We start from the raw sequence: 72089 nt of genomic DNA, 5'->3' as shown, positions 1-72089 counted from the left end.
ACTACATAATTAACAGATGACCACATGATCAGTGGCAGTGACCAATCATGGCACTTTTTTCAAAAATCTGTCAGTGATTAGTTGTTGCCTATCTGTTGTTCAGTTCATACATAGACAGCAAATCATGCAATTGCGTTGACTTCTTATCTCCCAGTAATAAACTCATCTGACATATTATAAAAATGGATTTTCCAAAGAGGAATTGGCCAACAAACATGAGAATACAGGAAAGAAATAAAAAATGATAACACCAGAAGTGAAACCCAAATCAAACATTAACGGATCCGTAGAAGAAATAGATAATCATGGAAATTTTGACACTGTCACCATTAGAAAAATTCTAGATATACAACCAGGACCACTTATTGAAAGTAAATTTAACAACATTGTGAAAAATTAGGATGAAGATGTCCTACAGGAAGCAACATTGATATTTTTTAAAGAGTTCTGCAGAATATCCTATCATTTGCCAGATTATTGCCTCATGATTAACTTCAGATTAATATTTTTGGCAACAAAACTACATAGAGGATGATCTGTTCTCTGTTCATCAATATTAGAAGGTGCATAATGTCCACTTGTCCTATTGTAGTCATTTTAAGTTGGATCATTTTGCTTTGATGTAGTTATGTGTCAGTTTCCTCTATTATTGGATTATCTCTTTATTTTTGTTATATTGAATAATATATAAGGGATACCTTCTAGACTACATGAATATTTTCCAACTTTCACTTATGGGTGTTAGCATCCATTGATGATCCTTTCCTTAACAATTATTTTTAGTATTTTTTATTTATTGGTAAGGCATAGAGACAGAAACAGTGAGAATTTCTATCCACTGTTTCATTCCCCAAATGGTCATAACAAGGGGTTGAGCCAGGCCTAGAACTCAAACTGGGTCTCCCATGTGGGTGATGGTGGCTCAAGTACTTGAGCCATAACCTACTGCCTCTCAAGGTGTACATCAACAGGAAGCTAGATCGGAACCACAGCCAGGATTCAAACTCAGGCATTCTGATATGGAATGCAGGCATCTTAACTGTGGCATCAAATACCTACCTTTTTTTGTTTGTTTGTTTGTTTGTTTGTATGTTTTAAGATTTATTTATTTATTTGAAAAGGAGAGTTACAGAGAGGCAGAGGCAGAGAGAGAGAGAGAGGTCTTCCATCCGCTGGTTCAGCCCCCAAATGGCCACAACAGCTGGAACTGCTCTGATCCAAAGCCAGGAGCCAGGAGCTTCTTCCAAATCTCCCATGCAGTTGCAGGGGTCCAAGCACCCAGGCCATCTTCTACTGCTTTCCCAGGCCATAGCAGAAAGTTGGGTTGGAAGTGGAGCAGCCGGGACTCAAATTGGTGCCCATATGGATCTGGAAACTGCAGGTGGCAGCTTTACCAGCTATGCCACAGCACAGGTTTCTACGTACCCTTCAGTTATTATTAGGATGGTTACCAAATGGTGGTTTTCTAATTCCATCAATGTGTCTACACTTACTAGTTGACATTCTTTTGGAAAAAAGAGCTTTGCCTTCTCTTTTACCAGATATTTTTATAGTATCATGATTTCCCTTTTTATTCGATATTTTATGAATGTAATGACTTATCCTCATTACTTTTTATTATTCAAATATTCAAATAGAGAGATCTTCAATTTGGCTTTGATGTCATTGATCTGTGCCATTGGTTTGTGAACTTTTACCTGTTTATTTTCATTGAGTGCCAGATACTATATTTGGATAATTATAAAAATAATTCGAGGCCTAGAAGAGTGTTATATTGCAAAGAGTATTTACAATCACTCTGGCACAAGGTTAAAGCCAATAGCAATTCTGGATCACTTTAATCCAATCTAATTGGAAGACCTGAGAGGATCTGAAGGGGGACGGCTCAGCCTTCTGAGTGGATTAGTTAATCTGGTGTTTACCTAGGTCCTCTGGGTCCCAACCTAAACCCTGCTGTCACTTCTCTTGGCCTTCCTTGCACTTCAGTTTTATACCCTTATTTCTATTAGTCTGTCAAAAATTGTGTTCAGCTTCATAGCCATCTCTTGGGGGAAGAATGACTCTAAATTCTCTCCTAATCTCTCTGAGTTTCCTTCTCTCACACCTTATTCACTGACTTCTTCATTGTCATGTTAGCTCTGAGTGATATTAAAACTATTTGGTCCAAGTTTTGTGGGTTTTCCTGGTAAGAGTGTTAGCCTGAATTACCTAATCCCTTATCAGAAGTGAAAGATCTCTTTACTATAGATCAACTTTAAAAAATAAATACATAAGATAGGATCATGTCACTTTCCTAATTGAAACATTCCAATGACTTCCGTTTTTCTTTAGTATCTTTCATTAGGCATGAAGATCTACATTCCCAAATCATCCCCAGCTACTCCTTTCTCACTTTCTCTTTCCCAGACACATTAGCTCTCTTTTGCACACTACACCTTCACAATTCTTTACACTTGCCATCTCTTGACCACTGTTTACTGCTCCCACCCATCTCCTTTCAGTTTAGTTGCTGTTTACCTAATCACCAGAGCTCAGCTAAAGATTTCTTCCCCAAGAAAGCATTTCCTGGCTTCCCTACTCTAGGTCAGATCTCAGTCATGGCACCTTGCTCTTCTTCACAGCAATCTATGTTGATTTGCGTGCTATCTGAGTAATAAGTCTTTTCCCATATGCTACACGAAGGTGTAGATGTTCTTTTTTGCTCAGACTTTGCATGCCCAACCACTACCTGCAGCAGGCACCCAATAAAATCAGGCACTCAACAAAATTGAGGAATGAATAAAAATTATGTCAATCCACAAGATTTTTTTCTGGGTCACTTACCTATGCAACTAGTACATTTATTTCCACCAGAAAGTCTGTACCAAGGTGTGGTTGATGCCACTAAATTTTATGGCTTTTAACTTTGAGGAATAATAAAAAACAGTTTCAGCTTCCATTTCTGTTATGATAACATTGATTTCATTTCAGTAGTCATTTTTAACCAAAGAAATATTGTTTTTGGTGGCTTTGCAAAACATTCAAACCAAGAGATTACCTTAATTTCAACATAAACACACTGTTGATGGAGAAAAAGCCATTTAGGGCCTGGATTTCTAATTCAGCTAACTCTTCAGAAAGTGAAAATGTACAAACCAACACATCTCAGGTAGGTGATGAAGTCAAAATAATATGCACAGTAAACAGTGTTGCAGATTTTATGTGTGTGTGTATGTGTATTATAGATTTTTCTGGTATGGTACATTTTCATCTATTTTGCATTTGAAAATAAGACAGTTGCTTCTTTAAAGTCCACAGGCAAGAAGCCAATAAAGGATGGGAACGCTAATTGATGCTCTAAGTTTTTGTTTTAAAGCCAGATTTAGCTTACATTACTAAAAACTTGCACAAGGCTGTATCAATTTTTTATGTTCATTTTTTAATATGCTTGACCTGGCTATTTTTCTTTTTTTAGACCTACAGGACATATAAATGTCAACTGTTTCACTTCTTTAGCCTCAAAGTCATTTCTTATTCAGTCAGCTTCCCTGAATGGGGTAGTCAGGTCACAGTTGGGTAATGGGGACTTTAAATTAGCTCATGTTTTTAGGGATTACAATTTGGCTCTGTTGGCAATATGAAAATATGAACTGAGTGGACTCACTACTGGGCAATTCCTCACTTCTGAGCTTTGGGAAAGTAAATCTTCCCCCTCTACAAGCACAGAATGCTGACCATTATTCTTCTTTTAAAATATACACATTGAAGCCTTGTTAATTAACTTATATGTCACATGGAGGAGCCAGTGTAGATTTAGAAATGGGAACATTCGTAGATAACAGTAGCCGCTTTTTTTTTTTTAAACATTTATTTTACTTACTTGAAAGGCAAAGTTACATGAGGTAGAGAGAGAGAAAAAAGAAGTCTTCCATCTGCTGATTCACTCTCCAAACAGCCAGAGCTGTGCTGATCCAAAGCCAGAAGCCAGGAGCGTCTTCCAGGTCTCCCACATCGGTGCAGGGGCCCAAACACTTGGGCTATTTTCCACTGCTTTCCCAGGCCATATAGAGAGCTGGATTGGAAGTTGAGCAGCTGGGACTCGAACTGGTGCCCATATGGGATGCCAGCACTGCAGGAGGAGGCTTAGTCCACCATGCCACAGTGGCAGCCCCAGTAGCAGTAGCTATAACATCTCTCCTAAACCCTAGAGCTCATCATCCAATTGCCTATTGACTTCTCCAGTTGGATATCTAATGTTACAATTCTAACATACTCAAAACTACACTTTTGTTTCTCCTTGCTCCTGAAAGCTCATCCCTCCCACAGTCTTCACTATCCCAAAACAATCTCTCCCCCCCCCCTTTTTTTTTTTAAGATTTATTTATCTGAAAGTTACACAGAGAGAGCAGAGGCAGAGAGAAAGAGGTCTTCCATCTGCCGCTCCACTCCCCAATTGGCTGCAACAGCCGGAGCTGCGCCAATTAGAAGCCAGGAGCCAGGAGCTTCCTCTGGGTCTCCCACATGGGTGCAGGGGCCCAAGGACCTGGGCCATCTTCTAACTGCTTTCCCAGGCCACATCAGAGAGCTGGATTGGAAGTGGAGCAGCCGGGACTCGAACTGGTGCCCAAATGGATGCCGGCACTGCAGGCAGCAACCTAACTCACTACGCACAGCACCAGCCCCCCAAAACAATCTCACAACCCCATTCTTCTAGTTCCTCAAACTAAAAGCTGAGTCATCATCCCCAGCTCTTCAGTTTAACCTCATACTATTCTATTTAACAACAAATCCTCCCAGCTCTAACTGAGCTGGTGTCCAGAATCTAACCGTTACTTCCCCGTTGCCCCTGCCTGGACTGTTAACTCACCTTTCCGTTTTTCACCCTTTCTAACCTACAAGGCCCCTGCCATATAGCCGCCAGAGGGATCCTTTTCCAATGTAAATTATATGGATTTCTGTCTGAAGTAAAATCCAAAGTCCTAATTGTAAGACTAGAAGACCTCCTGAGGGGCCGGCACTGTGGCCTGGGAGGTTAAGCCGCTGCCTGCAGGGGAAGGCATCCCAAGTAGGCACTGGTTTGAGTCCCAGCTGCTCCACTTCTGATCCAGCTAATCCCTCTGGGCAAGCAGTGGAAGATGGCTAAAGCACCCTGTACCCAAATGCCCAATTGTTGCCATATGTTGAATGAACCAGCAGATAGAAGATTCCCTCTCTCCCTCTCTCTCTAGCTCTCGCTTTCGTTCTCCCTTATCTCTTTCTCCCTCTGTATCTCTGCCTTTCAAATAAATAAATACATAAATCTTAAAAAAAAAAAAAAAACCTTACAAGATCTGGTCTCTAACCACCCCATTGACTTCATCAACAGCACTTATTTGTTCAGTTCCACTCCAATCAAATCGACTTCCGTGATTTCCCTCTAAGCAAGCTGGTCCCTACCTCGGAGCCTTTACACATGCTATCCTGGAATGCTCTTCCTTTAATATCTCTGTGACTTTCTCTTTCATTTTCTGCAAGCTTCTGCATAAATATTTCCTTTTTAAGGAGGTCTTCCCTGAATAGCACATTTCTTTTTGTTTTTAAAAAATTTAAAAACACCCCATTCTCTTTCCCACAGTACTCCCTAACAGATCATATAAAATGACCATATGTATCAGTTTATCCAAGACGGCTCTGGTTTTTATCTGTATTGTACTGACATAGTTGTGATTATTATTCACAAAATGATCTTGTTTGATAAAGCATGTGGTTATCCTACCCTTACCATGTTTTATTTTATTTTTATAGCTTTCATTGCCATCTGATCTGATACCTCCAGTCTCTTTCCATTAGAATGTTGATAAGAATTGGCCATTTATTTTATTCTCTATTGTGTTCCTAGTACTTAGAAACTCCCAGAACATAAATGCACAATAAATATGTAGTGAATGAATGAATGGAGTCATTGACTATGTGACATATGTCAAATGCTATACTAAGTGCAAAGGAAAAAGGTAAGACATAATTTGTGTCCAACGTACAGGCTAGACCTGAGAAATTCTGATTAGATTGACCTTCTGTATAGATTGGAAACAGACATATATTTAAAGTGGCTCAAGTAATTCTTGGGGCTGACACTATGGCATAGAGGGTAAAGCTATCTCCTACAGTGCCAGCATCCCCTATGGGTGCCAGTTCAAGTCCCAGCTGCTCCACTTCTACTCCAGCTCTCTGCTGTGGCCTGAGAAAGCAGTGGAAGATGGTCAAAGTCTTTGGGCCCTTGCACTCGAATGGGAGACCTGGAGGAAGCTCCTGACTCCTGGCTTTGGATCAGCTTAGCTTGGGGATTGAATCAGCAGATGGAAGACTTTCTCTCTCTCTGCCTCTGCCTCTCTGTAACTCTGACATTCAAGTAAATAAATAAAATCTTTAAACAAACAAAAAAGTGGCTCAAGTGATTTTCATGTAGAGGCCAGGTTGAAAACCCCTGGTTTAGGAGCTATTTGCCTGGTGGGTGAGTTAGAGATGAAAGGCAGGTTGACTTCAGAACAATCTCTTCACTATACTGAGGTTGGATATTAACATGAAAATTTATGCTATGTGTATGAGTCCATGCAGTGCAACTGACCAAGGCTACCAAGGAATTCAATTCCTGCATTCTGTCAAGTATTGGAAAAAGTCTTTACCACGGAGGTAGGTTGTTGGCTTTGCAAAGCCAATAGCAAAATAATAGCAAAAATCGGAACTATTTATGGCCCAGAATGTCTCATGATAATATAAAATTTGAGAAAAAGGAAGGGCATTTATCCTAGCAATTGAGCTGCTGGTTGCGACACCTGCATCTCATATCTGAGTGCTTGGAGTTGAGTCCTGACTCAGTTCCCAATTCCGGCTTCCTGAAATGCACCCTGGGAGGCAGAAAGTGCTGGCTCAAATAGTTTGGTCCCTACCCATATGGGAGACTTAGATTGTGTTTCTGCCTTCATCAGTCCAGTCAAGCTCTACCTTGTGGGAGTTTAGGGAATGAACCAGAGAATGGTTTAGGGAGTGAACCAGAGGATGGGAGTTCTCTGTCTCACTCTTCTGTATCTCAAAACAAAACACAATCTTTTTTTTTTTTTTTTTTTTTTAAGGGGCAGGGAAAAGATGAAGAATAAATGGAAGAACAGAAGTTTGTGCCTCAGTGAACTGGGTCTGAGCCTGGATGAAAATGAGTACTCATGGGGCCAGTGCTGTGGCGTAGCAGGTTAAGCCACCTCCTGCAGTGCTGGCATCCCATATGGGCACCGGTTCAAGTCCCGGCTGCTCCACTTCCCATCCAGCTCTCTGCTATGGTCTGGGAAAGCAGTAGAAGATGGCCCAACTCCTTGGGCCCCTGTACCCACGTGGGAGACCCAGAAGAAGCTCCTGTCTCCTGGCTTCTGATCAGTGCCAACTCCGGCCGTTGTGGCTAATAGGGGAGTGAACCAGCGGACGGAAGACCTCTCTCTCTCTCTCTTTCTGTCTCTCCTTCTCTCTGGGTAACTCTTTCAAATAAATAAATAAATCTTTTTTTTTAAAAAATAATAAGATGGTGAAAATTTAATCCAATTATGAGTTTTGGAGATGGCCTTTGGAAAATGATTAGATTGGAATGGGTTGGTAATGTGGAGCTCATCATTGAATCCTGACGGGTTTATTTGGAGAGAGATAGACATATACAGAAATACAGTTGCTCCCTGTCTCCTGCCTTGTGATGATCTGTGCTTCCTAGAAATACCATCACCAGGGGCAGAACCAGTGAGGCTGATCCCATCTTGGCCTTGAACACCCAAAACTGTGAGTTAAATTACAGCTTTACTCTTTATAAATTTGTCACAAATAAACCAAAAGCTGACTAATACATGTTAATCTTCCACTGCCTTTGTAGGCACATCAGCAGGGAGCTGGATTAGAAGTGGAGCAGCCAGGACTCAAACCGGCATCCTTGGGATGCCGGCATTGAAGGCAGAGGTTTTACCCACTAAGCCACAGTGCAGCCCCAGACTGTAAGTTCTTAAAGCAGCAGGAAGCTGGGGAACTTCTTCAAAGGGCAGAATCTGCCTGCTTGTTCTTTGGGATTCTGACTCAAGAGGTCTAGGGTGGGGCTGGGGAATTTGCAATAAGCTTCCAACAGTGACTCTGGATGATCAGTTCATGGAGTTCACTGTAAGAAACAGAAAGTGGAGACTGTCTCAGTCACCAATGCACACCCAATAAATGTGTGTTGAATCAACTGAATAAACTGTCAGGAAAACATTTGGGGACTTCTCTGAGGGCATAATCTCATAATGACCCCAAACTATTAGATCAGACAGCTCTTTCAGCTTGTGCTGTGAGAGTTATTCAACAGGTTCAAAACTGGAAGGAATTAAAAGAGTACACTTGACTGTCATGGATACTGAGTAAATAATAGTACAGAACCTATTTAGGCAATTTATAATGCAAATCTCAGTTTGTGAGCTTGCTTAAGCATTTTAGAGTCCATTCTAGTCATATTTTATCTGTTTCACTTTCCTTTTTTAATTTTTTAAAACAATATACATTATTTGATTGATTTGTCCTGGGGTGTTTCCCTCTTTTTAAAACTGTTTATGTAAACTTTTTAATTTTCTTTTTTTTTTTTCTTGAAGATTTATTTATTTATTTGAGAGGCAGAGTTACAGAGAGGCAGAGGCAGAGAGAGAGAGAGAGAGAGAGAGAGAGAGAGAGAGAGAGAGGTCTTCCATCTGCTGGTTCACTCCCCAAATGGCCACAACAACTGGAGCTAGGCTGATCCGAAGCCAGGAGCCACGAACTTTCGGGTCTCCTATGTGGATGCAGGGGCCCAAGACTTGGGCCATCTTCTACTTCTGCTGCTTTCCCAGGCCATAGCAAAGAGCTAGATCAGAAGTGGAGCAGCCAGGACTTGAACCGGCATCCATATGGGATGCCAGCACTGCAGGTGGCGGCTTTACCCGCCATGCCACAGCTCCGGCCCCTGCTCTGCTTTCAATTCCCCTTCCTGCAGGCAGTGGAAGATGGCCCAAACTCTTGGGAAGGAGACCAGGATGGAGTTTCTGGATCCTGGCTTCAGCCCCGCCCAGACCAGCTGTTACTGTCACTTGAGGAGTGAATCAGGAGATGTGTGATCTCTCCCTCTGCCTTTCAGATAGATAGATAGATAGATAAATAAATCTTTAAAAAATGGAAGTCAGTTGCCTAGATAATAACAGTTTGAATTTCCTTTTACTTTGGATCTATTGGATACATGCAAATAGGAAATTCTTTTTAGTTGAAAACAGATTGCCTTTATACACACAGTTATATTACACATTATAGCTTGGACTGAGCACTCATAGATAAGGAGTTGTCAGTCCACCATTTATGCAAATTGGCTGTACTCTCCACTTGATCTCCGTACAGCATTGCTAAAAGACAAAGACTATTTTCAAATCTCAGGTCCTTCATTGAGCTGAGTCATGCCATGTTAGTCAGTTTCCTTCTTGAGGTGGTAACCAGAAATGGTTGAATCTCTACCAGAAGATGTTGGGGAATTAACTATAACTAATAATTGCAAAAAGCTGAAAGCAACACAATGTTGATATTTACATAAGCATTTACTGTTGATGAAAGTGAAAACTGGAGGCTTTGCATCTCTTGAAATTTAAAGTAAGAAGTCTTAACTTTTATATTAATAAATTGTTCAGGGGAAGTACTCTACTGAACTGAATTGTTATATTAAGGCACATCAGCAGACAAGAATAACAGAAATGAGCAATAAAAGGAAAATTTGGAAATTAAAATATTTCCATCCTATAAACATATTTAAAAATAATTAAATGGGCTGGCGCCGCAGCTCAATAGGCTAATCCTCTGCCTCCTGCACCGGCACACCAGATTCTAGTCCCGGTAGGGTGCCGGATTCTGTCCCGATTGCCCCTCTTCCAGGCCAGCTCTCTGCTGTGGCCAGGGAGTGCAGTGGAGGATGGCCCAAGTCCTTGGGCCCTGCACCCCATGGGAGACCAGGAGAAGCACCTGGCTCCTGCCTTCGGATCAACGCGGTGCGCCGGCCGCAGTACGCCTACCGCAGCGGCCATTGGAGGGTGAACCAACAGCAAAAGGAAGACCTTTCTCTGTCTCTCTCTCTCACTGTCCACTCTGCATGTCAAAAAAAAAAAAAATAATAATAACAATTAAATGGCTTAGGACCTCATATAAAAAGTATACAAATGCATAAGTCATATAGTTGCATGTGTAGGTTTCTTTAAAAAATGATTTATTTATTTATTTGAAAGGCAGGATTACAGAGAGGCAGAGGCAGAGTGTGAGAGCAAGAGAGGGAGAGGTCTTTCATCCTCTGGTTCACTCTCCAAATGGCCACAATGGCCAGAGCTGGACCCATCCAAAGCAGGAGCCTGGAGCTTCCTCCAGGTCTCCCATGTGGGTGCAGGGCCCAAGGGCTTGGGCCATCTTCTACTGCCTTCCCAGATCATGGCAGAGAGCTGGATCAGAAGTGGAGCAGCCAGGACTCAAACCAGCATCCATTTGAGATGCTGGCATGGCGGGCAGGGGCTTTACCTGCTATGCCACAGCACCGGCCCCAATCCAAGAGTATTGGGTGCAGAATTTGGTGCCATTTTCCCCTTTGAGGAAACTGACATTTCAAAAGCAATAGTAGAGAGATTAAGAAATTAGCTACAATGCAGGCCTTGTCATGCAATTGGTTAAGCCACCACTTGAATCTGCTGCATCCAATATTTCGAGTGGCTGGGATTGAGTCCTGCTTTGGCCTCCTATCCAATTTAGTTAATGCATATTCCCTGGACAGATAGCAGATGATGGCTGAAGTACTTAACTGGGCCCCTGCCACCCATATGGGAGACCAGGATGGAGTTCTGGCTGCGGGCTTCAGCTTGATCCAGACCTGTCTATTAGGAGCATTCAGGGGAGTGAAGCAGCAGATGGAAAGGGTCTCTTTCTCTGTTATCTCTGTTTTTTTTTTTTTTTTTTTTAAAGTTATCAAAACAAGATAGAGGGGCCAAGGCTATGGCACAGTGGGTTAACGCCCTGGCTTGAAGCGCCAGCATCCCGTATGGGCGCCAGTTTGAGATCCAGCTGTTCCACTTCCAATCCAGCTCTCTGCTATTGCATGGGAAAGCAGTGGAAGATGGCCCAAGTCCTTGGACCCTTGCACCCATGTGGGAGACCTGGAAGAAGCTCCTGGCTCTTGGCTTCAGATCCACGCAGCTCCAGCCATTGCGGCCTTCTGGGGAGTGAACCAGTGGATGGAAGACCTCTCTCTTTCTCTCTCTGCCTCTCCTCTGTCTGTGTAACTCTGACTTTCAAATAAAAAAAAAAAATCTTAAAAAAAAACACCAAGATAGAAAGAAGCCAGCTAAAGTTTTCAACTGCCTCAAGTAATATTTGAGTTCAGGACCTGAGGAGCAAAGATTTTAAGATGAAACCCTAAAAGGCTACATCTGGAAGTAACTTTTTTTTTTTTTTTTTTTAATTTTTGACAGGCAGAGTGGACAGTGAGAGAGAGACAGAGAGAAAGGTCTTCCTTTTGCCGTTGGTTCACCCTCCAATGGCCGCCGCGGCTGGCGCGCTGCGGCCGGCGCACCGCGCTGATCCGATGGCAGGAGCCAGGTGCCCCTCCTGGTCTCCCATGGGGTGCAGGGCCCAAGGACTTGGGCCATCCTCCACTGCACTCCCTGGCCACAGCAGAGAGCTGGCCTGGAAGAGGGGCAACCGGGACAGGATCGGTGCCCCGACCGGGACTAGAACCCGGTGTGCTGGCGCCGCAAGGCGGAGGATTAGCCTATTGAGCCGCGGCGCCGGCCATAACTTTTAATTATTAATCCCTGATTGGAGTTCTGGTGATCTGCCTTGAATCTCAGTGGTCCTCAATGAGCCATTTTCCCCCAATGTCTACAGTCTTGTGTAAGTTATGTAGAGAAAACCAAGGAATGAACCCAACAACCTTCCATCTTTGTGCTCCAACATCCTTAGCTTCTATCTTCATATTTTCCACACCACGCTCATCTTCTTCTCTGTTATGAGACTCCATCTCTATCCATATGTCCCAAGACATATGGCCTTGTTGAGCCATCCTAGCCTGGCCATCTGAGACACCCTAATCTGGCCGGCGCCGTGGCTTAACAGGCTAATCCTCCGCCTTGCGGCGCCGGCACACCGGGGTCTAGTCCCGGTTGGGGCGCTCTGCTATGGCCTGGGAGTGCAGTGGAGAATGGCCCAAGTGCTTGGGCCCTGCACCCGCATGGGAGACCAGGAGAAGCACCTGGCTTCAGATCAGCGAGATGCGCCGGCTGCAGCAGCCATTGGAGGGTGAACCAAGGGCAAAAAGGAAGACCTTTCTCTCTGTCTCTCTCTCTCACTATGCACTCTGCCTGTCAAAAAAAAAAAAAAAAAAAAAAAAAAAAAAGCATCTGAGACACCCTAATCAACACCCTAGACATGGTGGAGCAGGGATCAACCACTTGTAGTATGCCCTGACTGAATTCCTGAGCCAGACAATTCAGAATCATGAGCAAATATAAGGGTTATTGGTTTAAGTTGTTCCATTTTTGGTTTGGACACAGCAACAAATAACTGAACCACTACCAAAACAATAAAGAACATGCAACAACCTATTTGTTAGAAGAGAATGGAATTAAAAATTCCAAAGGAAGGCAGGAAAGAAAAGTAAAGGAACAAAACAGCCGAGACAAATTGAAAGCAAACAGTAAGATGGTAAACTTAAATATTTGCTTCTAGGGAATTCTATGTATGAGTAGTCACAGATCAAGATCTCTTCTCGATACAGTTTTGAAATCTAAGGATGCTTGTTTTTTACCAATCGACCTCTGAATTCTACCCCATCAACTCCACCTTAGTTTTATCTTGATGGATTTGAAATAAACCTGCTGGGAGGTACTACCCTTTATTCCTCGCTGGTGTTCCTACCTAGGCTGATTTAAAACAGTGTAATAAAGGCTTGGAGCCGTGTTCCTATCACCATCCCCTCTAAGGTCCTATTTTTCCTATTAATATATATTTATATATAGGAATTATATAAACTTAATGTAGTGTTTCTTTCCTCAGCACTGAAAATGTATACAATACGCGGAGTTACACTTCAAATAATCTTACAATCCAGAAAAAATGGCTGTTTCACACTCGGTGTACAGCTCGGTGACCCCAGGGTGCTCCGCAAGCGCCCTGAGGCCAGGCACGGGGCCCGGGCCTTCGGGGCCTTAGCCCTAAGCACCGCCGGCGCGTAACTGGCGCTCTGACAGAACATGTTCCTTAAATGAATACAGAAGTCCGTATGGTGTGTGTGCGCTTGAAAACACACGTAAACGGGCGTCCACGGTCAAACGCCCTGAGCTCTCCGGCGCAGCCCGTCCCGCCCGACCGGCGCGGGGCAGGCGACCCCGTCTGGCGGCAGCCGCGGTGCAGCCGGTTGCCTCCTCTCTGGGCCGGGCGGCGTCAGGGGCTGGGAGCGTCTCGTGTGGAGCCAAACAAACAAAGCCAACCGCACCGAAACGGGTCGTTCCGTTTCACATCCTCCCTCACATCGGGTGCCCAGGTCGCCTCGGAACAAAGTGACCCTCCATCTGTCGGCAGGCAGGTGGAGCCCGCCCCACGTAGCGCGCGCCGCCTGCCCTCCCAGCCCGCGCTCCTCGGCGCGCGTAGACACGGACCCTCCAGGACCCCGCCGGCCCGCGAAGGGACACGCCCCCTCGCGGGAGCACAGGGCCGCAGCACGCACACCCCCGCGCCACCCCGCGAGCGAGCGAGCAAGCGCGCACGCGCGCGCGGGGGGCGGGCCTCCTCTTCCTGGCACCCACTGAGCGCCCGGCCCCCTCACCCCACCCCACCCCCCGCCGCCCAGGCTCCGCCTCCGCGACGGGGCCGCCGGGAGGAGGCGACCGGAAGCCACTTAAAGCAGAGCTCGAGGTGACAGGCGAGCGATCTGGAACCGGAGCGCGGTCGAGCCTTTCTGCGCTCGCGGCGGCGGAATGGCCCGTGCGCGGCTGGCCGCGTCGCCAGCCTGCGACCCCTAGACGCCGGCATCCGTCTCCGTGCCGACCCCTGGCGCGGACGCTGCTCTGGACGTCCGTTTTCTCAGCCTGCCCGTTCAGGTAAAGGACGCCGGGTGGGCTCTGAGGGGGACGAGGGACCCTAGTGGGGATGGCGGGCGCCGGCCTCGCGGCCCCGGCCCCCCGCCGGGAGAGCGCCGGGCTCTGGCAGATCGGGCTAATTGGTTTTTACACTGTCTTTGTATCGAATTCCCTCGGATCCGATCCCGTCAGTATCAGGGTGGGATTCGTGTACACTTCTAAGTCGTCTTACTCACCCAGAGCCTCTGGCAGGTGTATACATGGGACACTGGAGACTGTAGACACTGAAGGTTTAGTCGGGGTCGCCAGAGTCTGCCCCTGCCCGTCAGGGCGGGCGGGCGGGGGCGCGTCTATGCGGGCAGACCCTGGCACTGTGAGGCGCGGAGGAGCCCTTCTCAGCCCCGGGGGAGGGCGCGGCGGCTGCGGGAGCCTTCCGGGCACCCCGCGCTCCGGGCTGCAGCCCAGAAGTTTGCAGGCGGCTTTCGCGTGAACTTTTTCGGCTTCGCCGCCGCCGCGCTCGCTTGGCCGCTTGGCGGCTGAGTTGGGCGAGCCCCCGGGAGTCGCAGGGCGCCCCTCGGGAGGTGCAGCCGGCATTCAGTGTGGAAGGCGCCGGGGTGGCGGGGTGCGGGGACGCCGGGGCTCAAAGTTGGTTGAGGGGTGGGGGGCGCCCGGGCGTCTGTCCGGGCGGGAACGCTCCGCGGGACCCCAGGGAGTGCGGGACCCGGCGGCGCCTCCGCACCAGGGCGCGGAGCGGCGGCGCCTCGGGGCCCCGAGCTGCGCAAACCGCCGCGGCCGGCAGGAGGCGTCGCTCGGACCCGAGCTCGGCGCCCGGGAGTCGCGCGGCGGCGGGCGGTTTCCATGGAAGGTGTGATGGGCGTCACGAGGTGAGAGGTGGCGCGGTGTGTCGCCTGCAGCGGGGCCCTGGAGGAAGTGCCCTTCCAATCTTTATTTTTCTGTTATGCAAACTAATTGAGGAACTACTCGAGTTCTCTCTTCTTCCTCCCCAGTTTTGTTTCCGAGTTTGACAAGAGGCAAGAACAGGAAAAGTTGTGTGTGTGTGTGTGTGTGTGCGCGTGCGTGCGCGCGCGTGCACGTCTAAGTAAAATTGCTTTAGTGTCTGCTCTGCCTTGATTGGGTGTGATAGGAGTGGTTTAGTTTGTGTGCGTGGGGGAAGGCACAGGCCGGTTTGGTGTGGTGGAGAGGGAATACCACAATCTGTGCCAATTGTGCCTTGAGGCAAGAGCACCGAATGATGAATAATAACGCCTGGCTTGGCTGCTTTCCAGTTGATTTATGTCTCATGTCAGATCCCTCCTTCGTGAAGCTTTCCCTAATAATGCCAGCTCACACCGCTCTCTCCTGTTCTGCCTTTGCCTTTTGTGCTTACCGTGTGTACTGATAGTTTGTTATATACTCTGTTTTATTTTTCTGAATATGATTATTATGCTCTTTTTACACATAGCTTTATGAACGTCTCCAGTTAGATCTTTAATGCTTGTTTTCCTGGGGATTTGATTTTACTTTTTGTTAACCCATAAACAGCAAAGAACTAAGCATTTAATGCCTTTTCTTCAGTAAGCCAACAAATTATGGATATTATGGAATACGCAATGTCTGCATTGTGCTGAGCACTGTATCAGGCACCTGGGGTGAATGCTTGATTAAATCATGGGTTCTTGCATCAAATAACTCTTTCACTCTGTTGGACAAAAGAGGATTAATTGCCAGTCACCATCCTTTGTGACTTGGTACAATCTCAGTAAATATTTTCTAATTTTAGGGTTTTTTTTCAAGGTTTTTTGATTCTTGAAAGAACTTTTTTAGTATTTGTGTATATGAGTATTGTATACTTTTGTTTCATTTTTCTAGAATCTACTTTCATGTGCTTTCTTTAAAGCATGCACCTGCATAACTTTTATGAAGACGGAGACTAGGAGGGCCCTTTATTTGGTTGTGTTTGCCTTTTGGCAGTGTTCAGTGGTTGTTGCTGAGGATAAGAATGATAGTCCTTCAGTAGTGATAATGTTTTTTGGGGATTGCAGATGTAGCCCATAACATTGTTGGAATATACTGGAACTTTTTCAATATAGAAATAATTAACAGACTCCTGGCTTTCTCTCATAACATTTCAGTTGAGAGCCCCTGTTTCCTATGTATAGCCTCACATCTCAGGTTCACTAACTAATTAACTCTGAAGTTTATCTTTCATTTGGTGGTGAACTTTTTTTCCCCCCCACAAAAACTAAGTTTTTGTCAACTCACGAGACAGGTGATAACATAAACAACTGTGCAGAAAACCACAAAGCTGAGTGGAGATGTGGTTTCCCTTCTGTCATCATTTAACAGTTACTTCTACCTCAACATTTCTCACCCCTACTTCTTTCTAGCCTTATGGTAAAAATCCATACACCAGAGGAATTATAAACTGTTGTATATTAAGTCCATAGTAAATGCCAAAGACTTATTGAAACATACTCCTGTACCTTTACCTGTTGTAGGTTTTTGAATAGTCATGGCTGCTTTGGAGCCTTGCTTTCTCAAATGGAAATTAAAGCTGACCTGTAAAGACTAAATAGAGTGCAGCAGGAGTGATTTCAAGTACTTAGTCACGGACCAAAACAAAACATTCTAATGAATGAATGGGATTCAGTTGTCAGCTTGTAAATGATCATCTTCCTTCCTTTCCTGGTAGGGTTTTAGACTCTGAGGAGCAGTTGGAGCTAATCCACACCATGGAAGTGGAAACCACCGAACCTGAGCCAGACTGTGTAGTGCAGCCTCCTTCTCCTGATGACTTTTCATGCCAGATGAGACTCTCTGAGAAGATCACTCCATTGAAGACTTGTTTTAAGAAAAAGCAGGATCCGAAGAGGCTGGGAACTGGAACCCTGAGGTCTTTGAGGCCAATATTAAACACTTTGCTAGAGTCTGGCTCACTTGATGGAGTTTTTAGGTCTAGAGACCAGAATGCAGATGAGAGCAGCTTACATGAACCTATGGTGAAAAAACCACTGGAAATCAATCCATCATGCCCACCAACAGAAAACAGTATGTCCGTCCTGCTTCCTGATGGGACAAATGTCCGGGGCCAAATACCAGATGCCCATCCTTCTGGTCATGCTCCAGAACAAGTGGTTCCAATTCAGCATCACAGCTTTCCCCCAGAAACCATCAGTGGGACAGTGGCAGATGCTACAACAGGGCATTTCCAAACTGACCTTTTGCATTCGGTTTCAAGTGATGTTCCTACTAGTCCTGACTGCATTGACAAAGTCATGGATTATGTTCCAGGGGTTTTCCAAGACAACAGTTTTACAATCCAGTACATATTGGACACCAGTGATAAACTGAGTACTGAGCTCTTCCAAGACAAAAGTGAGGAAGCTTCCCTTGACCTTGTGTTTGAGCTGGTGAACCAGTTACAGTACCATACTCATCAGGAGAGTGGAATTGAAATTTGCATGGACTTTCTGCAAGGCACTTGTATTTATGGCAGGGATTGCTTGAAGCATCACACTGTCTTGCCATATCATTGGCAGATCAAGAGGACAACAACTCAAAAGTGGCAGAGTGTATCCAATGATTCTCAGGAGCAGTTGGAAAGATTTTACTGTAACCCAGAAAATGACAGAATGAGGATGAAATATGGGTATGTATTTATAACAACTTAGAAAAATGGTGTTAAATGCTGTAGAGAAGGTAGAGACTAAAAGCCTGCTAGGATGGTTTCTTTCAGTAATAACTGTTTTTTCCCTCTTTTCCACTATTATCTTTTGGCTTTATGCTGCCCTAATTTTTCATGGTAGTTGAATGCAGGGTATTTACCTAACTAAACAATTCAAATGTCAGTCTGTTGCATATGCATGTGAGTGAGAAGTTGTACTTTGTTGTGAGTCCAGTACTGTTTTAATCACTTTTGAAAGTAAGTCCATGGTGAATCTTACAACTTAAATAATAAATACTAATTTATCTAATTTTAAAGTTCTTAATGTTGAGTAGTTTGGAGTTGTGGTTTTTTTTTTTTTTTTTTTAAGATTTTATTTATCTATTTGAATGTCAGAGTCAGGGAGATAGAGGGAGAGAGAGAGATCTTCCAGCTGCTGGGTCACTGCCCAGATGGCCACAATGGCAAGGGCCAGACCACAGCTGAACCAGCCTGATGCCAGGCCAGAGCCAGGAGCTTCATCAGGTTCTTTTCCCAGGCTGTTTGCTGCTTTTCCCATGCCATTGGCAGGAAGCTGTCTCAGAAGTGGAGCAGATGGAACATGAACTGGCACTCCTGGGATGCCGTTGTTACAAGATGGCAACTTAACCACTGTGCCACAACTTTGGCCCCAATTTGGAGATTTTTGTGGCTTTCATTTTAAAAGATGTAAACACTTTCTGTGAACGATTCAGAAGTTTCTCCCATACTTTTTTTTTTTTTTTTTTTTAACAGGCAGAGTAGACAGTGAGAGAGAGAGACAGAGAGAAAGGTCTTCCTTTTGCCACTGGTTCACCCTCCAATGGCTGCCGCGGCCAGTGCGCTGCAACCGGCGCACCACACTGATCCAAAAGCAGGAGCCAGGCGCTTCTCCTGGTCTCCCATGGGGTGCAGGGCCCAAGCACTTGGGCCATCCTCCACTGCACTCCTGGGCCACAGCAGAGAGCTGGCCTAGAAGAGGGGCAACCAGGGCAGAATCCGGTGCCCCAACCGGGACTAGAACCCGGTGTGCCGGCGCCACAGGCGGAGGATTTGCCTATTGAGCCGCGGTGCCAGCCTCTCCCATACTTTTTTTTTCAACGATTTATTTATTTATTTGAGAGGTAGAGTTATAGATGGAGAGAGAGAGAGAGAGAAAGACAGGTCTTCCATCTGCTGGTGTACTCCCCAAATGTCTGCAACAGCCAGAGCTGAGCTGATCCAGGAGATTCTTCCAGGTCTCCCACGCGGGTGCATGGGCCCAAACACTTGGACCATCTTCCACTGCTTTCCCAGGCCATCAGCAGGGAGTCGGATTGGAAGTGGAGCAGCTGTGACTCAAAGTGGCGCCACAGGCAGAGGCTTAGCCTATTACACCACAGCGCCAGCCCCTCTCCCATACTTCTTAATAATGCCAAAACACCATTACGTCTATTTTATTAGTTCTTTTTAAACCTTTTTACCATTAAATTTTTTTTTTTTTTTTTTTGGACAGGCAGACTTAGAGAGAGAGACACAGAGAGAAAGGTCTTCCTTTTCTGTTGGTTCACCCCCCAAATGGCCTCTACGGTCGGTGTGCTGCACCGATCTGAAGCCAGGAGCCAGGTGCTTTCTCCTGGTCTCCCATGCGGGTGTAGGGCCCAAGCACTTGGGCCATCCTCCACTGCCTTCCCAGGCCAGAGCAGAGAGCTGGACTGGAGGAGGAGCAACTGGGGCAGAATCTGGTGCCCCAACCGGGACTAGAACCCAGGGTACTGGTGCCACAGGCGGAGGATTAGCCAAGTGAGCCACGGTGCCGGCCTTTACCATTAAATTTATCTTACACATAAGTTATCCCATAATTCAGGGGTTATTTTAAACCTGAAAGAGTCTTAGTGAAAGGAGAATGTTGTTGGATAGGTTTATCACCTATACAAAAAAACTAGAGTTTTTGCATACAAAATATGTGCATTCATTTAATGTGAATGCCTGAACAGTATTCACTAGGGAACTGGCATTTCCATATCCAAATTCTTCATTAATTGAACTTTAAAATGAAGAAAATGTGGTTGTAACATAAAGTTGTTGGTGCAAAAATGAATGTATAGTAAATATTAATCTTTGTATTTCTAAATTTCTCATGTCATGTAAGAATTAAAATGTGTAGTGTGTAGCTGTTTGTGTATGACAGGCTAAGGATTAAAGTTAAATGGGGGAAGAGAGTACTACTGTTCATGCCACCTGAATTTGGATGCTGTGAAGGCAACTCAGAAGTTGAGAAAAATTCCTTGAGAGTCTCTTTGTTCACAGATTTGTTGGTTTGTACCACTCAGAAGTCTGGAGAGTCAGCAAATAGTGGCAGTAAGGTATTTCCAAGTTGTCTAATTCTGTTAGTTCTAATGCCACCCTTGTGTATTCTGACATGCTGTTGGATTACAGAAATATGGCCTTTTTTTTCTATTTTTTTTTTTCCTAATGCTTCCATTTAGTATTGGTTAAATTTTTTTTTTTGAGTGTTTCAGTATTTCATTTACATAGTAAACAGGTCAGTGTGTTTTTAGCATCTTTAATCTCATGAAGCTAGAACTTTACATCTTGTGTTTCAAGAGAGAAGTGTGGAATAAGATGATGAGCAGTATAAAATCCAAGATCAAAGTTGTTACACAGAAGACCCCTTGATAAAAGTCAGGTCATATCTAGAAAGCTGTTTGCCTGACTAAATGTATTATTATCTTGGTAATATGTGTTCAAGATTACCCCTTGTTTAGGCAGCAAAAATCCAAAAGCCAAATACTTTCAGCTTTTTTTTTTTTAAGCCAGCATTGGATAAGAGAAAAATATTTCCCTTTTTATCTAAAAAAAATCTTTCCATGTTGTCCAAAATCTCTGTTGCCCATGAGCTAGCAATTCTAATTGCTATGTCAAGGATAATTAATTTTATATAATTTCAAAGCCACCCTAATCCTTCCATCTCCAGATTGCAAAACTCTGCAGAACAGTGGCCTCCCACTTCACTCTTATGAAGTGAATTTCCAGTCTGCTGAGTACTTGAGCACCTTGGTACATTAAGTTTTTATCCATTTGCTTTGGTCAGGAAGAAACTAGCAGGATTATTGTTGAACACATTACATTCTGTTACTATGAGGAGGCAAGGTAGTCATTTTGATCACAGAAAATCCAGGTACTCTTAGATCAGCAGCATATTGAGTACTTTATTTGGTAAGATTATTTTGGTGAAGAGTAGACATAGATACAGACCCATGAGCATGCATTGTTGAATTAGTTACAAAGCAGTTGCAGTGGGTGCTTGATTTCCAAATCAGTTTTAATGAAGTCAACTGATGTTTATCTGACACTTGGGAGAGGAAGAGCATAAATGAATTATTATTACAACTATTGCTGCTGCTTCATTGTTAGTGATAATCAGTTGTCCTGCTCTAACAAAATAGCAAAAAGCATTAACTGTCAATTACTAGTAAAGTTCTGAGTGGACTACAAGAAGAAATGTAAGATTGTAGATAACTAAGTGTCAAAAATTAGGCTTTTTGATAAGTTGACCTGTGGTCATTGCAACCTGATTTTCCTTGTATTCCAAAGCGATGTTGTGTTTCCTGGCAACAAGATGCAGATAACGGCATGTTGAGCCTTGCTGAGAGATTCACAAACAAGCTGGAGCAGCCCAGGTTCACATGGTTACCACATTATTTGGCTAAAGCTATTAATCTCTGTGGTCAGGCCTGTAAAGCTGGTCTATCTGTGCAGATTGCACACAACCAGGAAGTGTGTGTTCAGCTGTGTATGCATCCAATTTGGACCCAACAGTCTGGATTCAGGAATAATGAATGACAGTTGTGTATCCCACTTGTTTTTAATCGTTTGTATGATCGTTTCTTGGCCTTTTGGCTAAGATTAAGTGTAATCGTTTATATAGCTTGGTAAATCATTATTATATACTGTGTCCATAATAACTTCATTGTGTGGAACTGGGGAAAGTTCATAGTTCTTGGACTCTAGCAGACACAAAAGTTCATCGCTTCAAACAATAGATGAGGTTCTTTATCTTGATCTGCAAAGTTACAGATTTAATATTTAAATTAGATGTATAATGTTCATTTTGTTCTTAGAAATGAAATTGGAAAGGAAGGTGAGCTGGGTGTTTGCACATCCCTTCCAGCTTTTTAGATAGTCTAATCACTTGTAAAACAGAGGATTTCTATAATGAATACTTATTTGGTTCATTGTAATGGAATTATGATATAGTCCCACTTTATTTTCTCACTCTGCTTTATACAACTAGAGATACTGATGACCAGTGTCAACTGGAAACTAGCTGTGTGTATGTACTTCGCAAATTTGATGCTGAAGCTTCTTTTGCACATGGGATGAGCCTTGAAGAATTTCCAAATTCCAAATATGCACTTGAGAAAACAATATTAAATGTTGTGTTTTCGATTAAGAAAACACAGTGTCTAACAGTTTAGGCACTCATCTTTAGTAGAAGATGATATTGGATGGCAGAACTAAGCAGTTTTGAAAGAACCTCCCCAACTGTTTGTAATTGATCATTGAAATGATGGAGGTTCTGCAAAAATATGGCTTGCAGCAATCAAGATCAGTTTCACGTTACATTCATTTTTATGTGTGCCAGACTAATCTAATTTGACACCCACCAACAAGGAAGGAATATACTTACTTTTTATTTTGGAGGCTGCTTGTGGTGAAAATGACTTATTATTTATAATTCTGAATTTATAGAAAGAGGGTAGGGAGGAAGAAAAAGGCTGCAAACTCTGAATCCATGGTTAATTTTTCTCAGATGACAGTATTTTTCTCCTCTTTTGGAATTAATGCTTATTGATAAAGTAGAGTTTTACTTAATGGTATAGAGTGTTGTCATAGTCTTAGTTGCAGAGTGGTTTTGGTAGCTAATTGCTGGTATGAATTTTTTTTTTTAATCTGCTCAAGAAACAGTACCATTAGATAGCTTCAGCTCAAAGGGACAAATACCATATGTTCTCCCTGACCTGTGATAACTAATAGAGCACCTAAAAGATAAGCTTATAGAAATGAAATTGACACTTTGAGAAGCAATGACTTTGAACAGCCCTTGTCTCCACTGTTGAGGAACAATTTTTTTTTTCATACTATTTGTTGAACTCTTTACTTAACAGAGTTAATCATATGTATAAAGTAAATTGAAAATAGATCTAAGTAAAAAATAAGAATGGGTATAGAAGAAGAGGAAGAGGAAGAGGGCGGGTATGGTGGGAAAAATCACCATGTTCCTAAAGTTGTAATTATGAAATGTATGAAGTTTGTATTCCTTAAATAAAAGGTTTCTAGGGGGGGAAAGATGGCTTCAGAGAAACTCTGTAAGAAGACAAAGAGAAATGCATATTCATGGTAGTAGAAAGCGTGTATTGTAGCCTGTATGAGTTGCAGAGTGAATTATTTAAACTAGAGCAAGTTACTAACAACTCAACTAGAATAAAATTAGCCAAGTTAGCTCTGGCCTGCACAGCTGTGATGATGCATGAACTAATTCATTATGTGTTATTGATAACATGGGAGAGAGGAGAACAGCTGAAACTTACTAAGCCTTGTGACTTTTGGTATTTCTTGAATATACACAGCTGTATGAGTATGAATTTATTTAAAAAATTCCTGCAAAGAGAGAGCTCCATAAGCAAGTACTGTTTGAAGTGACTTTGAAAATGTGTGCCTGTACTTTTTGATAAAGCAATCCAGTGAATTTTTTTGTATCTCTTTGTGCTACTATTTACATATGAAATAAAACTAATTGGCTTCTATCTATACTAATCCAGAGAAGTTACTGGGTATGTGTAGAGCTATCGTGGGAATCAATAGCAGTCATTCATTCTTTCCATTTTGGTTTTTCTTCAATAAGCAGATTAGATTTTTTATGGCAGCTGTCACCTGGCATTAGGTTAGGGTCAATTTTTTCTTGATGTATTTATGGTAATGAAAATGAACCTTGCAAAAAGCGAAGATTTATAGCTTTCAAGTCAGATATTTGGAAGAAATAACTTATCTGACAATCCCTAAAAGCAGTTTCATGATACATTATCTGATTTATTGTTGAGTTGAATCCAAACCCTTTATTATAAATAAGCAAAGGAAGAGTAGTAACTCCATTCAGTATTCAATACTTCATTCTGCATATAGTGGACATGCCAAAAATGCGACTTTTTGGCTGATTACTTTTGCTATGTCCTTGTTAATAAACATTTCTTGTTACACTAGTTTCCAGATTGTAGATTTATATTCTACCATAAATTATAGGTAAATTGATAAATTCTTCAGTGTGTTTCTGAAGATGGCTGTTGATCCTCAATTTTATTCTGGGTTTAGGGCCTATTTCTAAAAGACGAAGCAGTATGTAGCCTATGTAAACCTTGACTACTCAAGGATTGCTGCTAAAATCCAGCCATTTGAGATTGTGACCATTTTGCCATGGCCTCTTTTATTCCCTGATTTGAGACTTACAGATTCTTCATCCTTTGTGGTAGTAATGGTTCTGGATTGGGTTTAAATTAGAACTGCAGGTCTTCTTAACCTAAGTCAACAACCTATAATAATTACCAGTCTTCTATTTGTGAGTCACAGTTGCCTTTTTGTGGAAGGAAAACTAAGTACATGTGTACATCAGTTCTACAGAGGAAAAAATGTATTTTGACTTAAAAATTATTCTGACAGAACTTTCTGTAAATCTGGTTCATATTGGACACCGGTAGGTTTTGAAAGAAACCCACTTTGTGTTTTTTTTTTTTTTTGACAGGCAGAGTGGACAGTGAGAGAGAGAGAGAGAGAGAGACAGAGAGAAAGGTCTTCCTTTGCCGTTGGTTCACCCTCTAATGGCCGCTGCGGTAGCGCGCTGCGGCCAGCGCACCGCGCTGTTCCGATGGCAGGAGCCAGGTGCTTCTCCTGGTCTCCCATGGGGTGCAGAGCCCAAGAACTTGGGCCATCCTCCACTGCACTCCCTGGCCACAGCAGAGAGCTGGCCTGGAAGAGGGGCAACCGGGACAGAATCGGTGCCCCGACCGGGACTAGAACCCGGTGTGCCAGCGCCGCAAGACGGAGGATTAGCCTGTTGAGCCACAGCGCCGGCCTAAAGAAACCCACTTTGTAAAACTAGTAGAGTTTCTCTTTTTTATTAAGCCTTGGGAGTCTTAAGGTACAGTGAGTATGAGTGATTTCATGTCTTTGAAAGACATCAGAATGCTGAAGATTGAGCCATTTTCGGTTTCGTTCTAGGTTTGAAATTGTTAGGTAATAGCCTAAGATCTTAGGTTGATCTGTTCTTTGCAACATCATAAACACAGAGTGCACAAAGGAATAAAATAAAATCTAAAGTTCAGAATTTCTAGGTGCAAACAAGGCACATTTTAGACATGAAGAAATTTCTTGAACAAAGCTAAATACTTATTTTTATATTATTGTTAGAGGTTCACTTTTTATTTAGGTTTATAGCATTGCTTTGTAGGGATCAGGAATTACACTGCAGATAGATACACCACTATTTAAAATTTCTTCTTGTAAATGTTAATCCTAATCCAGCTCGATCCCAGGCACATTAACGGAAAGCCTATAGTTTTTAATATAGATGATTCCTTGTTAATGGAGGAATTTGAAATTACAAGTGTTAGTTCTGAAATACATTTGAAATTTTGTAAATTCCACTCATGCATCATGATATTTTGTAATGATTTATGGTTGATCTGTACAAAAGGTAATATTGCAGATTTGAGCTAAATATAACCAATTCTATGATCAGGAACTCATTTTAGAACTTGATTATATGATTAAACTTCTAATTTTTTTGAAGGTAAATCTTCCGGTTTTCCTTGCTGCCCTTGCCATTTATTTTTGCTAAGACAAGCAAAGAGTTAACAAGCATTCCTGTTTGCCATTTCCACAAAACAAAATGTGTCTTCAATATTTCTCTGTTCTGTGCTGTTTACTTACTTGTAACACCCACTTGACCAATAAACAACCTTTGCATGGTCATCACAATGAAAGGATAAGGAAATACCACAAAAAGTTGTGTAGGGTGTGTATTAGAATCTCCCATGACTAAGTTGTCTGAGAAGAGTTAATTTGTATTCTTTATGCAAATAGAGGTGCTGTTGCTTCTGAGCATTAAGGAAAGATTTGTGAATAGTCTTATGTTAACAGCACTTTTTACTGATTGGAACAATGTTTAGATTACAGTTAAAGAAATTTCTCTTTATTACATTAGCTTCTCCCCCCGCCCCCCACTTTGAATGAAAGGATTCTTAAACTCCCTTCTCAGCTGTCACATCCCTATACAGTTCTTTGCTCCAGATTTTTACCAGCATTTAATGGTCAGTGAAGAATGGCAGGGATGGGGCCTTACCGGTGAACTTGGTTTGCAGTAGTGTGTGCTTTCAGAATCATACCTGAACCCTGTGATCCTCACAGCTCTCACAGCTGATCAGGGCAAAGGAAGGGCAAACAGCGCAAAATACTCTAAATAATTTCCTGCTGCGGTTGTTCTTTGGTTTCTGTCACCTGGCTCAGCTCTTTCATTTCCAGGCATCGAGAGAATAAAAATAAGTACAAGAGAAATACTGGGTTTTCCATCCAGGGTTTAGTCACTCATCCTAATAAAAGAAAGACATCCTTGAATCTAGGTAGTACATAAGAAACAGCAAGAAATTTGCTTGCTTGCTCTCTGAGGTTTGGGTTATCTAAATGGTGCCTGACGTCAGAAACATTGTGCAAAGTGTTCTGCAATTAATTTGTTACTAAAAAATAATTTAGACTATCTTAACTAATTGATAAAATTGAATTTGTCAGAGAAACTTGGCTTTGTACACTTCCTCTCTTTGAGAAAAAGTAACCTAGTTAACGCTGTGTTGTAAGCTTTTGTGATCATAATTTGCAAAACCTAGCCAGTAGAACAATCATCTCTCGATCACTGTAGATTTTTGCCCAGAAATTTGCTTAAGGAACTATCAACTGATCTAATCTGCTTAAGCTGCATACTGTGGGTTCTCAGCACCAAATACATAAGAAGCCACCAGTAACTGTATTTCTCTTTCATTCATCAGTTAATTTATCCGTACTAATTGGAGAAAACACCAAGGCTAAATAAGAGAGAATTGTGGGGGCCGGTGCCATGGCACACTAGGTTAATCCTCCGCCTGCGGCACCGGCATCCCATGTGGGCATCAGTTCAGGTCCCGGTTGCTCCTCTTCCATTCCGGCTCTCTGCTGTGGCCTGGGAAAGCGGTGGAGGATGGCCCAGGTGCTTGGGCCCCTGCACCCTCATGGGAGACCAGGAAGAGGCACCTGGCTCCTGGCTTCAGATCAGCGCAGCACCGGCCATTTGGGGAGTGAACCAGCAGAGAGAGGACCTTTCTCTCTCTCTCTCACTGTGGCTCTACCTGTCAAATAAATAAATAAAATATTAAAAAAAGAGAGAATTGTGAATGAAAATGTTTTTAAAGAGTCATTTGTGATTCAAATATCTAGTTTCATATCTTACTAGAGATTATTTTAGGATATATTTTATGATAACTTACTAGTATTTCATTTATGTATTAGAGTTCTGAATTGTTTGAAGCTATTTGAAAACTTTTAAAGCATTTTAAATATAAAGCATTTTAAAATATATAGTATTTTATATTTATGCAGAAAATTTTTGTAAACATTTATTTCAGCAGTGCTATCAAATTCTATATCCAAACAGTGAATTAATCAATATTTATGTCTTTAATATATGGTAGATATTTTTTGTTGTCTACTTTGAAAGAATATAGAAACTTTAATTTTTAAAAGTATTTCACTAATGGCATATTTACTCATCTTCATCAAAGTCAGTAACTGTAATAATTTAAAGTAGTATAAGTCAAGACATATAATTTTTAAAAACTAATCTATGCTTTCTGTCAGCAGTTCCCGTAGAAATTAATGTTTCACTTTCTCATCAGGTTGTGGTTGAGAACTATGTCTCACTTATAGTTACTATTCTCAGGACATGTGACTAAACTTGGATCAAAGTTAAGGCTGTATGACATTTCTGGTATCTTCAGGGTGCAAAATTTAATCCCATGCCTCCGTAAATAGATAGCAGTGAGATCTTCTGCTCTCAAGTATAATTTTTATTTATGCAAGATTTTAGGCTTATCCACATCTTAGTAGAAAATTTTTTGGTATTCTTTACTTGATCTGTAGTTTTGTAATAAAAAAAACCAAAAAAACAAAAAAAGGCAGCATAACAGTATTTTATTAGGTTTTTTTCCTGAAGTGGATATTGTCATTTGCTTTTAGAGGTTGCCTTGGAGAGGAGAGACTCCAATGTATGATCTTACTTGTTAGCGATTTAGCAAACTTTTAAATGTATCCAAATGGCCATATCTTAGAATAAGGCTTTTTGAGATTAAGCTTTGTTATATGATATGTTTAGTTTAAGAATATACAGTTACAAAAGCTTAAAATCAGAATATCATTTCATTTAGGAAACTTACTCCCTTTTTGCTCTTATCTCTTATTCTGTCTTTTCTATTCACTGTGTTCACTTCTAGAATGACTCTTAAGACCACAGACCAGATGTCTTTACATTTTGCAAAACAGACATGGTGTTTGTCACACAGATAAGTGTGATTAAAGATACTGTCCCATTCACATTCCCTGTTTCCAAGTTGACCCAAGTGGGGCCAGAGGTTCAGCACACATTGAATTTTGCAGAATGATCACCCTTTAAAAAGTTCATTTCCAAAATGCATTATATTTTAAAGTGGGGGCACTTACCCCAAAATATTTAGAGGTCTTTCGAACCATTAAATAAATCCATGATCTGACATTTATGTTAATAGTTTCATTGATTAAAAGCCAGCAGTAATCCTGCCTTTGCTAGGTCAGAGTCTCCTTAGAGGTGGGTACATTTAATTCAGAGTCAACATTTTATATTCTTAGTCTGCCCTGTAAGGTCCATACACAAAACAGTGTAAACTCCCAGTTACTTGTAATTCTGTGTTTACAGCTATTTCCAAATAGAAAGGGGAAAGTTCCGTTATTACCCAGACACAATGTCACAGTGAGGAAATTAGATATAGAATTTTAACCTCTGGTGGATATTTGAAGATACTGCTTTGAATGGAAGCATTTATAGATGAGTTTTATTACCTCCCCGCAACAGCCCTGTGCTATTTATCAGAGGCAGTGTTAGCAAAAATCTCAATTAGTAACAGAATAATTGTGTTACTATGCTTCTGAAGTATAAAGCTGTGAATACATAGTTCTCCGAAATTCAGTAACTACACTGCTTTCACAAAATATGTTGGTATTGTGTATGCTATGGCTTTGATTCTCATCACCTTGTAACATATTTGAAGGGATATATAAACTGCCAGATATTCCAGCATTGCTAAATGAGTTCCTGGAAACATCAAAGCCAGGTATCAAAAGCTAGCTATATTTTGTGTGCCTGTGAAATTTCGTTAGCAGCAGCAGCAAACATACCCCATCTGTCAGGCCTGTCTCAAGCCAATAGTAGAAGAGCCTAAATACTCTGCAAACTGCATTTAATCTTTATCTTCTATCATTTTGACCTTCAGTTTGGGGAGACATTTTCATTTTACACCATAGTAATAAAATAAAAGGACCTAGGAATCATGACTGGTTAGTCTAGGTGATTAGGGTGGGTGTTAATAGTTGGAGGTCACAGGTTTTTCCTTGTAGAAACCAGTTAACTCTTACAGGCAGGAAGCCAAAGTTCCAAAGTCTAACTGATCTGGTTAAAACTGTACAGAGTATGGGTTTAGAAAAGTTTATACATACTTAACTTTTGCTGAATTCTGAGTTTTATATTTTATTTACATTAACTCCCCACATAAACATGTTCTGTGTCTTGTAATTCCTGTATTGTTTAATATCACCATTGTCCAATCACTCAGATCAAAGGATGGGATACCCTGCCACATGTAATCATTCTTCATGCAGTTAGATTCTGACTCATTTCTAGATACTTCTCAAATCATCCCTGCTGTTGTGTTGCCTCCTTAGTCCTGTCATTTGCCTCACATGCAGTTCTAATATCTATATATAGCCAAACACAGAATAATAAATATGTTAATGTTTAGCAAACATTGCTTGTCTGTATACCACTTCACCTTTCCCCATCCTCCCTGGCCAAAATTAAATAACAACCCTCTACACCACTACTGTTAAGTACCTTTATAAAAGACAAACCTGAACCTTACTGGAAATCCACTAGTGATTCCTCTGCCTGCCCACAGGATCAGAAGCTAACCTCTTAACACAGCATACAAAGCTCTTAATTATCTGGTCCCAGCCAACCTCTCCAGGCCAGTCTTATCTTTTACCATCTCCCTAATGCACACATACACCCTGACCTCCCACATGAACTGCTTGTGCTTCTTGCAGGGTCTCCTTGTGCCTTGCTTATTGGATTTACATGGCAGTCCCTCTGCCTCTGTTGTCTGTCTGGTGGCTAAGTGAACTTGGCTCACATTTCAGCCTTACTAGGCCACCTCTCGACTATCTTTCCTGACATTTTTCCCTACAGAGGTAGGCCATCTGCCTCTGAGGTGTTCCCAGCTACTTTTTACACTTTTTACACTGTGCCATAGGATTTACTCTCCTCCATTAGACTGCAGTTGTGTGGCATTTTACCTTTGTCATGTCCTTATCCCCAATTTGTAGCCCTGGAACCTAGTCACTGTGTCTATTTAAGATTTCTTTTTGGGGGCGGGCACCGTAGGGGTAGTAGGCTAAGCCTCCTCCTGTGGTGCCAGCCTCCCGTACAGGCGCCGGTTCGTGTTCTGGCTGCTCTTCCAATTCAGCTCTCTGCTAATGTGCCTGGGAAAGCACTGGAAGATAACCCAAGTGCTGGGGCCCTGCAGACAGGTTTCTCCTGGCTCCGGGGTTTGGACTGGCCCAGCTCTGGCCATTGCAGCCATCTAGGGCGTGAACCAACAGATGAAAGAATTTTCACTTTGTCTCACCCTCTTTCTCTTTTTTTTTTGACAGGCAGAGTTAGAGAGAGAGAGACAGAGAGAAAGGTCTTCCTTTTCCATTGGTTCACCCCCCAAATGGCTGCTACAGCCAGCGCACTGCGCCGATCCAAAGCCAGGAGCCAGGTGCTTCCTCCTGGTCTTCCATGCGGGTGCAGGGCCCAAGGACTTGGGCCATCTTCCACTGCCTTCCCAGGCCACAGCAGAGAGCTGGACTTGAAGAGGAGGTACTGGCACTGCAGGCGGAGGATTAGCCAAGTGAGCTGCAGCACCGGCCCTCACCCTCTTTCTGTCTATAACTCTACCTATCTAAAAGATAAATAAAATAAAAAAATTTTTTTTCATTGTCAAGTTTCCTTCTTGGTTTCAAAAACTTTGTAAATAGGAAAATTTCCTGAAATGGTTAGGCTTTTTAAAAAACAAAGAAATGGTTAGGCTCTTTAAAAAAACAAAAAGATTTATTTATTTATTTATTTATTTGAAAGGAGGAGTTACAGAGCCACAGAGAGCGAGTGAGCGATATCTTCCATCCGCTAGTTCACTCCCCAAATAGCCACAGTGGCCAGAGCTGGGCCAATCAGAAGCCAGGAGCCTGGAGCTTTCTCTATGTCTCCCACGTGAGTGCAGGGGCCCAAGCACTTGGGCCATCTTCTGCTGGATCGGAAGTGGAGCAGCCAGGACTCGAACCACCCATATGATATGCCAGCACTGCAGGCAGTGGCTTTACCCACTGTGCCACAGCACCAGACTGTGGTTAGGCTTCCATATGCATAAACTCAAGGATTGTATAAGCAAGAAATCATATTTTTACTAATTTCTATTTTGTTCACCCTGTGTTTCTAAATTAGTTTTGGTTCTCATTCCAGCTGTTTATCATTCACATTGTGGGACCTTTCTACTTATTTTTAATATTACATAGAAGAAATGTGGGGCATATTTTATGACTTAGTGTGGGTGTTCCTTGCATTGGTAATGTATGTTGGGAAATGTTGGCTTAATTGGTATGTGAAGTTACTTGTTAAGAGGAGAACCATTGTTATAAAGCATCTAAATTATGAGACTGGGTGTCCTTTTCAGAATTTTAAATGAATTTTTTATCTGGATTTCTATTCTGGTATGTGTAGTGGTATGTTTGTTAGCAAAACATGCAAAAAAACTGTTGTTAGTATTTCAGTTGTTCAAATTCATTTTTCCCTTTATAGCAAAAATCAGCAACCTGTTCACAAGAATATTTTTTTCCTGACTAAGGGTTATATCTTCATTAAAGCAATACTAATTGGTTTAGCTATGTGAATTTTTAAAGTATACTGGCAGTTCTCTTTATTTTAGAGACCAAGAAAGAGAGCTTCCTTCTGCTGGTTTACTCCTAAAATGCTTGCAATGGCCAGGATTGAGCCAGGCCTAATCATGGAGGCAGAAACTCCATGCAGGCCTCCCACTTTGGGTCCCAGGCACCCAATCTCCCCCCTTTTTAATATTTTATTTATTTATTTGAAAGGCAGAGTTATAGAGAGGCAGAGAGAGAGCAAAAAAAAGAAATCTTCCATCCGCTTGTTCACTCCCTAAATGGCCTCAATGGACGGAGCTGCACCCATCCAAATCCAGTAGCCAAGAATTTCTTCCAGGTCTCCCACATGAGTGCAGGGGCCTAAGGACTTGGGCCATTTTCCACTGCTTTCCCAGGCCATAGCAGAGAGTTGGATCGGAAGTGGAGCAACTGGGTCTTGAACTGGCACCCATATGGGATGCCAGAACTGCAGGTAGTGGCTTTACCCACTGTGCCACAGTATCGCCCTCCCCCCCCCCCCCCCAAATCCACTTGAGCCATCAGTTGCTGCTTTTCAGGGCGTGCATTAGTTGGAAGTTGGAATCAGTGGCAGAACCGGGACTCGAACCCAGGCACTTTGATATGGGATGTGGGCATTTTAACCATTAGGCCAAATGCCTATCCCTAATCACATGATATATTTAGCAAAATGTAAATCATGCTACACTGTGGCGCTCTCTCATACCCCTTTATGGATGCCCTTAAGACAGATACTGTTTTCATCTACCAGGATTATTGCACCCTGCTTCCACAAAGACTCCCTTCCTCCCCAGTCTCTAACATTGTCTTTCTAGTTCAAAAATTTTATTTTCTATTAGAGAGAAGGAGAGTTCCCTGCCACTGTTTCATTCCCCAGTGCCTACAGTAATTGGGGTAGGCCAGGCTGGGAACTCAGTCTGGGTCTCCCATTAAAGAACCCCATTACTTGAGCCATCATCTGCTGTCTCCCAGGGTCTGCATTAGCAGGAAGCTGGAATCTGAAGTAAAGACAGGACTCGAACCTAGGTATTTTGAATGGGACATGGGTATCTTATCTGCTAGGCCAAATGACCATCCCTTCTGTTCAGTTTTCACATGTCCTGTATTTACTACTTTGACCCTGTGTCCCCATCTGCTCAGTACTCTAACTTCCCACCCTTATACCTTAAGGCTCTGAGACTGTACTGACTTCCTTACCTCATGGCCTGATGTGTTTTACATTACCTTGTATACCCTAGTTCATATTTCTTTGTCTCTTATGTCTGAGGGTACTTCAAAGAGTTAATGAAAACATGAAATTAAAAGTGTCAATTTATTTGGATGCAAAAAACTTTTTAATATGAAGAAAATGTGTATTAAGAAAACTTTATCCATGAATTTCAAAATTCTTTGCACAAAAATAAACTCACTTTTATTTTTCCACAAGCCATTTGAAGTACCATTGTACCCTTTTTTAAAAGGTTCCCTTTTCTAACTTCATGTCCTGCTCTTGTACTTACCCTTCTCCCAAAAAGTAAAATGCTTGAAGTGCTCTTGTTCTCTTACACAACTCTTTATTCACCATTGATATTTCCTAATATTTAAACAGTCTTAAACTTCTTTCTCTTATAGAAAGCTACGTTGGATTGATAAAGCCTTTTATTTTCCTGAACTTTATCCAATCCTGGACACCAATAAGCACTATCACTCCAGTAACGCTACCTGTCTGTTCTTTGTCTTTTCATTACCTGAATGTACTTTCCATTGATAGAAATTTACTGCTTGCTTGATTATATGTTTTGCTGTTGTTCTCCTGAAGCCCCTAGAAGATAGGGAATCACATCTGTTTAATTCTTTGTGTGTTACCTAATACAGGTCCACCTTTACCATTACTGCACATAGATGACTCATAACTGCTTTCTGATAATAGGAAACCTTGGTTTGATAGAGTGGTGAATGTTGAGCATTTGGCATATGTATTGCACACATTTGTACTGATGCAGATCATGAAGGGAAAAACTCTTGTCTTTGGATGTTTAAAGCATTCCCTATTTAAGAGACAGCAGGTGGTAAAATTAATCTTATAAAAAGATAATTTAATGTTTTTCAAATTTGTTATTTTGCTTCTGTCAAGTCTAGAAAAGCATATTGAAAATCAAATAAGGCTAAAACATTACTTTGATATATCAATCCAAAGAACAGTTGATTGTGGTAAATTAGGATTTGTCATAGAAATTTCATAATGCCCCAAGGACTCAAATGCAAAGAGGATGTAGCAAAAGCTGCAGTTGTAGATGCCTTTCTCATGCAAATCATTATCTATGAGGTCTCAATAACACAGGCTTACGGAGTAATTGCTAGAGTGTTGTCCAGAATAAAATCTGATATATAAACAGCAAGAAGCTTTGGCTGTTGTATACATGTTAACATAATGACTGTAAGAAATCCTTGAAGGAAATGCTAAGGATTTGTTAACTCATAATTGGGAACAGTTGCTGGGAGATAAGTTTACAAGGGGAAAATATGTTTAGAAACTCGAAATGGTCTTAAGGTTTGTATCCTTCTTCCCAGTCATAACATCTTCAAGTTAAATAAAAATGGTTTAAGGCAACTTGATATGAAGTTTAATTTAGTCATGAGAGTTGCAGTTTTTAGGGTGTTTTCTTCTTTTAGGATTTCTCAGAAACATTTTACCTTTTGGTTTAAATATTCCTATTTACCACAAGGCCACAACAGCCAGGGCTGAGCCAGGCTGAAGCCAGGAGCTAGGCGTTTCTTCTGGGTCTCGCCTGTTGGTGCAGGGGCCCAAGCATTTGGGCCATCTTCTGCTGCTTTCCCAGGCATGTTAGCAGGGAGCTGGACAGGAAGTAGAGCAGCTGAGTCTCAAACCAGCATCCATATGGGATGCTGGCACAGCAGGTGGCAGCTTTACCTGCTCTGCCACAACACAGACCCTTGTCAGAGGTGTTTTGAGACGCAATAATTGGTATTCATGGAGGGAAAGGGAGAGAAATGTCTCAGGTTTGGAAGGTAATTTTATAGTCCTCATTAAAGTGCTTCAATATCTACCTGAGCATATTAAAAAGACTAAGAACTCTGCAGTAAGTAAATTGTTTATCTGTATCCAAATATTTTTCAAGCATTTAACTCCAAAGTTCTTTTTGCACAGAAGGAATACCTATTAGCTGTCTTTGAAACAGATGTTCTAAGAGTAGAATTTGGAAGGTGTTTCACTAACCAACAAAACCTATAGGTCAAAATTAATGCCTTTTTCAAAATTCTAATTTACAGCAGGGAAATAATTTGATTTTGGCAAAGTCTGTCCTAACATGGATTTCACATGTGCCAGTCGTTCTGAATGCCACTGGATCTGAAATATCCCATGTTTTTAGACATCCATTTAGAAACCTGCTATGGAAGAGTGTAAAGTATGGAGGAATATATTCAGGGATTTAGTTAATCTGCTAATATTTATGCTGCTATTTTATATCTAATTTTGTGTACTTTCTTGGGGAACTTAGCACACACACCAGTTAGTTAAGGGATGAAATGTTTCAGAAGCTAGGTGAAGTTCCATTGAAAAGCAGGGACAAATATTTTAATTTGACTGCACTACTCTTTATAAATTAACTTCTGATTCTGATAAATTAATGTCTGATTCATATGGTAGGACTCTTCCCACAAACAAAATGGTGATGTTTGTAGAGTGCTGGTACAGTAGCAGTGTACCAGATAAAATGACAAAAATATTTTCCTATCTAAATCTTTAATAATCTAAGCTATTTTTCTCTTCATGTTTTGCCAACATTTTCCTCCTCACAGGATAAAAGATAATATTGATGTTGGGTAAATGAGCAGTATTGGCTTCATCTGGGCTCATTTTATTTTCCCTTTTCTTTTTGTCTTTCATCAGGCAGTATTGTATAGTGGTACTCAAAAAGCTCATGTAAAATAGAATGAAAAGGTAAATTCATTTTAGCACAAAAATTTTTTGAATTTCACGCAGTAGTTTTTTTTGATAATACACATTTTATGAACTTTTTGAAGACTCCTTGCATGCATGAATTTCAAATTTTCCCACCAAAATAAACTTTTGATTCCATTTTCTGCAAATGGTTCACTCCCCCAGATGTCTGCCATGGCTGTGGCTGGCCCAGGGCCAAAGCTGGAAGCCAACAACTCAACCCAGGTATCCTGTGTGGGTGGCAGGAACGCAGTTACTTGCACTATCATTACTACCTCCCAGAGTCTGCATTAGCAGAAATCTGGAGTTCAGTACCAAAGCGAAGTATTGAACAGAGGTATTCCAGTATGGGACACACACATCCATAAGGGACCAAGACTTCTTAAATGTTAAGCTAAATGCCTACCCCGCCACAAACTATTTTTTTAAAAGATTTTATTGGGGCCACTGCTGTGGTGTAGCAGGTTAAGCCACTGCCTGCAGTGCCAGCATTCCATACGGGTGCCGGTTCAAGTCTCGGCTGCTCCATTTCCGATCCATCCAATAAACTTTATAAAGTGTACCTGTATATGTTCCTGTGCTTAGGTAAACTGATGCCTCTGAAAAGAGGGCAAGTTTCTAGAGAAATTTCGTTTGTTATTCTCTATCAGTTTCATCCTAAAACTGAATCCCTGATATTCTAAGACCAGGTGTGGAGGGAAGGGTGGGGTTTTGATTTGTGGTAGGGCAATGGTACTGTGGCTTTCACAAATCCTGCAGTTTCCATGGCCTGGAAATTTTAGTCTTACAAAAGGGCACTTAGGGAATGGGTGCTAGAAAAGCAACCAGAAATTTCTTTTTATTCCAAGTAAAGCAAGTTTTGAAAATTCAACAGCAGACTACTAGATAACTAGATATTTTTAATCTCCAATGAAAAGTTTAGATATTTTAATTTTGCAAATACATTAACAGTTTCTTTTCTTGGATCTTTTTAGAGGACAAGAATTTTGGGCAGATTTGAATGCCATGAATGTGTACGAAACAACTGAATTTGACCAACTACGAAGGCTGTCTACACCACCCTCTAGCAATGTCAACTCTATTTACCATACAGTCTGGAAATTCTTCTGTAGGGACCACTTTGGTTGGAGAGAATATCCTGAGGTACTTACAGTTCTTTTTTAAAAGGCAATTTTTTTTGGTCTTTTTCTGTCTGTCCTTCCTTCCTGCCTAACTGTGACTAGGCAGAATTATAAATTGTAATCAGAGAGTTTATGGATATAAAATGGAGTCTTACTGATAAAAATAAAAATATTTCTCTTTATTTTTCTGAAAATGTGTTTCTTTCCATTAATCAGAAATCCATCCTATAGGATACCCATGTTATCAGAGAAGTCAAATGGTTTCTCCAGAATCTTAGGCTACAGAAGTGAAGTACCTAAACCTGGTGTGACCTTTGGAATAATTTTAATGAGATGAAAACTGGTATAGATTTTGGCTATATCTGGCTCCTATGTTAATAGAGATGGGATCAGAAGCCTAATGGAAGCAGTCACTCACTCTCAGGTCACTGAAAAAAGTAGTGGAAAATAGTTGAGCTGTGGTCAAGCAAATGAATTTTGTTATATGTACACATGCATCTATATCCAGAGATTGTGAGAATAGTTCATCATTCACAAAACAAGATTTCAAGATGATTATGATTTATTTTACCTCTGAATGACAATCCTGAGTCAGTTTTAAATTTAAACGCCCTGTAATAGCCTTTAAAGATTAGTTTACCTTCTACAGATCTGATCTTGTTAATTTGGCTAAATTAATTTCTAGCATTACAATAAGGAAGAATTGACCCTCCCTAGATTTTTTTAAGGCATCAGTAAAAGAAAAAATGACCTAGTTATTATGTTAATTACTGTAAAACACAATATTGACTACATTTCTGACTCCCTTTTAGGCAATCACTAGTAAGAAGCTATCTAAAATGTATTATAGGACCAGCATCTTAGAGTAGCAGGTTAAGCTGCCACTTGTGATGCTGGCATCACAGAGTCCTCATTCAAGTCCCAGCTGCTCTGCTTTGATCCAGTTCCCTATTAATGCACCTGATAAAGCAGTTGAAGATGACCAAGTATTTGGGACCCTGCCACCCACGTGGGAGATCTGGATGGAGTTCCTGGCTCTTGACTTCAGCCTGGGCCAGACTGCTGTTAGGACCATTTGGGAGAGTGAATCAGCAGGTGGAAAATTGTCTCTCCCTCTCTCTCTCACACACACATAAGCCAGTGAATGGAAGATTTCTATCTGTCTCTCCCTTCCAACTCTCTATGTCTTTCTTTCTACCTTTCAGACAAATAAATCTTTAAAAGTAAAATGTTTTCTAGAATATGTGTACTGCCCCTATGTTTTTCCTTAGAGGTTTTTTTTTCTTTCTTTAAACATTACCATCTTTAATTCCTTTTTTGAAAATTATCTTTAAAAATAAAAATAAAATCTTGGGGCCAGCATTGTGCCATAGCTGGGATGCCAGCATCTCAATGGAGCCAATTCATGGCCCAGCTGCTCCAGTTCCTTGCTAATGGCCTAGGAAAAGCAGCAGAAGATGGCCCAACTGTTTGGGGCCCTGCCACCTATGTAGGAGCCCTGGATGAAGCTCCTGGCTCGCTGGTGGCTGTTAGGACCATCTGGGCAGTGAACCAGCAGGTAGAAGTTCTTTCTCTTTCTGCAACTCTGACTTTAAAAATAAAAAAAATCTTTAAAACAGAAATCTCTAACTCATTGTCAAGGTTCAAAATAGAATAGTTTCTTGGGTTTCGCGTTTCAAAAGAGGGTTATCCATGTAGGGCTGGAGCTGTGGCATAGTGAGTAAAGTCGCAGCCTGCAATGCCAACATCCCATATGGGTACCAGTTTGAGACCTAGCTTCTACATTTCTGATCCAGCTCTCTGCTGTGGCCTGGGAAAGCAATAGAAGATGGCACAAGTGCTTGGGCCCCTTCACCACATGGGAGACCTGGAAGAAGATCCTGGAACCATTGGATGGAAGCTCATTCGCTCTCTCTGCCTCTGCCTCTCTATAACTCTGCCTTTCAAATAAATAAATTTTTTTTTTTTTTTAAGGTTATCCATGCTCTTCTAAACAGGGAACAACTTTCTGCTGTGCATTTCTGAGGGGAAAAAAGCCCTACTTATAAGGAGAATTAATTTGACTCACTGTTCTTTATTGAATTTCTGTGATGTTAACTGTGAGGTTAACTCTTTTTGCCTCCAGTTATGTTTTCATATTTTATAGTGATTATTAATTGACTTGGTTTATTTCTTTACCTTGTTTTCTACTCCATAGTCTGTTATTCGATTGATTGAAGAAGCCAACTCTCGAGGTCTGAAGGAGGTCCGGTTTATGATGTGGAATAACCATTACATCCTCCACAACTCATTCTTTAGAAGAGAAATAAAAAGGAGACCCCTCTTCCGCTCCTGTTTTATACTGCTTCCATATTTACAGTAAGTATCTATTGAAAATTCTCATCTTTAGACTTATTTTATGTAGATGCACCACTTATTGCCAGAGAGAAGATTGTATATTAAGAGAATTTCTTAGTACTTAAAGAATGTGAAATTCTGAATTTTTTGGATTTAATCCTTTGATAAATAGAGTTTAGATAAGCTACAATGAACCTGACACTGAAAGAATGAATATCCTGTTGTAGTTTTTGAACTGAAAAGGAGAGTAAACATTTTTTTTATAACTAAAAGTAATTATGTTTGAATGAGGCACAGAGCTTGCATTTGCCTTTCAAGGAAGATTGAGTTTCCCTTTCATGAGGGACTACTTCCAAGATGAGACATTTCTGTGTTCCTAGAGTGTGCTTTTCATGTTATTTATATTCTCATTTGCTAAGAAAAGCATATTGTCCTATGGTACACAGTAGAACTGGTACACTAAATATAATTTCTTAATAAAAGGGTTAAATTGAGCTCACCTTTCTGAATTGTAAGTGATCTCTTCTTCCATTTTCCCAAAGGCCATTTCTTGCTTTCTTCTCCAGATGGCCTACTAACATATCTCCATAGGTACTAAAAGGTAGGGCTCATTACCATTAGCCTGGCCATTTTTGAAAGGCAGTGTCTTCAGGGAAATCATTAAATACTTCAGTCAGTCAGATAATCATCTTCACGGCCTGATTCTGAAAATGATACTGGGTTTACTTGATTTTGTGAACTTAGGAAATCTAAAATAATATTGGTTGGTGTCTTAGCTGTGAAGTGAAGTTGCTGTTTTTATATTCCTGCTTTTTAAAATTTCAATTCCAAACTGTTTTCCACAAGTTGTTATGACAAAATCTTTATGATTCTAATTCTAGTATTGCAGTGGGAACATTAAAGACAAAATGCAAATGAAAATCCCTGAAATGATCAATATCTAAAAGAAATGTGCAATAAGACCAGTTTTAGAAGTATATATTGGCTTGGGTTAAGTGTGTGCTTTCTTTCAAGTCCAAATGTGAATAATCTTACCTTGTAGGGTTTTTTAATTAGAACTAATAAAAATGCATTTTTGTGATTTACTAGCACAGCTGGAGATAGTGTCAGTGTCCAGTAGTTAGGAACATATTGTTCTCCTGGTGAGACAGTAGAACTCATTAGTTGAGACCAGCAGCTTGGCATGCTGAGCCAATCAAGCAAAATGTTGCTTCTGTGTGATGGTAAGTATGCTCATTCTAGTGCTGCACTGTTGGGGAAGTTTTAATAAATGATGAAAATATATTTCAGTCTTAAAGCAAGTAATTATGAAATATCTCCTTTTAAAACTTAGGCTTGTTTTATAGAAGTATGAATTATAAAAATAATAGAAGCAGTAGTAGAATTAATGCCACTCTGTAGCATTACTACATTTATAGTATAGGCTTACAAAAGAAGGTAAATGGTTACTCCTTCTTCCTTTCTCTCTTTAAAGTTTCCATTTTATTCTTCCTCTCTGAAACAGTGATAATAAGTAAGAAGTCAGCAAATCAAAAACATTAGATGTAGGAACTTAGGATCAGACAAACATTAAGTTTACCAGGTGGTATGGATAAATGTAGCCATCCTCTCGGCCCTAGTTGGTGCTGAGGGACACTTGAACTGGCTTGGTAAGAAGAAAAAAATAGGAAATTGGTTCCAAAAAGTGAATTTCAGAAGTAGACTCCAGAGACTATGATGTTAGCTAAGGAGAAAGTTTTATTTTGTGTTTAAGTGTTACTAAATGCAAAGTGTCAAAGAAAAGCAGGTTTTAAAAAAACTACAGTTGTCAGCAAATCAGATATCCAAGGGATATGGAGAGGGGCTAAAAATAAAGGATTTGTATTATCTGATTTCCTGACATTTCTTCAGAATAATGGTGACTTTTTAAGGAGTTGTAGAACTTTGGGAGTCTGATTAAAGCTATGGGGCCTCTCTTCAGAAAAACATACTGTTGTCCCAGGGAAATGTACCAGTTCCAAGGCTCCAAAGAAATCTCTCAGGGCCCTAAGAAAATGCTGGGTTGAAGGAACCAGTAACACTTTAAATCTGCCCCTGAATTGAAAAAGCTCCAGGGAGATTAAATAAACCTTACAGTGTACACCCAGGACTTTGTTCTTGTCCCTCAAAGGGACTTTGAGACACATTGAATTGAAGGCACAGCCACTTGAAAGTGGTGTGTGTTAAGACAGTTGTGCCTCCATAACTTTCAACTGATCAAGCCATCTCTTAACAATAAAGACTGTAATATAGTAGAAGTAATCAAAGTCAGGCAAATATAGATTGGAATCTTGGTAGCCCATCTATCACTTTCTAGGTTTTTTTAAAAAAAATTGTATTAAATTGTGAATTATGTGGAAATGTAAAGAATATGAATTCAGAAACTTCCTAGATGGGCCTGAATTCAGATCCTGTCTCTGCTCTTTGCTAATATGCCAGGCCAATTAATTTTTTTAAAAAGATTTATTTATTTAAAAGACAGAGTGACAGAGATATGGGAGAGACAGAGAAAATTTTCTGTCCATTGGTTTCAGCCCTCAGATGACTGTAATAGCTAGGGCTGGGCCAGCCCCAAGTCAGGAGCCAGACACACCATGTGGGTCTCCAACATGTGTGGCAGGGGCCCAAATATTTGGGCCTTCATCCTCTGCTTTCCCAGGCGCATAAGCAGGGAGATGTAAGTGGAGCTGCTGGCACTGGAACTGGCACTCTGATAACAGGATGCCAGTGTTGCGAGCAGCATCTTAACCCACTGTACTACAGTGCCAGTCCCTATTTAATCTTTCTGAACATCAATTTATTTGAAAAGTAGGGATATACAGCCTGTATTGCAGGGCTATTGAGATAGTTAATAATACTCTGCGTAAAATGCCTGAGCCATACTATTTGTTTGTCCTAGGTGGCTATGATAATGATGTGGGTTACAGTAAGATCTGCTCTTTGGAGATTAGATGCATGTTCACATACAGTTATAACCTTTGTGTCACAAAGCTCTTGAAAATTTCAGTTTCCTAATCCACTTTGACAGACAGGATTGCTTCCACTGTTTGCCAATGACTGTTACAGTTCCCTGGCCCTGAAACTGGGTCTCAAGGTCAGGATTTCCTTAACTTTGCTTCCTTTTTTTTAAATTTTTTTTCCTGTTTTGAAAATGGCTAAGAAATATAATTTAAGTTTATGCATTTATACAAGCAGGAATAAATAATTTACCAAAGTTACTGTTTGTCTCTGAATTCATTTTTCACATTAACAGACCTGAATTTAAAGGTTCACGGATAGATTCAAGTGTCCGGTTTATAGTGATTAGCTCCATCTTAAGCACACCAAAGCTATAAAATTTTTTTTTTTTAACTTTTTTTTTTTTTTTGACAGGCAGAGTGGATAGTGAGAGAGACAGAGAGAAAGGTCTTCCTTTTTGCCATCGGTTCACCCTCCAATGGCCGCTGCGGCCGGCGCATCTCGCTGATCCGAAGCCAGGAGCCAGGTACTTTTCCTGGTCTCCCATGGGGTGCAGGGCCCAAGGACTTGGGCCATCCTCCACTGCCTTCCCAGGCCACAGCAGAGAGCTGGCCTGGAAGAGGGGCAACCGGGATAGAATCCGGTGCCCCAACCAGGACTGGAACCCGGTTTGCCGGCGCCACAAAGCGGAGGATTAGCCTGTTAAGCCATGGCGCCGGCCAACTATAAAATTTGAATAGTACTGGTAGTCTTTGAAAATTAAGGAAATGTCAGATATTTATCAGCTTTCAATGCCTGGTCCATGATTTTTATTTTTATACAGAAATTAAAGTAAGCTTTATGTCCCCATTGCTTCCTTTTTGCCACCTACTCTTATTTTGTCTCCCATCCTATAAAACCTTTAGTGATAATGTCTTTTCTGCTTAGTATCAGCAAAGTTTATAGAAAAGCATAAAATTATTGTTGTTGCCTTGAAACAGTGTTTCTTATAGGCAAAAGAGTAATCTAGGAAGATTTAAAAGTAAATGTATTTATAAATTGGCTGTTAATTGTTTTATCAATACATTCCAGAGTTTCTTTCACAGCGGGGAGACCAGGAAGAAGCTAACAGGTTATCCATGTGCAGGCGGTGCTTCTCTAGAATTTTCTCTTTTGTAAATAGACATTTTTATTTTTAATTTTTAAAAATATTTATTTATTTACTTGAGACATTTACAGAGAGAGGGGAGAGAGAGAGAGAGGTCTCTATCCACTCATTCACTCCCCAGATGGCCGCAACAGCCGGAGCTAAACCAATCTGAAGCCAGGAGCCAAGAGCTTGCTCTGGGTCCCCACATGAGTGCAGGGGCCCAGGGACCCAGCCATCTTCCACTGTTTTCCCAGGCCATCAGTAGGGAGCTGGATCGGAAATGGAGCGGCTAGGACTTGAACCGACTCATGGGATCATGGGATGCCAACTCCACAGGCGGATGCTTAAATAACCAACTATGCGATCGCACTGGCCCCCACTTTTTTAAACAAGCATTTAATCTATACAAATTGTTATTTTAGGTACTGCTATAGAACACTGTAGCAGAGGATATACTTATTTCTGAGTGTTTTATGCTGATATTCCTTCCTGTTTGTTTTAGGACACTTGGTGGGGTTCCCACACAGGCTCCTCCGCCTCTAGAATCGACCTCATCTTCACAAATCATCTGCCCTGATGGAGTCAGCTCAGCAAACTTTTACCCAGAAACTTGGGTTTATATGCATCCATCTCAGGACTTCATCCAAGTGCCTGTGTCTGCAGAGGACAAGAGTTACCGAATCATTTACAATCTTTTTCATAAGACTGTGCCTGAGTTTAAGTATAGAATTTTGCAAATATTGAGAGTCCAAAACCAGTTTCTTTGGGAGAAATATAAAAGGTGAGTGAGAGTGAAGAAAAGTTCAAGAGAGCTTTTCTTGTAATGTAGCTAACGGCAAAACCAAACATAGTAAAACACTTGCCTAGGATTTAATATGTTTATCTTTTTCCATATATTTACTCATACAATCCTCATGGTAGACCTATAAATAGGCTTATTGTAATTTACATTTTACAGAGAGGAAACTGAGTCACAGAAAAAAGTTCAGTAATTTGCCAGAGATCGTGCAGCTAATAAGATACGATGCTGGAATTTTAACCCAAGCAGTCCAGCACCAGAGGCCTTGCTCTTAATCCCTTTACTATGCTGCCTCTCAGGTCAACAGATTAATGTAGTACAGAAGGATTATGTGCAGATTTGAGAAATCTAAGAATTAACAGGTGCTCAGATTGGAGGAATTAGACAAGGCATCCCAAGCAAGGTAAGATATGAGAACTAGATTTGGAATGGAAGAGAAAGCAAGTCGTCAATGATTGGAAAAGGACTTTTCTGAGATGCAAGATAAAAGTTAAAACTTCCAATATCACCTTTGATGACTTTTTGGTAGCTACTTTAATATTTCTTCCCCCATGATACCCTAAGGAGAAGTTTGATTATGCCACACCTATTAAATTGATCTGCATTTCCTGTCCACTTTTTGTAATAGGAAAAAAGAATACATGAACAGGAAAATGTTTGGCCGTGACCGAATAATAAATGAAAGACATTTGTTTCATGGAACATCTCAGGATGTGGTTGATGGAATCTGCAAGCACAACTTTGATCCCCGAGTCTGTGGAAAGCATGCTACAATGTTTGGACAAGGCAGTTACTTTGCAAAGAAGGCAAGCTACTCTCATAACTTTTCTAAGAAGTCCTCCAAGGGAATCCATTTCATGTTTTTGGCCAAAGTGCTGACCGGCAGATATACAATGGGCAGTCATGGTATGAGAAGGCCCCCTCCAGTCAATCCTGGCAGTGTCACCAGTGACCTATATGACTCTTGTGTGGATAATTTCTTTGAGCCTCAGATTTTTGTCATTTTTAATGATGACCAGAGTTACCCTTATTTTGTTATCCAATATGAAGAAGTCAGTAACACTGTTTCCATTTGAAAAATCTTGATACTGCTAAATTATTTGATATGAACTCAATCCAGCATTTGTAGCAGGTTTTGAGTGGGTGGGACTGGGTGGGGAACAGCATTGGACATTAATAGGGCACTTTTCAGACCCAGTTTTTTAAGTGCTAGAAAGTGTAAATTTTTTTTAAGAAAAGTTTTAAAGTGATCACTTATTCTTTAATTATTTACTAATTGTTAGTGTACTCAGTGTGGAAAAGATTACAAATTACATACTCTTTTCATTCACACTTGTACATAGAGACAGCAATATTATTAGAAGCATTAAAAAAAAAAAAAAACTGAACAGCCTAACTAATTAAATGTGGCTTCGGTTGGGTAGAAGTTTGGTCAGATGAGATGGAGGCTGTGAACAAAGTGAGGATTCCATTTATTACATTGATAAAACTGACTGGAAATAGTACTCCAGGCTTATTTCCCATCCAAAGCATCACCACTTTGATGTAGTATAAGTTGTTAATTCTGATGGGTGGAAAAAAATTTTTTTGTTTCCATAAGCAGGACTAAAATACATCACTCGATCACAGTGTCAATGACTGTATTCAGATTCTGTTTAGAGAACATTTTTAAAAAGAAAGAAAATACCATTTGAAGAATTTTTGTCACCAGCAAAATTTTTCTCTAACTAGTTACATGAATTGTGTTGGAAAACTCAGTTTCTTCCATTATCATCCACTTTAGCTTAAAGAAGTTGGGCAGCTAATTTTTTTAAAGCCAGTCTTGAGGATTACAAAGAACTATTATGCTCTTTTGGAGTTCCGAAAGTTTTTGAGAAAGGAAATAACATCTTACAACTAAATTGATGCGGTTTATTGCTGTGCTAGCACAAATTAGATTCTCAGAAGTATTTGAGTTGGAATTATTGTTAAAATTGGAAATCCCATCCCTATGCCTGCTTTGTCAGGTGCAGCTGGGTTCCCTGGCTGACTCTGTATCTTACACTACATACTTAACAGAAACACAGACTTGGGAATTGTGCCACTGGCCCAGGTAGAGCGCTGTTAGGTGAATATGCTGTTGCCTCAGTTTAGAGAGAGAGCAGGTAGGTGTACTTCACCCTTAGCAAAGCAAATAACCTGGATTTACAAAAGTGGAAGTGGTTGTTCACAAAATAATTAACAGAATTATTTCATATACTAAGCTCTCCTAGTATATTGTGGTTATATCATTTACCCAAAACTTCAGGAACTTCTGTGTTGTTTAAAGCAAGATATAGCTATACTGATGTCTCAGTGAATCAGTCTGTTTCAGCACTTGTCAGGGCTTCCACACAGTTATTTATTTTGCCGTAGTTGATCCTGTTGTTTGCTGCCATTGGCATGAAACGGGCAACTGTGGCTGTTACAGTTGTTCTTTCATTCAGTTATAACTTGTAAACCAGTGATTCCCAGTCTTTTTCAAGTTAAGACACCTTGCCCATTGCTTATTTGATTTTATGAAACTTGTTCCTTTTTTCTCCCTAAAGAAAATGAAAGCTTTATGACATATTTATTTTTTTAATAAAACTAAGCAAAAATAAAAGTTATGGTAATTCTTTAAAACTTGTGTTGTTGTCTTGTTTCCATTTAAGATACTTGAATTAGACGTGCTGTGTAAATGCCAGCTGGCTGCCTGATTGGTTGCATGTTGTCTAAACTTCAATGGCAAAGCACAGAAAGTACTATAGCTAGCAGCTGAGTGTCAGTCACAAGGGAAGAATGGATAGTCTACTTTATAGATAAGTATTTGGAGGAAACTGACTACTTTTATGTTGGCAAATGTCTATAGAGAAAACCTGCTGAAGGTGACAACCTTAAATTTTAGTCAAATGAAAGTCATATCAATGGTCTATGTATATCTTTTGTAATGGTTCTGTGAAATTTTTTTTTTTTTTTTTAGACAGGCAGAGTGGACAGTGAGAGAGAGAGACAGAGAGAAAGGTCTTCCTTTTTGCCATCGGTTCACCCTCCAATGGCTGCCACGGCCGGCGCACCACACTGATCCGAAGGCAGGAGCCAGGTGCTTCTCCTGGTCTCCCATGGGGTGCAGGGCCCAAGCACCTGGGCCATCCTCCACTGCCTTCCCGGGCCACAGCAGAGAGCTGGCCTGGAAGAGGGGCAACCAGGACAGAATCCGGTACCCCGACTGGGACTAGAACCCGGTGTGCCGGCGCCACAAGGTGGAGGATTAGCCTATTGAGCCGCGGCGCCGGCCCTGGTTCTGTGAATTTAAAACATAGTAAATGGCATTTGGTGATTTTCTTCCCAGCCGCCCTACTGTAATTTATAGACAGAAAGCTGGAATTTAACATGGTTGAGATTCCCTGAGATATTCCAGTGTCATATAATGCCATAGATGGAGATTTTTGTGTGTAAAGTTTATAAATACTGGATTCCTTAAAATGATAAATCTAAATCCCCAACTCTGTCTTATTGTAAACCTGTTTTTATAAATTATTATGCATTTATAAAGATAATCATTAGGTTCTGAAATTCTAATCTTTAAAGAAAATTTTTATTGTATAAGCCATGAAAATGACTAAATGAAAGGGAATATTCAGTTACCAATGCCACATTGCTAGTTTAAAACTGTACTAAATACTGTTGGTTTAAGTCAAAGGGATATTTTTCTTTTATTTAGACTATAAAATATTTGTTTGGAATCTAACAGTTAAATGCATTTTACAAATTTCTGCATGACAGAAACTTATATCACATAGTTATTGCTATTCTATGTGATTAAAAAAAAAAGTCTTGGACCAATGGCTCTTTACTTGGTTAGTTTTGAAGACTTAAAAAAAGCTAAATATATTCCAACTTTGCAAAGTTTCCAACTCTACAAAGTTTTTTTGTAAAGTGCTATATAAAAAACTGATACTACTTACTTACAAATTAAAAGGTTAATTTTCTTTAGGAAAGATAATTTTCAAAACAAACCCATGTGATTTATTGATTTAAGTACATTATTACAGGCAAGCTAAAGAAGTGAAACAGCACTTTAGCTTACTAACCTGTTACCTGTAGGCTGTCATTGTGGAAAAAAAACAGATGCATTATTGGTCCTATTTTATTGTCTGGGAGACTTAACTCCTGTATAGAACATCCAGGTGACAAGTCTTTTGAAGCTTTAATCTTTTATGAATGATTGTGTGTGTGTGTGTGTGTGTGTGTGAGGGAGAGAGAGAAATTTTTTACTAGGGCCAGAGTTGTGGCGTATCTGGTAAAAAGATTCCACCTGCAACGCTGGCATCCCATATGGGTGCCCTTTGAGTCCCAGCTGCTGCCATTCCCATCTGTCTCCCTGTTAATGTGCCCAAGAAAGCAGTGGAAGATGGCTTAAGTGCTTGGGCTCCTACCATCCTTGTGGGAGACACAGATGAAGCTCCTGGATTGGGCATGACTTTGTCCCGGCCATGGCAGTCATTTGGGTAGTGAACCAGGGATGGTAAAAAAGGTAATGTTTTGGCAAATTCTTCAAGCTAGAGGAGTGGTACCTAGCCATTTTAAATATGTCAGGATTTCACAGACTCTTATGATAGTACTTAATTATACTTCAGCAATGATTAATGAAATGCAGAATGACCAAAAGCTACTAACAATTCAGTGATTGTTTTTAAGTAAACAATTACTCTAGATAACCATATGTACCTACATTTGATATTTGGAATATACTTAGTCTATATTTGGTACTCAGGTGAATTAATGAACTTGTGATAATTTCCATAAGCTGCTGGAATTTGTAATTTACAGACTGGGACAGGTTGGGAAACTCTGGGCTGAATTATTTCTGTATTCAAGTTTAAATAATTGGGGCCAGCGTTGTGGCGTGGAGGGTAAAACTGCCGCCTGCAGTATCGTCATCCCATATGGGTGCTGGTTCGAGTCCCGGCTGCTCCACTTTGATCCAGCTCTCTGCTGATGGCCTGGGAAAGCAGTGGAAGATGGTGCAAGTCCTTGGGCCCCAGCACCATGTGGGAGACCCAGAAGAAGCTCCTGGCTCCTGGCTCTGGATCAGCACAGCTCTGGCTGTTGCGGCCATCTGGGGAGTGAACCAGCAGATGGAAGACCTCTCTGTCTCTGCCTCTGCCTCTTTGTACCTCTGCCTTTCATATAATTAATTTCTTAAAAAAAGTTTAAATAATTTCCTTTTATACCTAGGTGTATATTCTTAAATGTAGCCAATCTTAAAATAGCCTTAACAGGCTCAACCCAGTTTTCAAGAGCCTCTACTGCTAATGCTTAGCATTTGGTGGGCCCCGTGTTAGAGACAACAGAGCTGTACTTTGAAGTGCTTCACACGACATTAAGGACTATTTAACAGATTTAGGTGACAAGAGCACACTAACCAGGTGTGCTGTTCCACTGCATGATTGGGTGGTATTCATCTTTATTAATCAACTTGTGCAGCCATCAATTTATGATCTGTTCTTTTGAGCAGCAGTGATGAATTGAGTAATAATCCCTTCTGACAAAAGCTGCGCTTTGGAAGATTTTACTGAATAGGTCCCTGGTCAAGGATGTGGTTTCTTTTTTTTTTTTTGACAGGCAGAGTTAGAGACAGAGAGAAAGGTCTTCCTTTTCCGTTGGTTCACCCCCCAAATGGCTGCTACAGCCGGCGCACTGCACTGATCCAAAGCCAGGAGCCAGGTGCTTCCTCCTGGTCTCCCACGCGGGTGCAGGGCCCAAGGACTTGGGCCATCCTCCTCTGCACTCCCAGGCCACAGCAGAGAGCTGGACTGGAAGAGGAGCAACCGGGACAGAATCCGGCGCCCCAACCGGGACTAGAACCCGGGGTGCTGGTGCCGCAGGCGGAGCATTAGCCTAGTGAGCCACGGCATTGGCCAAGGATGTGGTTTCTAAACTGGGTGCAATAAACTGTCCGATTTAGAGGTAGCATCCATAAATTCTAATTCAGTGTTGTTCTCAGTGTTCTAAGCTTTAGTTCTAACCATTTGTAAATGTTGAATTTTTTTTTTTAAGATTTATTTATTTGTGGGCCAGCGCTGTGGTGCAGCGGGTTAACACCCTGGCCTGAAGCGCTGGTATCCCATATGGGCACCGGTTCTAGTCCCGCTGCTCTACTTCCCATCCAGCTCTCTGCTATGGCCTGGCAAAGCAGTAGAAGATGACCCAAGCCCTTGGGCCCCTGCACCCATGTGGGAGACTCGGAAAAAGCTCCTGGCTTCGGATCGGTGCAACTCCGGCCGTTGTGACCATCTGGGGAGTGAACCATCAGATGGAACACCCCTCTCTCTCTACCTCTCCTCTCTCTGTGTAACTCTGACTTTCAAATAAATAAATAAATAAATCTTTTTTTAAAAAAAAAAGATTTATTTATTTATTTGAAAGTCAGAGTTACACAGAGAGAAAGAGAGGCAGAGAGAGAAAAATGTCTCCCATCCACTGGTTCATTCCCCAATTAGCCACAAAGGCCGGAGCTGCACTGATCTGAAGCCAGGAGCTTCCTCCGGGTCTCCCATGCGGGTGCAGGGGCCCAAGGACTTGGGCCATCTTCTACTTTCCCAGGCCATAGCAGAGAGCTGATTTGGAAGTGGAGCAGCCAGGTCTCGAACCGTTGCCCATAAAGCATGCCCACACCACAAACGGCGGCTCTACCTGTTATGCCACAGTGCCGGCCCCACTGATTTTCTTCTAAATGCAATCTTTTTTTTTTAATCTAGACGTTTTATTCCTAATATATATATATATATATATCCTAAATACATGCAAATTGGAAAGCATATGTATGTCATAACAAACTTGACCAATTATTCTTAAGTAACTATGAGATATATATATATATATATTGACAGGCAGAGTGGATAGTGAGAGAGAGAGAGAAAGGTCTTCCTTTTTGCCGTTGGTTTACCCTCCAATGGCTGCTGCGGCCGGTGCATCGCGCTGATCCGAAGCCAGGAGCCAGGTGCTTCTCCTGGTCTCCCATGGGGTGCAGGGCCCAAGCACCTGGGCCATCCTCCACTGCCTTCCCGGGCCATAGCAGAGAGCTGGCCTGGAAGAGGGGCAACCGGGGTAGAATCTGGCGCCCCAACCAGGACTAGAACCCGGTGTGCCGGCGCCGCAAGGCAGAGGATTAGCCTATTGAGCCACGGTGCCGGCCATATGATATATATTTTTAATAGAAAACTTTTTTTTTGGATAATAGTGGTTCTTTCCCGTGCTACCCATTCTCCCATCCCCAAACCATCCCATTTCCTACTTCCTCTCCCATCCCATTCTTCATTAAGATTCATTTTTAATAATCTATATACAGAAGATCAACACCATACTGAGTAAAGATTTCAATGGTTTCCACCCACACAAACACACAAAATGTAAAGTACTATTTGAAGATTAGTTTTACCATTAATTCTTATAGTACAACACATCAAGGACAGAGGTCCTACATGGGAATCAAGTGCACAGTGACTCCTGTTGATGATTTAACAATTGACACTCTTACTTATGACGTCGGTAATCACCCGAGGCTCTTGTCATGAGCTTCCAAGGCTATGGAAGCCTCTTGAGTTTACCCACTCCGACCGTATTTAGACAAGGCCACAATCAAAGTGGAAGTTCTTTCCTCCCTTCAGAGGCCCCTTCTTTCCACCGAGATCTCACAAAGATCTTTCATTTACATCATTTTTTTTTTTTTTTTGCCACAGTGTCTTGGCATTCCATGCCTGAGAGACTCTTATGGGCTTTTTAGCCAGATCTGAATGCTTTAAGGGCTGATACTGAGGCCAGAGTGCTGTTTAGGGCATTTGTCATTCTGAGTCTGCTGTGTATCCCTGTGTGTCACTAGCCATCAGGGAAATGCAAATCAAAACCACAATGAGGTTTCACCTCACCCCAGTTAGAATGGCTCACATACAGAAATCAACAACAGATGCTGGCGAGGATGTAGGGAAAAAGGTACACTAATCCACTGTTGGTGGGAATACAAACTGGTAAAGCCACTATGGAAGACAGTTTGGAGATTCCTCAGAAACCTGAATATAGCCCTACCACACGACCCATCCCACTCCTCAGAATTTACCCAAGGGAAATTAAATTGGCAAATAAAAGAGCTGTCTGCACCTCAATGTTTATTGCAGCTGAATTCACAATAGTTAAGACATGGAATCAACCTAAATACCCATCAACAAAAGACTGGATAAAGAAATTATGGGGTATGTACTCTGTGGAATACTACACAGTGGTAAAAAGAAAAAATGAAATCTGGTCATTTGCAACAAAGCGGAGGAATCTGAAAAACATCATGCTGAATGAAATAAGCCAGTTTCAAAGGGACAGATAGCATATGTTCTCCCTGATCGGTGACAACTAACTGAGCAGCTAAAAGGAAACCTGTAGAAGTGAAACACTATGGGAAGCAATGAATTAATCAGTGCTTGTCCTGACTGTTGAGGAACAGCTTACTATTTTATCCTTTTTAGTATTTTCTTTTTCTACTTAATGCCATTGGTTCAACTCTAATTAACAGAGAATTATTCTTAGGTGTTTAAATCCAACTGAAAATTGATCCCTGTTAAAAATAAGAGTGGGCATAAGAGAAGGAGGAGATATACAGTTTGGCACACGCTCCCTCAGACTTACCCCTAAAGGTAAAGCTAAAAACTTGCCATGGGAATCCAAATTCCATTAAGTTGACAGGTACCAATGCCACCTTACTAATTAAAGTGGTCAGTTTAAGTTCACAACTGATCATAAAGATAGGATAAAGTGTTAAAGGATCACATAAGTAAGACCAGTGTCTGCTAATAATAATTGATAGAATTAAAAATGGAGGGAATGATCCAACATGGGAAGTGGGATTAAGTGCAATCTTCTAACCATATAATTATATTTATGACAAGTTTTCTAAAGTTAGAAGTTTGTAGTCTTATGTACAAAGAAGTGCTATACAGGAGTGGGAATGCAGATTTTGGGAATCATTACTCATTAGATGATAAATTGCTGTCATTTATCAGAAAGCAGTGGCTTAGTCATAAGCCTGTCCAAGAAAGTTCTTTACACAATTTTAATACTTGGCTTGTGGACTAATCTTTACAAAGAAGGTAAAGCAGCAATGTATCTGACTTGTGGCACATGTACAGTCAAATGTTAGTCAGATAACCAATAGTAGTAATGGTCCCAGCTGCAGAGGTAGTATGGTAGGCTGAATAATGGCCCACAAAGATGTTCAAATTATTTTTTTTCTCTTTCTTTTTTTTAAGATTTATTTATTTGAAAGGCAAAGTTACAAAGATAGGGAAAGACAGATGTCTCCCATCCAAGGTTCAAATGGCCACAATGGCCGGAACTGGGCTAGGCCAAAGCCAGGAGCTTCATCTGGATCTCCTATGTGGATGCAGGGGCCCAAGCACTTGGGCCATCCTCTGCTGCTTTCCCAGGCACATTACCAGGGAGCTGGAGCAGAAGTAGAGCAGCTGGAACAGAAATGTGTTTCCATATGGGATGCCAGCACTGCAAAACCCACTAAACCACAACACCAGCCCCAGATGTCCAAATTTTAATCCCAAGGACCTATCAGTATGTTACCTTATATGACCAGAAAAACTGTGCATATGGACTTAGGAATCTTTTTTTTTTTTTTTTTTTTTTTTTTTTTTTGGACAGGCAGAGTGGACAGTGAGAAAGAGACAGAGAGAAAGGTCTTACTTTGCCGTTGGTTCACCCTCCAATGGCCACCGTGGCCAGCGCGCTGCAGCCGGCGCACCGCACTGATCCGAAGGCAGGAGCCAGGTGCTCTGGTCTCCCATGGGGTGCAGGGCCCAAGCACTTGGGCCATCCTCCACTGCCCTCCCGAGCCATAGCAGAGAGCTGGCCTGGAAGAGGGGCAATTGGGACAGAATCCGGCGCCCCGACCAGGACTAGAACCTGGTGTGCCGGCGCCGCAAGGTGGAGGATTAGCCTGTTGAGCCATGGCGCCAGCGGACTTAGGATTCTTGAGATGGGGAAATGTATTAGTTTGGTTCTGTTGTTTTTTAGTCATTTTTTGGCTACAAGATAATACCTGAGACTGAGTGATTTTAAGAGATTTATGAATACTTAGCTCCCAGTTCTGGTGTCTGGGAAGTTCAAGATCAGGCAAGCACATCTGAGGACCTCATGCTGTTCATTAGTGATACAGCAGAACAAAGCCAAAGGGCAAGCAGAACTGTGTGGAAAGAAGAGAGGGCTGAACTCCTGAACAGCCTGAAAGAGATAACCCATTCCTGTGAGGAAAGCTTCAATCCATTCACAAGGACTCTGTCCCATGACCCATACACCTCTACCAGGGCCCACCTCCCAACACTGCCACATTGGTAAGCAAGCCTCTCTCTCTGAGTTTTGGTGGCAATAACCAGGTTCAAATTATAGACATTTATCCTGGATCATTGTGTTGGACCCAATGTAATCATAAGCACGGGGCCCTTATAAGAGAGGGAGAGATGAATGGGTCAGGATTAGGAATATTGCTGGCTTCAAAGATGGAGGTGGAGGTCATGAGCTAAAGAATGCAGGCAACCTCCAGAAAGCTGGAGGAAACAGATTCTCTGGAACTTCCAGAAGGAACACAGCCCTGCCTCCAGGAATGTAAATTAAATGTAAATTAATGAATTTGTGTTGCTTTCAGGTACCATGCAACAATTTGTAACAGCAAGAGGGAACCTATAAATTTAATTTACAATAAAGCAAGAGGACAAATTTTTTTAACTTTTTTAGGACATCTGCCATTCTATGAGTCTGCTGTGTATCCCGCTTCCCATGTTGGATCGTTCTCTCCTTTTTAACTCTATCAGTTAGTATTAGCAGACACTAGTCTTGTTTATGTGATCCTTTTGATTCTTAATCCTATCATTATGATCAATTATGAACTGAAACTGATCACTTTGACTAGTGAGATGGCATTGGTACATGCCACCTTGATGGGATTGAACTGGAATCCCCAGGCACATTTCTAACTCTAACGTTTGGGGCAAGTCCGATTGAGCATATGCCAAACTGTACATCTCCTCCCTCTCTTATTCTCACTCTTACATTTAACAGGGATCACTTTTCAGTTAAATTTAAACACCTAAGAATAATTTTGTGTTAATTACAGAGTTCAACCAATAGTATTAACTAGAACAAGAAAAAAAAATACTAAAAGGGATAAAGTATTAAGTTGTTCCTCAACAGTCAGGACAAGGGCTGATCAAGTCATTGTTTTTCATAGTGTCCATTTCACTTCAACAGGTTTCCTTTTTGGTGCTCGGTTAGTTGTCACCAATCAGAGGGAACAGATGTCCTAAACGGCACTCTGGCCTCAGAATCAGCCCTTAAGGCATTCGGATCCGGCTAAAAAGCCCATGAGAGTATTTCAGGCATGGAAAGCCAAGACACTGTGGCCAAAAAAAAAAAAAAAAAAAAAAAAAGACCTAAATGAAAGATCTCTGTGAGTGAGATCCCAGCAGAAAGAACGGACCATCAAAGAAGGAGGTACCTTTCTCTGAAGGGAGGAGAGAACTTCTACTTTGACTATGACCTTGTCTAAATAAGATCGGAGTTGGCGAACTCAAAAGGCTTCCATAGCTTTGGCAACTCATGACAAGAGTCTAGGGTGATTACTGACGCCATAAATAAGAGTGTCAATTGTTAAATCATCAACAGGAGTCACTGTGCACTTGCTCCCCATGTAGGATCTCTGTCCTTAATGTGTCATACTATAAGAATAAATGGTAAAACTAATCTTCAAATACTATGTGAATCAATGGTATAACTAGTAATCAAACAGTACTTTACACTTTGTGTTTTTGTGTGGGTACAAATTGTTGAAATCTTTACTTGATATATACTAAATGGATCTTCTGTATATAAAGGTAATTGAAAATGAATCTTGATGTGAATGGGATGGGAGAGAGAGCAGGAGATGGGAGGGAAGTTATGGGGGGGGGGGGGGGGGAGAAGCCACTGTAATCCAAAAGCTGTACTTTGGAAATTTATATTTACTAAATAAAAGTTAAAAAATGTGGAAAATTCCCATGCTTGTTGAAAATTTAAAAGGTTATATAAAATCCCAAAAGAGTTAGACCATTAGTGGCTTACCTAGAGTGTTATAAGTATATGCCAAAGAAAAACCTGCTTGAAATAAGGTTTCTTCAAAGGGGTATTTATATATTGAATAACAGCAAGCATTGTAGAATTAGAAAGCCTGGACCAGCAGATTTCTTGTGATTGGGGAGAAGGTAAATTGCTTTAGAAAATTTATTGGTGTAGAAGATGTAGAGATGGAAAATTTTAGCATGAAGATTGTCTAATAGTAGATTTACTTTGTAAATTCAAAGATTTAGGTTATCTTTTATTCTTACAGAGGAAAGGGTACCAAGCTGTTTGGAAAGCATTTGTTGGCTTGCTACTAGAACCTTGGGAGTTCCTCCTTGTGCAACCACGGACCGTTGCTGTGGCATAGCAGTTAAGCTGCCACCGGCAGTACCTACATCCAATAGGGGCACCGGTTCCCATTTCCAGTTTCCACTTCCAATCCAGCTCCCTGGTAATGCACCTGGGAAAGCAATGGACAATGGTGCAAGTACACCATGTGGGAGACCTGGCTCCTGACTCCAGTCTGGTCCAGCTCCAGCCATTGTGGCCATTTGGGAAGTAAACCAGCGGATAGAAGATTCTCTCTCTTTCTCTTTCCCTCCCCACCCCTACTTTTTGTAAAATAAATAAATCTTTTTTTTAAAGGCATTGTGTTCCCAGATATAAAATAGCTTCCTTAAGCTTAGCAGCAATGGAAGGGGACTCTCCTCAGGCCCTGGTAATTAAAGAGTATTGCTAGGGGCCAGCATTGTGGCATGGCAGGTTAAGCTGCCCACTTGCAACAGCAGCATTACATATCAGAATGCCAGTTCCAGTCCCTGCTGCTCTGTTTCCAATCCTGCTCCCTGCTAATGTGCTCAAGAAAGCAGTGGAAGATGGCCCATGTATTTGGCCTCAGCACCCATATGGGAGACCAGCATGGGGTTCCTGGCTCCTGGCTTCAACCTGGCCCAGCCCTAGTCTTGTGGCCACTTAGGGAGTGAACCAACAAATAGAAGATTTCTCCTTCCCTCTCTGTCTCTCCCCATTCTCTCTGTTGCTTTGCCTTTCAAATAAATAAATAAATAAAAATTTCTGTAGAGATCTTCTGTAGAGAACTTGTTAAGATCTCAAACCTTATTAATTCTAGTCCTAACCAGGTTCTTATTTTTCATAATCAGGAACCTGCCGGAAGACAGCCTTTGGAACTTGGCTTTGAGGGTGTGACTCCCGGTAACTTCATTCTTCTCTATAGCTTCCTCTACAGAGCCTTCGTGAAGGGGGTGAAGAAGTGGTATCCTGTTGTTCTAGAAATAATACCTAAAAATGTCTTAAATCATAATAGAATGAATTCTTTATCTCTCACAACAAAAATTCAGGTGCAGTATTTCCAAGGATTCTCTATGAGTTTCTTGGCTTCTCACATCTCATTTACAACATCCAAATGCAGGGAGGGATGACCCTCATCTAGTACTTTCTTTGTTTACAACAGCACCTGGTGGGCTTCCATTTATGCCTTACTGTTCTGTATTTCATCACTGACCATGCTTAAACCCATCTTTGGCAAGGGGGACAGAATTATTATGAATGCTTTAGACCTCCCAGTAACTCCCTAGCATGGGTGACTCACTAACAAAGTGGTCACCCATACCTGAACAACACTGGCTTTCTCTTAGCAAGGAAAACGTTACACAAAGGTAAGTGGTGAGAAGAATTTGGCCTATGGGCTCTAGTTTGCCAATTCTTGCTCTAGCATAGCATTTCACAAGTTCTCTGAACCTAACGACCACCTGGGAGTGTGTGAAAAATGCAGATTCTGGGCTCTTAAGCCTCCAAAATTGCTTTTAAAATAAAGACCAATTTATTTATTTGAAAGAGTTACAGAGAGAGAGGGCGGTCTTCCATCTGCTGGTTCACTTCCCAGCCTATTGTAATGGCCAGCGATGGGTCAGGCCAAATCTAGGAGCCAGGAGCTTCTTCCAGGTCTCCCATATGTGTGACAGGGGCCCAAGCACTTGGGCTAGCTTCTGCTGCTTTCCTAGGCCATTGCAGGGAGCTGGATCGGAAGTGGAGTAGCCTGTACACAAACCGGTGCCTGTGTGGGATGCTGGCATTGCACTACACCACACTAAAGAACATGTTTGGGTTTTTACCCAGTCATGGGCTCATAAGAACATTACTGATTGTATCTAAAAAGCCAAGTGACATAAAATGGAAACCATTTTCTAGATGTCAAAATTCTTAGGTGCCAGACACTGTTGTAAGTCTAGTTCCTTAACCATTTCAATCCTTATTTGTGAGTTATGTATTCTTTTTTAAAATTTTCAATTACACAGATTAAATATAGTTCATAGAGACAATTCTAAGGACATTTCTTTCCTCCCTCCCTCTCCCTCTTTCCTCAATAAGGTATTCTTATTGTCTCCATTTTAATGATGGACAAATCAAGGTTCCAAGAGATTAAGTACTTTAGCCAACATTACACAGTAAGTAAATAGAAGAGTCCAGTTCAAACCAGGGCAGTTTGACTCTGGGATTTGTATTTAGAATCATGATGGCCTACTCTCACTTATGCTATGCACTACTTTCATTTTATCTAGATAATTGATCCAAAAGTGAGTTCATTTGATTTGTTACTGGAGATGCCCTGGTACTGTTTCCAGTTTTTCGATTAGGTTCTACGGCAGCAGTGTTTCTAATTACAGAGAAAACGTTATTCCTTTCTAATATCTGATTTCCCCTTCCCTCTCTGTCATGTACACGATTAGACCATGTTTAGGTCAATAAAAACAGAAAGCTGTGACTTTGTGGCTGGCAATGTTTGTGAAGGCGCACCCTGGTGCTTGTATTTTCCACTCGTGGGGCAATGGTGGGTCACAGGGCTATCGCAAGCAGTTTTCTGACACGGCACTGACATTCCCCCAGTTGAAGAGATCCTGTCCTTGAGATCCTGTCCCCACTGTTTTGACTTAGCAGAACTTCCTAACAGCAGGCAGAGTAGATGGAAACCTACTGGTTCTCCGAGCGGCAAGATGGTCAAGATCTTCCTACAGTGCAAGGTGCATGAAAAACTTTTCTGACTTTGGAGCTGTCGTAGGATACTCCAGGGCCTAAAGGAGTGGCTAAAGGCAGGAGGTGACAGGAGGTGCTGGTGCTTCCCAGGTCTGGGGAACTGAGCAGGGAATTTTCTCTGGGGACAAAAGGAGAAAACAGCTAGTGTGAATTGAGGAGAACTTGGCTCCCCAAACTAATGCAGGTGTTTTTAAAAATATTTATTTATTTGAAAGGCAGAGTTATGGAGGGGGACAGAATGATTAGCTGATTCACTCCCCACATGGCTGAAATAGCCAGGGCTGGGCTAGGCTGAAGCCAGGAGCCAGGAACTCCCTCTGAGTCTATGATTGGGTGGTAGGGACCCAAGTACTTGGGCCTTCTTCCACTGCTTTCCCAGGTGCATTAACAGGGTCAGAAGTGGAGCAGACAAGACTCCAACTGAGAGTCTCATGGCATGTCAGTTTAAACTCTGAACTCTTCTTCTTTTTTTCTTTTTTTTGAAGATTTATCTTATTTATTTGAAAGACAGAGGTAGAGAGAGAGAAAGAGGTACAAGGGAGAGAGGTCTTCCATCATCTGGGTCATTCCCCAAATGGCTGCAACAGCCAGAGCTGAGCTGATCTGAAGCCAGGAGTCAGGAGCTTCTTCTGGGCCTCCCACATGAGTGCAGAGGCCCCAGCACTTGGGCCACCCTCTGCTGCTTTCCCAGGAGCATTAGGGAGCTGGATCAGTAGCGGAACAGGGAGCTAGTGCTGTGGCATAGTGAGTAAAGCCGCTTCCTGAAGTGTCGGCATCCCATATGGATACCAGTTCGAGTCTTAGCTGCTCAACTTCCAACCTAGCTCTCTGCTGTGGCCTGGGAAAGCAGTAGAAGATGGTCCAAGTCCTTAGACCCCTGCACCCATATGGGAGACCCAGAAGAAGCTCCTGGCTCCTAGCTTGAGATCAGCGCAGCTCTGGCTGTTGCAGTCTGGGGAGTGAACCAACAGATGGAAGACCTCTGGGCATCTCTCTCTCTCTCCCTCTCTCTCTCTCTCTCTGCCTGTTCCTCTCTATATCTGTCTTTCAAAGAAATAAAATCTTAAGGAAACAAAAGTGAAAAGAAACTCCAGTGAGGAAGTTAGGATGGCTATGGCGGTAGTGAGGTAGTGATCATGATTACTAGGTTGGTAGTAGTGGCCCTTTATGTTGACAGTGACCATGACATTGACAGTAGTGATGGTGCTATGATAGTGTGGAGATGGTGCTGTGGTGATGGGAATGCTTATGGTGGGTGTGGGAATAGTGGTATTCGTGGTCAAGGTGGCCATATAGGGGATGATGGTGGTGATGGTGATAATAGTACCACTACTACTAGTAGTAAGGGCAGCAGAGAGCAGAAGAAACCAACATCCACAGGACTGATGGAGAAAATGTTTTATTGCTGAGGTCCTCCTACTGAAGAGACTTGTAGGAGAAGGGAATTACAAAAACTTTGACCTTGAGCCCTGCTGAAAATTCAATCTTATGGCTTTGGAGATAGGACAGAAAAAGCGTAAATCAAAAGCATCTATTGATTGTTTAACAAGAGCTAGCAGGGCCGGCGCTGTGGCACAGTGGATTAACGTCCTGGCCTGAAGCGCCAGCATCCCACATGGGCACCAGTTCTAGTTCTGGCTGCTCCTCTTCTAATTCAGCTCTTTGCTATGGCCCGGGAAAGCAGTAGAAGATGGCCCAAGTCCTTGGGCCCCTGCACCCACGTGGGAGACTTGGAAGAAACTCCTGGCTCCTGGCTTTGGATCAGCGCAGCTCCGGCCATTGCGGCCATCTGGGGAGTGAACCAGCAGATGGAAGACCTCTCTCTCTCTCTCTCTCTCTCTCTCTCTCTCTCTCTCTGCCTCTCCTCTGTGTAACTCTTTCAAATAAATAAATAAATCTTTACAAAAAAAGCAAGAGATAGCATTTTTATGGTGGGTGGCTTTTGTATTTAGGAATCTATGTTAATAGGCACCGGATAGTTGATATTGGGAGTCCCAGCTTCCGGACTGTGAGAAATAAATGTCTGTGAGTTGTAAGGCCCCCAGTCTATGCTAATTTGTTACAGAGGCTGAAGAGGCTAAGCCAAGTACCTGGTGTAAACCTTCACGGGCATGTACTGGCCCTTTCACAAGTAAGTGCGGTGGAGGGGTTATTTCATTGAGGTATCAAACAAAGACGTGACCCTAAGAGGCTGCAGAACTTGCAGATACTTAGGGATAATCGTGTTTTCTGGTACTTATTGAACATTTCTTGGTATTAACTAGACATTTACTTATGTGCCTTAACTCAATTGCCTTATCTTAGTTTCTAGTTAAGAAAGTAAGGCATACACTAAGTGATTTTAATCAAGAGTATTAGCCACTTACAGCCCTATGTCTGCTAAATTCCAAGTTTACATTCAAAACCATCAGTCTATCAAGATTATGATTATACTTTCCTATCATTAAAAACTTTGGGGGGCTGGCACCGTGGCTCACTTGGTTAATCCTCCACCTGTGGCACCAGCATCCCATATGGGCACCGGGTTCTAGTCCCGGTTGCTCCTCTTCCAGTCCAGCTCTCTGCTGTGGCCCAGGAGGGCAGTGGAGGATGGCCCAAATGCTTGGGCCCCTGCACCTGCGTGGGAGACCAGGAGGAGGCACCTGGCTCCTGGCTTTGGATCAGTGCAGCACCGGCCGTAGCGGCCATTTGGGGGGTGAACCAAAGGAAGGAAGACCTTTCTCTGTGTGTCTCTCTCTCTGTTTATAGGAAAAAAAAACTTTGGGAGCATGTACCTCAGTGTGTGCATATTTATTTATTTATGAAATATATAATACCTTTTGTACTAGTAAACTACATATATGTCATAAAACAGATACAAAACAAAACAAGAAAAAGATGGATCATAACATAAAAGAGATTTTTAAGAATAAATGTTAAGTTTTCTTTTTAAGAAAGCTCACTAGGCTAATCCTCTGCCTGTGGCGCCGGCACCCCGGGTTCTAGTCCCGGTTGGGGTGCCGGATTCTGTCCCAGTTGCTCCTCTTCCAGTCCAGCTCTCTGCTGTGGCCTGGGAGTGCAGTGGAGGATGGCCCAGGTCCTTGGGCCCCTGCACCCGCATGGGAGACCAGAAGGAAGCCTCTGGCTCCTGGCTTCGGATCAGTGTGTTGCCCCGGCCGCAGCACGCTGGCCACAGTGGCCATTGCGGGGTGAACCAATGGAAAAGGAAGACCTTTCTCTCTGTCTCTCTCTCTCACTGTCCACTCTGCCTGTCAAAAAAAAAAAAAAAAAAAAACAGATTAAATTTTTTATTTTATTTTATTTAAAAGGCAGAGAGAGAGAGAGAGACCTTCCATCTGCTTGTTCACTCCCCAGATGGCCACAATGGCCAGGGTTAGGCTTGGTCCCCATGTGGGTGCAGGGCCCCAAGGACTTGAGCCATCGTCTGATGCTTTCCCAGGAGCATTAGCAGGGAGTTGGATCCGAAGTGGAATAGCCAGGTCTTAATTGGTGCCCATATGGGATGCCAGTGTCACAGGCAGAGGCTTAACCTGCTACGCCACGATGCTGGCCCAACGTTAGTTTTTCATTCTTGTTAAATGTACACAGCATTTTTTATTCTCACTAAAAAACATTAATAATAGTAGCTGGCAAAACTATACCACAAAAATACATCTAAATGGAAGAAGTCCATCACCGGCTAAGCTTACTTAATCAGGATACTCAATTTTTACTTTTAACCTCCTTTGACAAAGAATTCTATTGAAATTTGGCTGCCAAATTATTTGTATTTTTACATGTCAGTCATCTATTCTTGCAAACATCAAAGTGTTGTATTTTCATATTTTTAAATGTATGACTTCAAATTCCATTGAAGTTCTTCCTTTAGGTGGCTTTTAGTAAAATAGGAAAACTGCTCCCAAGGGTTTCTAAGGATGCAGATGTGAGTATTCTTTTTTTTTTTTTAAGATTTATTCATTTATTTTTAAATGTTTATTTAATTATTTGAAAGGCAGAGTTACAGAGAGGAGAGGCAGAGACGGAGAGAGAGAGTTCTTCCATCTGCTCGTTTACTCCCCAAATGGCCTCAATGGCTGGAGCTTCACTGATGCGAAGCCAGGAGCCAGGAGCTTCTTCTGGGTCTCCTATGTGGGTGCAGGGGCCCAAGGACTTGGGCCATCTTCTACTTCTTTCCCAGGCCATAGCAGAGAACTGGATCGGAAGTGGAGCAGCTGGGTCTCGAACCAGCACCCATGAGAGATACTGGCAATGTAGGCGGCGGCTTTACCTGCTATGCCACAGCATTGGCTCCAAAAGATTTATTTTATTTATTTGAAAGGTAGAGTTACAGAGAGAGAGAGAGAGAGAGAGAGAGAGAAGCTTCCATCCACTGGTTGACTCCCCAAATGGCAGCAAAGGCTGGGCCAGACAGAAACCAGGAGCCAGGAGCTTCTTCCAGGTCTTGGGACTCGAATAGTGCCTGTATGGGACACAGGCATTGCAGGTGATGGCTTTACACTTCATGCACAATGTTGGCCCCAGATACGAATATTCCTATGTGATACTTATATTTTGTTTTTAGAAATAGAATCATATAACATGGAAACACATCAAAATATTCTTTTTTCTTTTTTAATTTTTATTTATTTATTTATTTATTTATGTATTTATTGACAGGCAGAGTTAGACAGTGAGAGAGAGAGACAGAGAGAAAGGTCTTCCTTTTTCCATTGGTTCACCCCCCAAATGGCTGCCACGGCTGGTGCTGCGCTGATCCAAAGCCAGGAGCCAGGTGCTTCCTCCTGGTCTCCCATGCGGGTGCAGGGCCCAAGCACTTGGGCCATCCTCCACTGCCCTCCTGGGCCACAGCAGAGAGCTGGACTGGAAGAGGAGAAACTGGGACAGAATCCAGCGCCCCAACCGAGACTAGAACCCCGGGGTGCTGGCGCCGCAGGCGGAGGATTAGCCTATTGAGCCACGGCACCAGCCAAAACGTTCTTTTTTCTAAGTACTCCCTCTGCAGTAGGTTTCTTGTTAAATGCATGAGCATCCACTCAGTGTTTAACGTGTCACATTTATTTTGAATAGACAGTTTAAATTTTATGTTGGGGGGTGTTGTGGTGCAGTGGATTAAGAGGCCACTTAGGACACCCACATGTCATACTGGAGTGTTGGTTCCAGTCCTGGCTGCTTTGCTTTTGTGCTGGCTTCCTGCTAACGCACCTCGAGAAGGCAACAGATGATGGCCCAAGTACTTGGGTTCCTGTCACCCATGTGCGAGACCTGAATGGAGTTCCTAGCTTCTGGTTTCAGCCTGGCCCAGCCCTCACTGTTACAAGCATTCTGGAGTGGACCAGCAGATAGAAGATATTTCTCTAACTCAGCTGTTCAAATAAATGAATAAATAAACCTTTAAAAAATAATAATTAAATTGTGTGTGCCCCTCCCTGAAGTCTCTTCCATGTCATTAGAGCTAGCTGCTTGTCATCAGAAAAAAAAAAAAAAAATCAGCAAATTTGAGACATGTGTGTTTTCAGAAACTAAAAACGTATAACATCTTTAAATTCCAGCATTTTTGTAAGAACTTTGTTTAATCTACTGGCTAAGACATTAATCCAGACAGCTGCCTCCCACACTGGAGCCCTAGGTGGGATAGCCAGCTCTTGCTCCTGACTCCAGCTTCCTGCCAATGAGGGCCTTGAGACACAGCTGTGATGGCTCAGGTAATGGGGCTCCTGCCACCCACGTGGGAGACATGATTGAGCTCCCGGCCCTGGCTCTGGCCGTGGCTCAGCCCCGACATTTGCAGGCATTTGAGGTGTGACCAGCAGATGAGAGCACTCTTTCTCTCTCCCTCATACATACATAATAGATAAATATTTTTTAAACAAAAGAACTTTGTCATGAGATAAACCCATAAACTTAGGTGTGATAGAAAAATTTTCATGGGTGCAATCCTCCTCCCTCTCTTCATCTGATAAAATTTTACAAAAATTGAACTATTCTGGGCAGCATTAGCAAATTTTTTGAAAATTTATTTGTTTATTTATTTGAAAGATACAGTTACAGAGAGAGAGCGGGAGAGACAGAGAGAAAAGTCTTCCATTCGCTGGTTCACTCCCCAAATGGCCACAACAGCCAGAGCTGGGCCAATCTGAAGCCAGGAACCAGGAGTTTCTTCAAGGTCTCCCACATAGGTACAGGGGCCCAACCAGTTGGGCCATCTTCCACTGCTTTCCCAGACCGTAGCAGAGAGCTGGATTGGAAGAGGAGCATCCAGGACACGAACTGGCGCCCATATGGGATGCCAGTGCCGCAGATGGAGGCCTAACCTACTATTCCACAGCGCCGCCCCAGAGAGGGTTCTTATAAAAGAACACACCTGGCCTCTGCCTGGTCTCTCACCCTGTGATCTTTTTCACATGTGCTGCTTGCTACTCTTGTACATCCTCTCTGTATGTGGCACCCTTAGTCACATTGCGACATAGCTAGAACATGCAGAGGCCAAGCACATAGGGCCACCAGACTGTGGCATTTTAGCCTCCAAAATGATCAACCAAGTAAGTTTTTCTTTACAAAAATACGCACCCTTGGGGCCAGTGGTTGTAGCACAGTAGGTTAAGTCTCCACCTGTGATGCCGGCATCCCATATGGGAGCCAGTTTGGGTCCCGGCTGCTCCATTTCTGATCCAGCTCCTTACTAATGCACCTGGGAATGCGACAGAGATGGACCAAGGGCTGGGCCACTGCCGCCCACATGGAAGACCCAGATGGAGCTCCAGGCTCCTGACGTGGACCTGATCCAGCCCCGACCATTGTAGTCATTTGGGGAGAGAACCAACAGATGGAAGGTATCTCTCTCTCTCTTTCTCACCTTCAATCTCTCTCTCCCCATCTCTCTCTAACTCTGCCTTTCAAATGAATAAATTATTTAAAACAAAATGTGTCCAACCTTCAGTGGGCATTGTGATATAGTGGATCAAGTTGCCATTGATGCCTGCATCCCATCTCTAAGGCCGAGGATCAAGTCCCATCTCTACTTCCTGCTACTGAGAACCCCGGGAGGCAGCAGATGATGGCTCAAGTCCCTGGGTTTTTGCCATCTACATGGGAGATCCGGATGGAGTTCCTGGCCGGGCCCAGCTCTAGCTATAGCAGGCATTTGGAGAGTGAAACAACAGATAGAAGATCTCTCTCTCTCTTGCTCTTTCAAATACAAATAAATAGACTTGTTTGTTTCTTTAAAGCACCCAGCCTAAGATATTTTGTAATAGCAATGCAAAATGGATTCAGACAACTAGTCAACTTTGAGATCTGGGGCACCAGTGTGATGGCTGCCATCAAGGGTGAAGTTCAAAGGGTACAGAAGTAGACTCATAGAAGAAGAAAGAAAACAGAGCTTACAGCTCTTGGACAGATTTCTAATCCCCATCCAAAGTCCATCATGTCCTTACCACACCACACTGTCATATTATTTAAAGATATGTCTTGGGGCCTGCACTGTGGTGTAGCAGGTAAAGCCACCGTCTGCAGTGTCAGCATCCCATATGGGTGCCAATTCGGCTGCTCCACTTCAGATCCAGCTCTCTTCTATGGCCTAGGAAAAAAGTAGAAGATGGCCCATGTCCTTTGGCCCCTGTACCTGCATGGGAGACTCAGAAGAAGCTCCTGGCTCCTGGCTTCAGATTGGTGCAGCTCCAGCCATTGTGACCAATTGGGGAGTGAACCAGCAGAGGGAAGACCTCTCCCTCTCTCTCTGCCTCTCCTTTTCTCTCTTTGTAACTCTGACTTTCAAGTAAAATAAATAAATCTTTAAAAAAAAAATAAAGATATGTCTCTCCAATTCCAGTGGGGGCTCCTTGAGCTTGCATCTCCAGTGTCTTTTGGAAACTGGGTATCTCAACAATAAATTATGTTTCTGGAAGGAATTCCTACAGAGGCCACAGCAAGGTGAAGAAGATTTGGGACCCATTCTTAAGGAATGCATTTAAGATAGACTGAGTAGACCCACAGAAACGTAAGGCAGTTTATGTCCCCAAAGTGTCACTGTGCATCACAGACTGGCCAGCAAAGCACCCGAGGCAGCAGCAGAGGCTCTCAGCATCACCAGGAGACGTGTAAGGCGAGGAGCCGGAAAGGAGGCAGAGACCCAGACACAACAGTTGAATTGATTTGATCAAGAGAGACTGCCATGATGGAAAATTCTGGTAAACCACAATCCACTTGGTGCCGAATTATGCGGTTTGTTTAAGCTTACTGAACTGGAAAATGCCAAATTCCTTTTCGTTTGGTGCCCCAGGAGTATTACCTGTGGTGATTCAGTGCAGAATCTCAGACCACATCAAGACGTCAGCCAGCCCATGGCAGAAAGTCCTCGAGCAGGCATAGCTCTCCCAGCACCAAAGCTTAGCCCTATCTTCTGTATGCCAGTGGTTTCAGCTGTCTTAAGTGTTGTTACACCTAGACATTGTCAGTGGAGATTCTTTTAATCCCATTAAACTTTGTAGGCCCATATGCATAGGCTTGCCTACATTCCCATTCCTTCTCTCTCCTGTCTGAAAATTTCTGCAGAATCAACATAGCTAGTTCTTTTGGGGACAGAGAAATGAACCATACAGCTTGCAACAGGGTGAACAGAAGAAATGGGAGTAGAATGTGAGCGTAGGAGATGTCACTAGGTAAGTAGCAAAGGATTCTCCTTAAAGGAAGGAAGGTTAAATTCCAGTGCCAGCTTGTCAGCAGACCACTGAACCCTGCTAGGCCTTAGTTTTCTCACCTGTGAAATAGGTGAGGCGGATCTCTTCCAACTCTAGGATTCTAAAGTACTCGACAGCTTGAACCATCAATACTATAGACCTGGGCCTTAGAGACATAAGGAGCTTCATGAAGAATCATCTCTTGCTATCCTGAGCAACTCCAGAAAGGCATCTCAAAAGCAGAAGGTGAAAAAAATGAGCTGAAATCCAAGATCATCCAGGCTTGTCGCACTGACCACAGGATTCTCAGACAAATCCAGGGACCGTAATGGGGCTGTCCCTTCCTGGGACGGAGCTGCTTTTAGTCTTCCATTCAGAATTTCTCCCCTCTCCCCTCTCCCTTCTCCCCTCTCCCCTCTCCCCTCTCTCCCCTCTCCCCTCTCCCCTCTCCCCTCTCCCCTCTCCCCTCTCCCCTCTCCCCTCTCTCCCCTCTCCCCTCTCCTCTCTCCCCTCTCCCTTCTCCCCTCTCCCCTCTCCCCTCTCCCCTCTCCCCTCTCCTCTCTCCTCTCCCTACACCTCACCCCAGGGCCTTCTTTTCCCACCTCCACTCCCAGGGTCTGTACCCCCTTTTCTACTTCCCCAGTAATACCAGAGGGTGTGTATTATCAGAGTCCACAAAAACAAACGCCTTCCCAGAGACCCGATCGTAGGGACAAGGGGCCCTGGTCCGGGCTAGTGCAACTCCCCCCGGGGTGGCCGTCGGCTGAACGTCCTCCTGTGGGCACTGATGAGAGGCTGAGCTCTGGAGCAGCATTACCGGCTGCTGTCCACACGCCAGTGCCGAGCACCTCCTGCCCTCTCTGCCCCGCGGGGTCAAGTCAGCTTCGCCCTGCAGCTGTTCTTGGGTTGTTACCAGGGCGTTTTCTAATGAGCAGTTCTCCTTCCTGGAGCCCCATGGGCTCTCAGACAACCGGCCACTCTGCCATGTCCCAAGCGCTGCTCCTGTGTGGATCCTCACGTCCACCTTGTAACTGATGGAAATTCTGCCCATAAGCAAGTTAACTCCTCGCAGTTCCACTCTTTACATATTTAATGCATTTTAAAAATAGACACAGAATGTCATTTCCCTGGCTATTTCAGATGATTGATGATGAATTGTCTTTTTTTTAAGTTCATGACTTGGGCCATCTTCTACTGCTTTCCCAGGCCATAGCAGAGAGCTGGACCAGAAGTGGAGCAGCCGGGACTAGAATCGGCACCCATATGGGATGCCGGCGCTTCAGGCCAGGGCGTTAACCTATGGCGCCACAGTGCCGGCCCCTAGGTTTTCCTCTTAAACAAAGCTTCTATGTGTAGGAATGCCCTACTTAACCTGGGATCAATGTTATTCCCAGCAGGAGCAGAGACTACACAAGCTACCTGCTCTCCTCTCCCAGCACAGCATTGCAAGGAACCACAGAGATCGTGCTCAGAATACAGACGTCCGAAAACCACTGGATTTCCATTATATTTCTTACTATTTCACTGGTAGCTGATGGCTCTTATCAGTCCATAAACACAAATGGTCCAGTGCATGATCTGAGAAAAACAGTCCTGCTGGAGCAACTTTATTCTTAGAAAGTCAGACTTGTTCCAGCTTAGAAGGGGGAAGGTAAATTATAGTATCATATCATACATGTAAAGTATTTTCAAGAAAAGTCTTATTTTAGAAATCAGTTCTCAGTCTGAGCATTCGTCAGGTTAGTTGTTCCTACCTTTGAATCAACTAGGAATAGCATACTGGCTCCCACAGAGGACGTCTGTCCTAGGAGAAAGTGCTGCTCCAGAGATGTTTCCCGGACTACATCCTGCAGAAACCACGCTCAAGCCCTCGCTGAGAAACACCACATACTGGGCCAGCTGCAACTGTGACCTACAAATAACTCTGTATGGAAGTTGTATATGTCACCGTTTATACCACAGGGCTTTCTTTTTCAAAATATCTGTCCATTTAAATAGCTAACACATGCACAAGTAAAAAATGCAAAAGTTACAAATGAATATATGGAGATTCCCTAATTCTCCCATTATCGCTGCTGAGGCAAAAACTATTATTAGTTTCTTACATATATCTTTCCAAAGATAACAGGTACTTGTACTTGTATAGATTTTTCAATGATCACGCATTAAACACATAGTTCTTGTACCTTGCCTTTTTTCACTTAATTTTTCTTGGTGCTCAATCTCATTCTTTTTAATGGCTTCAAAGGATTCGGTCCTAAATGCTCCATAATTTCCTTAGCCAGTCCTATTGATAAATTTTGGGTTATTTACAGTGTATTGCTACTGCAAGCTATACTGCTGTAAGAATCCTTGTACATATAGCTTCAGATTCATGTACCCTTAGTTCTACAGAATAAATTCCTAGAAGTGCAGTTGTTGGATCAAAGGCTAGTGAATTTTATTTTAGTATGTATTTAATATATTTAAAAGGCAAATAGGGGCCAGTGCTATGGAGCAGTAGGTTAAAGCTCTGGCCTGAAGTGCCGGCATCCCATATGGGCGCTGGTTCTAGTCCCAGCTTCTCCTCTTCCGATCCAGCTCTCTGCTATGGACTGGGAAAGCAGTGGAAGATGGCCCAAGCACTTGGGCCCTTGCACCCGCGTGGGAGACCTGGAAGAAGCTCCCGGCTCCTGGCTTTGGGTTGGCGCAGCTCCGGCATTTGTGGCCAACTGGGGAGTGAACCAATAAATGGTAGACCTCTCTCTCTGTCTCTACCTCTCTCTGTAACTCTGTCTTTAAAATAAATAAAATAAATCTTTTAAAAAAGGCCAATAGACGGGCCAGTGTTGTGGCAAAGATTAAGCCTCCACCTGCAGTACCAGCACCCCATATGTGCACCAAGTTAAATACTGGCTGCTCCACTTCTGATCCACCTCCCTGCTAATGCGCTTGGGAAAGCAGTGGAAGATGATCCAAGTCCTCTGGCCCCTGTACCCACATGGGAGGCCCAGAAGAAGCTGTTGGTTCCTGGCTTTGGCCTGGCCCAGCTCCAGCCATTGCAGCCATTTGGGGACTGAACCAGCAGGTGGAAGATTGATATCTCTCTCTCTTTCTGCCTTTCAAATAAATCCTTTTTTTTTTTAAAGGCAAATAGATGGAGATCTCCAACCTACTGGGTCACTCTATGAATGCCTGCAACAGCCAGGGCTGGGCCAGGCCAAAGCCAGGAGCCTGGACCTTACTCCAGGTCTCCCACTTGGGTGGCAGGGATCCAAGTACTTCTGCCATCACCTGCTGCCTCCCAGGATGAAAATCAGGAGGAAGCCGGAATCAAAAATGAAGCTGAAAGTTGGACAGAGCTCCCAGTATGGGATGTGGGCATCCCAAGTAGCATCTTAACTGCTAGGCCTAATACTTGTCCTTTGTACATTTTAACTATGGATAGATATTGTGATATTGCTTACTCAAGAGACTGAATTGCCGGCATTCACCATATACCCACTTCTACTAAAGAAAAAGTGTGAGGGGACAACAATCCCTCAGTCTCTTAGCTATCAATGTCTGTGTCCTATTTGAATTTATTTATTGGAATAGCTTTAAAAACAGAGGAGTGTGTTGAACAGAATGTGATGCAATTAGCATATTATCATCTTTCAGGTCTCAATTCAAAAGCTATCCCTAAGCAAAATTCATCTGATCACCTACACACACACACACCCTCATCCTGTTACTCTCTAGCCCATTCGCCTTAGTATTGTCTTCATTTATTTATTTATTTATTTGAAAGTCAGAGTTATACAGAGGGAAGGAGAGGCAGAGAGAGGTCTTCCATCTGCTGGTCCATTCCCCAATTAGTTAC

General features: G+C 42.3%; 1 protein-coding gene across 1 annotated transcript; it reads left to right on the top strand.

Annotated features, from left to right (window-relative positions):
• Positions 1-13938: 13938 nt before the first annotated feature.
• Positions 13939-45537, top strand: TIPARP (TCDD inducible poly(ADP-ribose) polymerase). The gene is made up of 6 exons (XM_062212630.1): positions 13939-14102; positions 16774-17730; positions 36988-37156; positions 39332-39492; positions 44079-44357; positions 45004-45537. The coding sequence occupies exons 2-6, from the start codon at positions 16814-16816 to the stop codon at positions 45449-45451; spliced, it is 1974 nt and encodes a 657-aa protein (XP_062068614.1). The 5' UTR covers positions 13939-14102; positions 16774-16813; the 3' UTR covers positions 45452-45537.
• The last annotated feature ends 26552 nt before the right edge of the window (positions 45538-72089 follow it).

The sequence above is a fragment of the Lepus europaeus genome, chromosome 2 (genome assembly GCF_033115175.1).
Source record: "Lepus europaeus isolate LE1 chromosome 2, mLepTim1.pri, whole genome shotgun sequence".
Classification (NCBI taxonomy): Eukaryota; Metazoa; Chordata; class Mammalia; order Lagomorpha; family Leporidae; genus Lepus; species Lepus europaeus.
Note: the sequence above shows the minus strand (reverse complement) of the source record. Positions and strands in the feature narration are given on the sequence as shown.

What these genes read in the sequence shown, in the direction of transcription:
- TIPARP (XM_062212630.1), top strand. Translation starts at nt 16,814, where the DNA reads ATGGAAGTGGAAACCACCGAACCTGAGCCAGACTGTGTAGTGCAGCCT. An exon ending in AGAATGAGGATGAAATATGG is followed by an intron (nt 17,731 to 36,987) that starts GTATGTATTTAT and finishes GGATCTTTTTAG; the next exon opens with AGGACAAGAATTTTGGGCAG. An exon ending in ATACTGCTTCCATATTTACA is followed by an intron (nt 39,493 to 44,078) that starts GTAAGTATCTAT and finishes TGTTTGTTTTAG; the next exon opens with GACACTTGGTGGGGTTCCCA.